The sequence below is a fragment of the Ipomoea nil genome, unplaced genomic scaffold (genome assembly GCF_001879475.1).
Source record: "Ipomoea nil cultivar Tokyo-kokei standard unplaced genomic scaffold, Asagao_1.1 scaffold3050, whole genome shotgun sequence".
NCBI classification, from domain to species: Eukaryota; Viridiplantae; Streptophyta; class Magnoliopsida; order Solanales; family Convolvulaceae; genus Ipomoea; species Ipomoea nil.
Window position 1 is genome coordinate 502,722 of NW_017619478.1, and position 72,089 is coordinate 574,810.

Genomic DNA, 72,089 nt, shown 5'->3' on the forward strand with positions numbered 1-72,089 from the left:
CCTGACACACAGGTCACAACTCCATATTCACGTCAAAACCACCACAAGGACCGTTGCAATACCTTGGTGAATAGTGTCCCATACCACTAATCGTGCAATCCAGGTAAAGCCACTCACACATCACACCTCAACCGGAATCAATCAACAGATTGCAACAAAGGTATGAAACACACTCAATCAAGGTATGGGTCACAGCCCAACAACAACAACGATGAATAACACAAGTTATCATCTACCAATCGGAAGGTACAAACAACACACACGCTAGCATGTAGATACCAAACTAGCATGCTTATCAACGGGGAAACCAAAGATAGTTTCGAGGAACTCACAAGACACTTCACGGTTCAACGAAACACAATGTTGAACACTTAGCACGATTCAAGACACCAAAGTCCTACATGGATACCTACAATATAGTTCTAGACATACGAAATATCAAGGAGACACTCAAATAGTTCCACAAAAGAACATCGGGAAGTCAAAAGACAAATACCGAGTCAAACGAATCGCGGGGAACAAATCTCGATCAAACACCAACATGTACCCCGCGGGTGGACACACGGGTAGGCCCCTACCCGTGGTCCTGCCCACGGGTTCCAACACCCACAAGCCTCGTTCCCGTGGGTGGGGCAGCGGGTAGGGCTCTCCCCGTCGTTCCGCCTGCGGGTACGTCCTTGGGTCAAAAATAATCCCTTCGGGGATTTTCAACTCCAAGCTCAAATTCAAGTCCAAAACATGCCAAATATCATCCAACACAACAAAATGACTTGAACCATGGAAATGCCAATCAATGGCACAAAGGAACCCTAAACACAAGCTCTAGATATGCAATATCACAAGACAAATGCATAAACCCTCACATTTCATAGAAAAACACAAGTAGGATCCAAGAAATCACATATAGGGAAGCAAAATAGGTTTTGTAGAGCATGGGTTACCTCTTGTAGACCAAAAGACTTCACTTTACACCACAACAAGCTCCCCACAAGGCTTACTTTCCAAACACAATTCAAGATTAAACCAAAAGATCATAAAGATCCTACCTTTAAGAAAAAAGACAACTAAGATGAAACCAAAAACACAAGATGGACTTAGGTCTTACCCTCCTAGATACCCAAATAGGTGAAAGGTTGAATCTTGGTAGCAAATCTTGGAATCTTGACAAGGGTCTCAACTTAGTTTGGAGAATAAGCTACTCACCTTTCTAGAGAGAAGGTAGAGCTAATTTCTAGGAAATGTAAGGAATGAAATGAAGAAGTCTTCTAGGTTAGGTTACAATACTAACTCTTGGCGAAAAGTCAAGGATACCCTTACTAACCTTTAGAAAGTGTAAGGAATAAGGGAACTCCCCTCAAAGCTCAAGGTACAACATAGCTTTGAAATTGACTAGTCAAATACTAGTCTTCGAGTATTAAAAATCAAGATTTTAGGAATTAATTCTTCAAATAAAATAGGATTAATTACTCAATTAATCCATGGATTGAATGTGGATTTTTGGGGTGTCACATCCTCTCCCCCTTCAAAGAAGCTTCGTCCCCGAAGCTTGGGTACGACGAATTAGAAACAAACGGTGATAGGGAACAACATTGTGACAAGAGGTTCAAGAATGAATCCTTTTGGTCAAAACTCAAAAGGTTCTACAAGGATTTCAAACAAGAAAAGAGGCATAACAATTCAAAAATTGTCAAGAATTTAACAAGGAGTAGATTGAGCATCACAAACTCTATGCTTAACACCAACATCTACTTCTACCAAACACTAAGAACAAGACAACCAACACAAAACACCTCTACCACTACGAAACTAACTAAGCCACAAGGCTACAAACAAAACAGGCACTAAAGCAACAACAAGCAACTCAACAACGCCGACAACGCCTAAAGAAAAGCAACTAGAAGAAAAAGGCAAACAAGGTAACCACAACTACTAGAAAGACTCGCTCTCCGACTCCTCAGACTCTTCCTCGGCTTCTCCTTGATGACTCGAGCTGGCTTCGATCTGATCTAGCTGATGGTGCACAGCAACGAACTGCGTCCTCATGAAAGCAAAACCCTCCTCTACGGCTCGAACTGGCCTCAAGCTGGTCCAACCTCTGGTTAACCGCGACGGACAGCGTCTTCATAACAGTGAAGCAACTAAACCAACTACCCAAACTACAAGCTAACAACCACGACAAACAAGAGAGAACAACTAAACACAGCCGAAAAGTGACAACAACAGAGTGGCAACAGCAAACGAAGGAAGAAACGAGTTACCACAACAAAACGGTCGGCTTGCGAAACGGGTGACAAAGCTCAAGAGATCGGTTGCAAACGAGGTTTCAAGCAACGAAGATATTCGCCACTAACCAGAGTTAGAGGAAACAAGGGTTCGAATTAAGGTGGTAAGAATAATAGGCTTGGACACAACAAATTTCGACACCAAAACCTTCGGTTAACAAAACGAAAGACAAGACTTAGAGATAGGTTGAAGTTTCACAAAGGTACGACAAGAAAGGAAGATAAGATGATAGATAAAAGATTTACCGGAAAGGAAAGCTAAATTCACACCGAGCCTAACTCCTGCTCAAAACTAGCCAACGATCTACTCAAAACGAAACGGCTCAGCTAAGGAACAAGCCACAAACAGAAACTGACACCACAAGAACCCTAAACTAGATCACTCGGGATCACAGAACCAGGGTTGCATCTTCAACTGATCTCTACTGACTTCTTCAACCAAAGGAAACAAGGTACTCCTACTACTTAACTTGAGCTCGGCATCTACGTGAACTTGATCCGTCAAGTAACACCCCGAAATTTTTCAACTTTTAAGACTTATATGATATAGGTAAATTCTCATTAAATCCCAAACGTAATATAATAGAGTACGGGGTGCTATGCCACACTTGAGCGAGAGAACTCAGGTGCACAGGCTAACTAACTAATATCCTCGATAAAGTAATTACATAAGCATGGCACGCAGGCCAAAAGGGAAACTATCTACTCTACGCTCCAAATCTCTAGCGCACTCCGGTGTCTACTCCTCTGTGCCTGAAAGCCAAATATATCTGTTCAGCGAGAGATGCTGGTAACCCACTCCAACACGTTGAAATATAGTATAGATAGATATATATATAGATATACAAAAATCATTTCGAAGCAGGAAGGCATATGCTTAATTAAGAGACACTAGTTTTAAAAACAAGAATAGACTCAACAAATAGGGATAAGTACATTAGACAACAACAATAACATCATAAGGAATACGCATTTACGGTCACAAGTCACTTCTCAATTCCAATCCACATCATCATTCATATCACATAATCATCGATGGCGCCACGGGACCAATCGCATGCCCCGAACATGAGGGTTAATGCCTAGAGCATTAACAAGGCCCCGCAACACCCTACCTCAGTACCGCAGTACGAGGGGAGTTGATCGCAACCAACCCTTGGAGAACAGCTTACGAACTCAACGTCGGACCACGATCCGACACACCGCTGACGCGCCCAGTCGGTGGACCGTGATCCCCTTTACAAGGGGGGACTTACGACCCTACACACCGTTGGTGCGCACAATCGGCAGGCCGTATCGGATCTAGCCCGACACACCGCTGAGCTAAACTCAGTCGGTGGGAAAAGATCCTCGGAGACTATGGTCCTACATACCGATGTCCCGCCACTCGGTGGGTCACAGCCAGTCGTAGCCCTACACACCGCCTGATTACTCAGGTCGGTGGACTACAACCTTCCTCGGCTTGTTGGCTCCATACCGCCTGGCGCATCCCGGTCGGTGGGTCATATCACCGAGGCCCATGTGGACCTTTAGTCCTATACATAATCTTTATATACCTGATCGGTCTCTACTAGCCTGGTTAACAGTTGGGATGGTTCTCAACCCATTCAACTGCCCGTATAGTGGACCTCAGTCCTATATCATATCAATATCCGTGACCGATCTTAACCGGCCTGGTTAACAGTTGGGATGGTTCTCAGCCCATTCAACTGCCCGTATAGCCCAATTGATCTTAACCAAGTTGGGGTCATGCATCACGTAACACATAATAGCACATAATAACACATAATTCACATAGGGAAGGGGGAGACGTATAATTAAGCTTACATGTGCTCATTCACATACTAAGAATAGTTCCTAAGGGCTCATATAACTTCCACCTAGGTCCACGAGTTACCAATTCCACTAGCATGCAATCCCTAAGACTCGTTTAACCTACGAATGGTACCCAAAATTCCAAACTAGACTCAAGCACGACAAACGGGATCCGTTGGGACACCATGGGGAATGGGGAACATCAAACGGGGAAGCTGGGGACCCGGGGTGGGGTATGGACCAGCGGGTAGCCGGTGGGTGGGGGTCACCCGCCGGCTGCCCGCCGGTGGGCGCTGTTCCGGGCAGCGGGTAGCCGGCGGGTAGCTGGCTGCCCGGTGGATGCCCGCTGTCGGGCAGCGCCCTTTTGGGCAGCGGGTAGGTGGTGGGTTCCCCCAACCCCCACCTACCCCCCACTGACTCATTCGTCACAAATTTGTCCCGGGATCCTTTGTGGAACCCGAAACCATGCTTAGACACTTTTAAACGCAAATAACGACATCACATAAGCAATTAATGGATCAAAAGCATGTATCATGTAGGACTTATCCTATATATAAACAACACCCGATCATGCGAATTCCCACCCAAATATAAATCAAGAACGTCACAATACAAATTCCCAATCCGACCTAGGGCTCTAATCCCACCCAAATCATCAAGAACATATTTTATCTTTAACAATAAGAAAATATCAGGATTCGGCAAGAATCATCACATCATAAACAAGAATTTCCTTTTAACATCAAGATCATCAAGATTATCAAGAAAGCGTATAAATCATCTTATCAATCATCAAGAACCAAACATAATTATCGTAGAAGAATTCAATCGAGACACATTAATATAGAGGGAGGCCAAGAAGGAGATTATAGCGACGAAATTAGGTTTTGTTGAGACATGGGTTACCTCTTAGCCTTAATTAATCCTCCCTTGGCTATTAAGGTTCTTCCCTAAGATTTCCATCCGTTTGATCTCCCTAGGCTTGGTGGTGGGGAATCTCTTGGGAATTCTTGTGTGGTGATATCTATTGTGGTGTGACTTCTAGGTGCCTCCTCTATCCTTATATATATATATATATATATATATATATATATATATATATATATATATATATATATATATATATATATATATATATTTGGGAGTCCTAATTAGGGTTTGAATGGTATGGGTTTACAAATTCTATTCCTTATAAGGGTCCATGGTCCATGGTGGACCATATTAATTAATTAAAGGGAATCCTAATCATGATCTAAATAGTAAATGCCTACTTTCTTTATTTCCAATAGATAATTAGGTCTAAGACTCCTAATTAGAATCTGATTAGTGAAAAGGTTTACTCTCTTTATTCCTTATAGGCTTAAGACTCTAGTCTAGGCAAGGGTCCACGATCCATGGTGGACCACATTAATTAATTAAAGGGAATCCTAGCCAAATTAAATCCCTTTTTAATTATTATTAACGGAATTAATTAAATAATTAATTCGGGATTGAAGGCCGTAACACGGGGTGTTACACGTCACTTCCGACAAAAACTTCAACTGCTAGATCCAAATCATGAGCAAGATGTCCCTCTCCCTAGCTCTAGGGTGAACTTGATGCAGACTGCCAACTTAACACTTGCATTAGCACACCACTTCCAACTCTCCACCAACCAACGCTTGAAACTTTAAAACTTCCGGTCCGGATGTAAGGTTCAAAACAAGAACGGTAACAAAGGAGAAAGGTAACTCAGGGGAAAGAAGACTCACAAGAAGAGATGCGGTTCAACGATACGGATTAGAGCGAAAGGTTGGGGTTCAGAAACTCAAGGACCACGTTACTTAGGAGTAGGATCAAAGTTATCAAAGTTGCAACTTAGGAAATAAGGTTGCCCACCTTGCACAGAATCGTTAGAAGCGGGGAATCCAAGAACGAGGTTTGATTCAAAGGGAAAGATCAAGGTGAGAATTTAGGTTCCACAACTCGAGGACCATGTTGATTAAGAAGAGAAGAAAGGTAAACAAGACTACAACTTAAGAAGTAAGGAATCAAAATGGGGTTCTGGGAGTTGAAAGAATTTCCTCACGGAGGATATCCGATTTAAACTCTAGGATAGCGATAACTAAGAAGGGAGTTAAGATTCTCAAAGTCACAACTTAGGAAAGATGAGGTAGTAACCTTGGACAGAGTCAAATCAAGAGAAGAACAAGAACGAGTTTTGAAAGAATTGAAAGGATTTCCCAACGAAGGGTACTAGATTTAGGCTAAAGAATAACGTAGGTTAGGGAGGAAATCAAGATTTTCAAGATTACAACTTAGGAAAACGAGGTTGTCATCTTGTATAGAATCGAATTAAGGAAACGAGAACGACGCTCGAAGAGATAGGAAAGATTTCTCGGAAACAGATAAGGGATGAAGATCGGTTTCAAGAGGTAAAAGGGTTCACGACTTCTGGCGAAACTTCGGCTTGACGCTGGTCACTACACTTGTCGAACTGAAGGCTCTCTACCTTGACTCAGACGCAGCTAAACTCTTAGACCTTGCCAGATTTCTTCATAAGCTGATGACACTGTCGCCTTGCACAAGATGGGACGGGAAGAAAACAAGGACAAGGTTCGGAAGGAAGAATCACTTGGCAAAAAGGGTGATAGGGTTCGTCTAAGGGGAAAGGAAAGATTAACGAGGGTCAAGGGTAACACTCAAACAAGCTAACGCCCGAAACTAACACGCAGGGAAAAGGCAAAAAGACGAATGAAGGGTGCAACAAAAGGTACAAGAGCTTACTTCAACGGTTCCTACTTGCATCTGTATCACAACTATTGATCTTGCCTTGCCGAGGTTGTTGCTGAGGCCGCTGAAGTCTTCCTCCTAAACTTGCACTCGAAGGACCGGCGGCCTTTCTTGCCACAAGCAAAGCACTCTATCGGCTTCCCATGACAGCCAACGCCAGGGTGGTCACTTCCACACTTCTTACAAACGGAGCGCCTTCCCTTAGCCTTGATTTTCCAGATTGGCCAGGGAGTCCTACTTCTCTTAGAGCCATCTCTTTGAAATTTCCTGTAGATTCGGCATCGGTAGCCATCAAACTACTAACCACGGGTGAAACACTTCCGTCAAGCTTCCTCTTACGGTTCTCCCAGATTCCTTTCTGAACTTGCTGAACTCGGTAGGGGTCGGTTGCACAAAGGTAGGCATCCTTGACATGAGCAGGGCAGAACCACGCACCTAACTTAACCTTCAGGTCCTCCCAACTGAACTCCGGATCTTTTCTACAAGCTAGCCCTTCAAGCATCCACCACAAGCCTACTTCTTGCCGAAGATAGAACGCAGCCAACTCCACCTGACGATCCTCCTGGCAAAACACAGCTTCGAAGATCTTGCACGACGTCTCGATGATGCCACCCTTGACTTCCACAGCAACAACACGATAACGGGAAAGACTTAGGGCCCGCACCCTTACCTGGTGCCTTAACTAAAGAGAACCAAAGCCAAAAGGAGAACAAGCACAGAAAGCACAACAGAAAATGACACAAGAACTCACAACCTCACCGCGCAACCTAGAGTCTTAAGCCTAACACTTAGATTCTTAAGGTCACTTAAAGGTCTCAAAACATACTTAACCACTTAGAAAGTCTAGACTTAACTCTTCCTAGGCTCAAAACCTAGGCTCTGATACCAACTGTAACACCCCTCTAAAAAAAGCTAAAACAACAGCCTTAAAACATGCAGATAACACAACAAAACACTAGCAAATCGGAAAATAACAAGGTAACTGGATAAAAGCAAATCCAAAATGGGGTGTTATGCCACGTTTACCAACAATGATAAACGCTATGGCAGTCAAATTTGCATTGTGTACACGACTATCCCAAAGTCCATAAGTCTACCACTACATCGGCTCACAGGACAAAACAGGGGAAAGGCAGTAAACTACCAGGAACTAGACATCGCGCTCGTCTAAACATCACCTGAAAGATGACAAAGATAAACATGGAATGACGCCCGGTCAGCGAATAATGCTGGTAACCCACCAATACATGTGAAATATCTTAAATAGGTAAGATATAAGTTGTAAAGCCATTTTCACAATGGAATACATAAGTATATAAGTCAAAAACCAAGATCAACAGTCCACACAAGACTCAACACTCACAAAGATAACACGGGAACACATCCCAAACCACAAAGGATAACCACAACACAAAGGATAAAGACAAGACCGATTGCAACACATGCCCTTGTGACTACACACGTCACAAGAAAGAGAACTCACAACAACGATTACACAGACCCTCGTGACATCACCCATCACGAGTTGATATGCCTTCCTTATGCCCTGTTCCAAACTTATGGCTACCCCCAACCTTATATCTAGTTCCAACCTTTACCTCCAGGACCCCTTTACACCAAGTCCAACCTCATTCCCCCGGGAACCGTCGTTCCCCCTCCAACAGACCTCCGACAAAGCCACCGATTTCATAGTACACAAGGTACCATACACACACACGGGGACACACGCCTTCCCAAGAAATACGTGAACCTGACACACAGGTCACAACTCTATATTCACGTCACGGCCACCACGAGGACCGCTGCAATACCTTGGTGACTAGTGTCCCATACCAATAATCGTGCAATCCAGGTAAAGCCACTCACACGTCACACCTCAACAGGAATCAATCAACAGATTGCAACAAAGATATGAAACACACTCAACCAAGGAATGGGTCACAGCCCAACAACAACAACGATGAATAACACAAGTTATCATCAACCAATCGGAAGGTACAAACAACACACACGCTAGCATGTAGATACCAAAATAGCATGCTTATCAACGGGGAAACAAAAGATAGTTCCGAGGAACTCACAAGACACTTCACCGTCCAACGAAATACAATGTTGAACACTTAGCATGATTCAAGACACCAAAGTCCTACATGGATACCTACCATATAGTTCTAGACATACAAAACATCAAGGAGACACTCAAATAGTTCCACAAAAAAAACATCGGGAAGTCAAAAGACCATATATCGAGTCAAATAAATCACAGGGAACAAATCGCGATCAAACACCAACATGTACCCCGAGGGTGGACACACGGGTAGGCCCCTACCCGTGGTCCTGCCCGCGAGTACCAACACCCACAAGACTCGTTCACGCGGGTGGGGTGGCGGGTATGGCTCTCCCCGTCGTTCCGCCCGCAGGTACGTCCCTGGGTCCAATATAATCCCTTCAGTGATTTTCAACTCCAAGCTCAAATTCAAGTCCAACACATGCCAAATCTCACCCAACACAATAAAATGACTTGAACCATGGAAAATGCCAAGCAATGGCACAAAGGAACCCTAAACACAAGCTCTAGATATGCAATATCACAAGACAAATGCATAAACCCTTACATTTCATAGCAAAACACTAGTAGGATCCAAGAAATCACATATAGGGAAGCAAAATAGGTTTTGTAGAGCATGGGTTACCTCTTGTAGACCAAAAGACTTCACTTTACACCACAACAAGCTCCCCACAAGGCTTACTTTCCAATCCCACTTCAAGATTAAACCAAAAGATGATAAAGATCCTACCTTTAAGAAAAAGACAACTAAGATGAAACCAAAAACACAAGATGGACTTAGATCTTACCCTCCTAGATGCCCAAATAGGTGAAAGGTTGAATATTGGTAGCAAATCTTGGAATCTTGACAAGGGTCTCAACTTAGCTTGGAGAATAAGCTACTCACCTTTCTAGAGAGAAGGTAGAGCTAATTTATAGGAAATGTAAGGAATGAAATGAAGAAGTCTTCTAGGTTAGGTTAAAATACTAACTCTTGGAGAAAAGTCAAGGATACCCTTACTAACCTTTAGAAAGTGTAAGGAACAAGGGAACTCCCCTCAAAGCTCAAGGTACAACATAGCTTTGAAGTTGTCTAGTCAAATACTAGTCCTCGAGTATTAAAAATCAGGATTTTAGGAATTAATTCTTCAAATAAAATAGGGTTAATTACTCAATTAATCCATGGATTGAATGTGGATTTTTGGGGTGTCACATTAAAACTCATGATAATGTTGTCAGTACTCTTACCAATGTTCGGTATATTCCTGATTTGAAATGCAATCTGATATCCTTGGGTACCATGGAATCTCTGGGGTGCAAGTACATAGCTGAAGGTGGAGTTCTGAAAGTTATAAAAGGCTCTCTAGTTCTCCTGAAAGCTTCTCATTCTGGAAGCTTGTACATGTTGCATGGCATTACTGTGATAGGTTCAGTAGCGGTATCCTCATCGATGTCTGATGCAGATCTCACTCAACTATGGCATATGCGTTTGGGGCATATGAGTGAGAAAGGCATGCATCTCCTGAGCAAGAAAGGTCTCCTTGGTGATTCAGGTACGGGTAAATTACAATTTTGTGAGCATTGTTTTTTTGGGAAGCAAAAGAGGGTTAGTTTCTCTACTGCTACACACCGTACCAAAGATATATTGGAATACATACATTCCGATTTATGGGGAACGACTAAATTCCAGTCTATGGGAGGTTGTAGATATTTTATGTCTATTATTGATGACTTCTCCCGTAAAGTCTAGGTCTATTTCTTGAAACATAAAAATCAGGCATTTCCTATTTTCAAAGAGAGGAAAATACTTGTTGAGACTCAGACAGGGAAAAAAGTCAAGAAGCTCAGGACAGACAATGACTTGGAGTTCTGTGAGTCAGATTTCAATGACTTCTGTGCAGCAAATGGAATCACCAGGCACAAGACCTTGCTTGGTAAACCCAAGCAAAATGGTGTTGCTGAATGTTTAAACATGACACTATTAGAAAGAGCTTGTTGTATGCTCTCTAACGCTGGGTTATGGAAACGGCGTGATTTTTGGGCCGAGGCAGTTTCTACTGCTTGTTATTTGGTGAATAGATCTCCACATTCATCCCTTGACTTCAAATTCCAGAGGAAGTTTGGTCAGGTAATCCTGTTGACTACTTTGTTTTAAGAGTTTTTAGATGTCCTGCATATGCTCATTCCAGTACGGGTAACCCGAGAGCTGTCAAATGCATTTTCCTTGGTTATGCTTCTCAGTCAAAAGGGTATCGCCTATGATCTCCTGATTCTCAGAAAATCATTCTGAGTCAAGATATCACTTTTGATGAAAATGCACTACTTTCTTCTGGAAAAGTTCCAGTACAGGTGAGACGCAAAGTACTGGAGAGAAGGTGGAGTGTGAGTTCAGGCCTACTTGTAGTTTTACTACCACTGATGGTAATACTAAAGATGATGTATCTACTAGTACTGCACCTCTCGTCGAGCCACAGCGAGAGTACTCTGTTGCCCAAGATCGGACTAAGAGGACAATAAAAAAATCTGCTAGATATGCTAGCGATGATGAAACCCACTTGGTTGCTTATGCTCTTTCAATTGCACAGGAGGTTGATGGTGATCCATCCTGCTATTCTGAGGCTATTTCCTGTGTCAACTCGTCCAAGTGGTTGGTTGCTATGCAAGAAGAGATGGAAAGTGTCCATAAGAATGAGACTTGGGAGCAGGTAGAGTTGCCAAAAGGTAAACGCCCATTGAGTTGTAAGTGGATTTACAAAAAGATAGAAGGCATTCCTGGGGTTGAGAATGCACGGTAGATGGCACAGTTAGTTGTTCGAGGTTTTGATCAACGTGAAGGTATTGACTTTAACGAGATTTTTTCTCCAATTGTTCGTCATACTTCTATACGTGTTGTAACACCCCGTGTTATGGCCTCTAACCCAAACTAATTATTTAATTACTTACCCTAAAAAGAGAATTAAATTCCATTAATTAATTAGGAAGGGCCCACCATAGACCATGGACCCTTATCCCTAAACCAATCCCTTAGTCCTATAAGAAATAGAATTAGCAAACCCATACCATTCAGACCCCAATTAGGACTCTTAGATATATAAATAGGGACATATAAGGCACCTAGAAGTCACACCACAATAGATATCACCACACAAGAATTCCCTTATCACCAACGTAGGAGAAATCAAGAAGAGGAGATCTTAGAGAAAGAACCTTAATAGCCAAGGAATCTAATTAAGTCTAAGAGGTAACCCATGTCTCAACAAAACCTATTTTCTTTGCTATAATCTTCTTCTTTGGCTCATTCTCTATGCTTGTGTCTTGGTAAATCTTTTATGATGATGATGATATGATCTTGATGATTGATGAGATGATCTTATGTGTCGATCTTGGTAATCTTGAAGATTATAAGAGAATCTTGATAATTGTGTGATGTTCTTGATAAATCTTAATGTTCTTGATTTTGAAGATAAACTATGATTTTGATGATTTGAATATGAGTAGAGCCCTAGGTTTGAATTGGGAATTTGGTATTGTGATATTCTTGATATAATTGGGTGGGAATTCGCATGTTCGGGTGTTAATTATGTTTAGAAGTCATGTTAGGATGTGTTCAATATAATTCTTGGTTTTGATCCATTATTTGACTACGTGGTGTCGTTGTTTATGTTTAAGAGCGTCTAAACATGGTTTCGGGTTCCACGAAAGAACTAGGGACCAATGTATTGAAAAAGAGTCAGTGGGGGGTAGGGGAACCCGCCACCTACCCGCTGCCCCAAATGGGCGTCGCGGGCAGGCGACTGCCCGCTGGGCACCCGCTGCCCGGTACTTCACCGCCGGCGGGCCACCCGCTGGTTCTTCCCACTTCGGGATGGTGGTTTCCCCGTTTGATGTTTCCCCGACCCTCGTGGTGTCCCAACGGACTTCGTTTATCGTGCTTGAGTCTAGTTTGATGTTTCGGGTACCATTCGTAGGATAAAAGAATCTCATGTATTGCATGCTAGTTGAATTGGTACCCCATTGGCCTAGGTGAAAGAAGTATGAACCCCTTAGGATTATTCCTAGTATGTGGATGACCACGCATAGGTTTCATTATACGTTTTCTCCCCTTTCCCAATGTGATAATGTGGGTTGAATGTGCTTGCTATGTGTTATGTGTGCATGATACCCCAATTTGGTTGTGATCAAATTGGTTATACATGAGCTGCGGTTCATAAGCTGGCTGCGGTCAGAAATACACTTTTGGGCTGCGGTCCAACGTTTGGTTGCGATCAAATGTTTTACATGAGCTGCGGTTCATAACCTGGCTGTGGTCAGATTTTCACTTTTGGGCTGCGGTCAAACGTTTTGATGAGCTGTGGTTCATCGGTTGGCTGCGGTCAACCCCTTCATGTTGCGGTACGAGGCAGGGTGCTACGGGGCCGTGTTAGCACTATATGCGCTGACCCTCAGGTATGGGCATGCGGTTGGTCCTGTGGCGCCACCAAAGTGTGCTTATGTGATAAGATAATCATTGAATGATGATATGAATGATGTGAAATATGATTGTCACTACTTGTTGAGTCTATTCTTGGTTTTAAAGCTAAGTCTCCTATGTATATATCTTCCTGCTTCGAAATGGTTTTCTTATATATATATATATATATATACCTACATTGTATTTTAACGAATAGAGCGGGTTACCAGCATTATTCACTGAACAGATATATTTGGCTTTCATGCACAGATGATTAGCTACCGGAGCGCGCTAGCAGACCAAGGCTTGGATAGTTAGTTTCCTTTCGTCCTGCGTGCCTCGATGATGTATTGAGATTACCTTGAGGATATTTAGTTGGTGTAGCCTGTGCATCTGAGTTCTCCAGCTCAGGTGTGGCATAGTACTCCAAACATTTATGATTAGTATGCTCTGTTTTGAAATTGATTAATAGAATTACTTTCCTATTATAAGATTGAAAATTTTTAAAATTTAGGGATGTTACACGTGTTCTACTTGCTTTTGTTGCTCTTTTTGATTTGGAGTTGGAGCAACTTGATGTAAAGACCGCTTTCCTACATGGAGAGCTTGATGAAGAACTTTACATGTACCAACCTGAGGGATTTGAAGTTCCTAGGAAGGAACATTGTGCATGCCGTCTACAAAAGTCTCTTTATGGGCTAAAGTAAGCTCTAAGGCAATGGTATAAGTGGCTTGATGCATGTATGTTGGGGCAAGGATTCTCTAGAAGCCAGTATGATAGTTGTGTCTATTTTAAAGAATTTTCTAATGGGTCTTTTGTCTATTTGCTTCTTTATGTTGATGATATGCTCATTGCTTCCCCTGATATGTCTCTGGTTGATGACTTCAAGTCTCAACTAAGCAATGAGTTTGAGATGATGTGGGTAAACTTTATCTATCCCAGAAAAAGTATGTTGAGAAGGTGCTTGATCGATTCAATATGTCTAATTGTAAACCTGTGTCTACTCCACTTGGTGCACATTTTAAGGTATCCTCTGGTTCATGCCCTAAGTCTGATGTTGATGTGGCTTATATGTCAAAAGTTCCTTACTCTAGTGCTGTTTGAAGTCTTATGTATGTTATGGTATACACTAGACCTGATTTGGCTCATGCTATAAGTGTTGTGAGTCGTTACATGCATAACTCTGGTAAGGAACATTGGAACGCCGTTAAATGGATTCTACGGTACCTAAAGGGTACTTCGTCTTTGGGCTTGGTTTTTGATCGAAATTCTTCAACATTTACTGATATTGTGGGCTTTGTATATTCTGATTATGGTGGTGATCTTGACAGACGTCGATCGCTTTCCGGTTATATTTTCACTCTTTGTAGCTGTGCTATCAGTTGGAAAGCTACACTTCAGTCTATTGCTGCGTTATCTACGACTGAGGTGGAATATATTGCAGCAACAGCAGGTGTCAAAGAAGCTACTTGGCTACGGGGTTTGGTTATGGAATTTGGTGTTTCACAAGGTGACACTATTGTGTTCTCTGATAGTCAAAGTGCTATCCATCTCACCAAGAATGATACCTATCATGCCAAAACCAAACACATTGATGTTAGATACCATTTTATCCGAGATGTTGTGGCTACGGGAGATATAATCGTTCAGAAGATTCACACATTGGAGAATCCAGCAGATATGCTCACAAAGCCTCTACATATTACTAAGTTCAAACAATGTTTGAGTTTAGTCGGATGTTTTAGTTGTTAATTCTCACCGTGAATTTCATCCAAGGTGGAAATTGTTAAAAGATAATGGATGTAATGGCTCAAATCCGTGGAGACCATTTCATCAACCGTCCGCATCGCCGCATGTCCACTTCTTGCACGTTCTCTGTCTTTTGCTCTCCTCATTGTGTTTACCACATTTCTCTCTAAATTAGAGTGTATAAATAGGATGTGTAATTTAGCTTTTGTCTTTTGCTCCTTATCTTATTCCAATTTATTCAAATTCTTTCATTCTTTGTCCCTTACGTATATACATATATACTCTTTGTTTCTCTTTTAGATATATATATATATTTATTTATTTATTTATTTATTTATTTATTATTTTTATTATTATTACTCAATATATTATAATATTATAATAAAAATATATATTTTTATTTATATTGGTTTCCCACTTATCCCACATCGGTGGGAGAAGGGGGGAATCGAGCCTTGAGGCTCCTATAATAGGAGCCTCAAGGCTTCATAATTTCAATTGCAATGTACATCTACTGGGCAAGCGGATGGAAAGCTACTTAATTTAGGAGCCGAGGCTCCATAATAAAAGAGTCCTGTACATTAATAAATGTTTTTAATATATAAATGTCAAGGGCGTTTTGGGGAAAGACTTTCCTTAACCCGAAATGTCAATTGCAAATGTTGCAAAATATGTGTGTGTGTGTGTGTGTGTGTGTGTGTGTGTGTGTGTGTATTGGAGAAAAACGTAGTAGTATATTAATAAAGATCAAGGTTCAAAGCATGAACCAAAGACAAAGGAGGGACTGAAAAATAGTCCAAACAATCGAACTTGCCCAAGGCCACCCTTAGTAGGTGGGTGACCTTGTTCGTGGACCATTTAACAAACAAAAAGTTGACATTACAAAAATTCCAAGCTAGATACTTAATGTCATTGATAATTATGTCAAAAGAAGATTTTAAGTATTGATTGCCAATACTACTAATAGTCATCAAGCAGTCACTTTCAAGTTGCATATTGTCCAGCATGAGTTTTTTAATCCATTTATGTGCTTCCCGAATCCCAATGGCTTCAGCTTCATAAGATTTGTGAAGATTACTCGAAGGCAATTATATATCAGCAATGAAATTCCCGCAGCTGTCACGTATAAGAAAACCGAAACCCATCCTTTTGTTGTTCATGTCCAACGGAGCATCAACATTTAGTTTGAACTAGCCTACAGGAGGGTTGGTCCATTTCACATCTTGCTCCGGATTCATAGTAGAGTGGTTTGTAGAGGAGTTTGCATACTGCCATTCTTGTACAAAGATTTGGGCTCCACGAAGAACTCCCTGCGAAGAGACAATAATATTTTTCTAGACCTTTTCGTTCCTAGATTCCCATATCTTCCAACACACAAATATCATCAAGCAAAGTTCATTAGTGTTTAGAGAAGTAAAATTGCTTTCTAACCAACTCATAAAGGATTGGCTGTTTATGTATGTGATACCATTTAATTGCTACCAATAGCTTCTGGCAAGAGGGCAACGAACGAAGAGATGAAATGCAGTTTCATCTTCCCTATTACAGAGTTGGCATATGGAAGTGCATTGGACAAAGCTGCCAGAAAAATAGCTTAATCCTGGGGGGGGGGGGGGGGAGGAAGATGCATCTGCCAAATCTTGGTCCAGAAAGGAATATGATTTGCTTGCATGGTGCCTTGCAGCTTCTTGTAGTCGCTACGAATTGTGTATAGACCTTTGTCATCCTCCTTCCAAATAATTTTATCAGCGCACTTGACATCTGCAATGGGAATGGATAGAATTTGCTTCACAGTTTCAGGGGTGAATAGGGCCTCCAGAAACTCAGAATCCCAGCCAGTCTTAGAATTATTCAACAAGGAGACCACTAGGTTGGCTTCAAAGAAAGAGTTACGAGGATAATATTTGGCTTTGTAAACTCTAGATAGCAAGGAGTTGGGATACTGAATTAATCTCCAGCTTGTTTTCCTAGAAGTACAACATTAAACTCTCGGATCTTCCTAAAGCTCAGCCCACCCCACTGTTTAGGAACACATAGAGCATCCCAATTTTTCCATCTAACTCCCCTTCTTCTATCTCACTCACAACCCCACCAAAAACCATTCATAGCACGCTCAATCTCTCTACCAAATTCCAAAGGTATTAGAAAAACACTCATGGCATAAGTAGGTATAGATTGGATCACATTCTTTACGAGGATTTCCTTACCCGCTCTTGAAAGAAAACGATTAGTCCAACTCCTAATTCTGCACAACACCTTATCCTTTATGAAGCCCAAGATCTCCCTATTGTTCCTACTAATCAATGATGGTAAGCCAAGGTCATTCCCACTAATGTTTCCCTCTCTCATACCCATGATCCCACAAACATTCCCTTTAACAGTGGCTGCTACATTCTTGCTAAAAGAAAGGGTTGATTTTGAATAATTCACAGTTTTGCCAGAGGCCTCGACAAAAGAATTAATGATATTTTTTAGGACAAGGGATTCAGTGGTGGATGCACATCAGAAAATATTGCAATCGTCTGCAAAAAAGAGGTTAGAGATAGCGGGGGCACCCCTAGCAATAGATATACTATGAAACAGTCCTTCATTCACTTTCCTTTGGATCATGGAGTGGAAGGCCCCTAAGACAAGGATAAAGAGATATGGGGAGATTGGGTTCCCCTGGCGAAGACCTCTTCTGTGACAAACAGAACCAATCAGACGCCCTTCTAAGAGAATACGGAAGTCAACATTGGAGATAAATTCCTATATTAAGTTGACAACATTACTAGAGAAACTCATTCTGTGTAAAATGGCACACATAAAATTCCAGTTGACACAATCAAACGCTTTACTCATGTCTAACTTAACTCCCACAAATCTAGTTTTGCCTTGCCTTTTTCCTATTGAGATAGTGGTTAAGTTCAAAGGCTAGCATGATATTATATGTGATTAACCTTCCAGGACAAAGGTTGTTTAGGATTCTGACACCAGATTATGCAAGAGTGGCTTTAAACGATTGGCAAGGATTTTGGAAAGCAACTTATACAAGGTATTGCATAGGGAGATATGCCTAAGATCACAAACAGACTATGGTTTCGAATTTTTAGGGATGAGAATAATATGTGTGAGATTGATCCCCCCAGGTAGTTTCCCAGACTGGAAGCACTCATCACAGAAGGTTAAAAGCTCATGACATATGATATCCCAAAAGTGTTGAAAGAAGCTCGGGCTTAGACCGTCAGGTCCAGGGGATTTATCTTCTTTCATGTCAAAGAGGGCCTCTTTGACTTCAAGCATACTCACCCTTCGTTCCATAACTTCATTTTGACTCACAGAGATTTTAGGAACAATATCATTAAGGGCAGGAGACAAAATACCATCCACTGGTTTAAGGAGATCAGCAAAGTAAGAAGAAATCAAGGAATTGAGATTGGTACCTCTCTCGACCCAAAATCCATCATCCCCTTTGAGTTTTGAGATTTGGTTGTTTTGTTTACGACGCCGGACATATTTGTGGAAGAAAGATGAGTTGGTGTCTCCTTCCTTTAGCCAGAACTACTTGGCCCTTTGGCGTGAGTAGTCGTTTTGCTGATATAGAACCCGGATGTATTGACATTGTGCTTCCTTGAACAACATAATCCCATGGTGGTCACGCCTATGCTTCAGTTTCTCGATCCTATTTCTCCAATTGGTAATACGGTGGCTGAAATCCATGGCAAATCCCTTTCCCCAATTCCAAATGGCTTTCCCGCAGGCACCCATTCTGTCCATTAAATGTTGGCCGCGCAATTTGGACCAGCTTGTTATCATAATCTCCCTACAGGTTGCATCTCTAAGCCAGATCAGAGGTTCTCGAAGTGAAAGCGACTTTTTGGGTTAGGTTGTGGCGGTGGCAAAATCTGAAGATTAAGAGGTAGATGATCGGTTTTTGGGGCTATAATGGATCTAGCCGTAGAATTGGATAATAATTCATGCCAAGAGTCGGAGACAAGGATTCGATCTAGCTTGCCTTCCACCCAATTGATAGAGTACCCATGGACCTCTCCCAGGTAAACTGATATCTTTCAAATTTGTAGTCCCTTAGGTCGCTCGACTCTACAGCTTCTCTAAAGCCGTGAATGAGATTATGGGGCTGGGGTTATCTACACGTTTTTCTTCGGGGTGAAGAATATCGTTGAAGTCTTCCATGACAACCCAGGGGAGAGGGCTAACGATGGACAAATGTTTAAGGAGATTCCATGATTCTGAGTGCCTTTGATGATCCGGGACTCCATAGAAACCGGTGAACCTCCAACGCTCCTTGCCGGCGTTCAAACAGACTATAGCATCAATGTGATTCACAGAGTATGACTTATATCTACATCAGTACCTTCTTTCCAAAATAACGCTAAGCTACCACTATGGCCCTGGCAATCAATAGTAAACATGCCCAAATAACCAAGCTGTTGTTTAATGGGTTTTAACTTATGAAGAACCATAAACGTTTCAGAGATAAAAATGATATTGGGCTTCTTTGAGTGAACAATGTCCACAAGCACTTGAACTGTCGCTGGGTTCCCAAGCCCACGACACTTCCAAGCAAGTAGACTCATTGTTCTGGGCGGGCCTGATCCACAGGTCCTTCCCTTAGCCCATTTTTTGAAAAAGATCCAGAGATGGAGATCTCAGCTGGATCAGATGGGTCAATTCTCCTCCGCTTCAATTCAAGAATAACAAGCCCATCAGAGGAGTTGGGCTCTTCTTGGGCCATGACAGAATCACCTGCGGTGTCACACAATAGTTATGCTGTGCAACCGAATGTACCATGCGCATGGTGCATACGGTTCAAAACGACGTCGTTTTGATTAAAAACGCGCGTCCCACTTAAAAAAAAAAAATCAGGTTCGACTCTCAGCAATAGCATTATTGTGGATATATAGTTATGAAATTGTGGATATATAGTTATGAAATTGTGGTTATATAGTTATGAATTTATGGATATTTAGTTCATTCATTGTGGATATTTAGTTCAATCATATATTGTGGATATTTAGTTCATTCATTGTGGATTTTTACTTCATTCATTCATTCATTGTGGATTTTTACTTCATTCATTCATTCATTGTGGATTTTTACTTCATTCATTCACTGTGGATATATAGTTATGAAATTGTGGATATATAGTTATGAATTGTGGTTATATAGTTATGAATTTATGGATATTTAGTTCATTCATTGTGGATATTTAGTTCAATCATATATTGTGGATATTTAGTTCATTCATTGTGGATTTTTACTTCATTCATTCACTGTATATATATAGTTATGAAATTGTGGATATATAATTATGAAATTGTGGTTATATAGTTATGAATTTCTGGATATATAAAAATGCTATTGCCGGGAATCGAACCTGATTTCTTCTTTAAGTGGGACGCGTGTTTTTTTAACCAAAACGGCGCCGTTTTGCAACCGTATGCACCTTGCAAGGTGCATTCTGTTGCACAGCATAATTTGCGGGTGTCACAAGCTACATGTGGCAGATTTACTAGAGCTAGGGACACGTGTTCACGCAAGACAAAATTCATATTCTTAGCATCCGTAGGGTTGTGCGTCGTACCATGCACCGTACCACCACCCGTCTCTGACCCTGTACCCTCCTCTGTCACTGTCTGATTCTGGTTTGTCCCCTTGTGCTGATCATCGTCCAGAACTAGCCACCGGCGCCCGGCCGTCGACGGACTACGACGAGTTATAGCTCGAACCCAAGGTCCGTATGGCTTTTCAGCTGTTAAAGAGGCTCCCTCGAAGAGCTTTGGGCAGAACTTCCCAGTGTGACCAATGAGACCACATATGTAACAAAAGTTGGAAGCCGTTCATAGCGAAAGGAGATCCATGCCCAATCACTGCCCGTGCACTTAATTCGCATTTTATACATGAGGGGCTTTGAGACATCAATGGTAACACGGATGCGAAGGAAGGATTTCCACCAGCCGTCAAACTTGCTTTCGTCAATGCGAACATACTTGCCAACGAAGTTTCCGATGGCACGAGCTGTCTTTTCAGAGTAAAAATTGATGGGGGCCGGGGGAGATCATGAAGCTGAATCCAGAAATATTCCATTGTGAGGTTCATGGATAGGGGAGACAAATACGATTGCGCCTTGGCTAAGACAAGCAGGCTCTGTTCATATGACCATGGACCATCCTCAAGAACACGATTCATGTCAATGTCATGGAAGAACTAGAAGAGATAGATGTGTTGGCTACTTCTTTGACTGCCACACCTCTAAAAGGATGCCACACCGCCGCCAGATTATCACGTAGGAATGGGAATTTTACTAGCGTGTATGTGAAGAGTCTTCCAACCACTGTGAGATTGAGGTCCATGTTATGAAGAGTGACAAAATCCCCAGACTCGTCCTCCTCATCATTGAGCTCCAAGGCTGCGTACGTTGACACCAAATCATCATTAGGGCCATTATGGTATGCGATTGATGAATCCACCATAGGACTTTGGTTCCGAACGATTCCCCGTGCTGAAAAATGGGAGATGCTTGTTACTAGGAACAAGGAGAAAGAAAGCTAGTTACAGAGAGAGCTAGAGAAAGAAAAAATTATGGTTTTTTTTTTTTTTCGCAGAAATACAATATTATGATGTCTGAAATTGTTCTCGTTGTTGATGCACCTTCAAATAATTATATATATATATATATATATATATATATATATATATATATATATATATGGATGCACTCAGGTGTGAATAAGTGCCAGGAAGGAATATGCAAACGAATCAGCGCGCGACACATGTCTAGATCTAATAGATTAAAAAAAGCACTGTGGCATTTTCGTAAATAATTGAACATCGAAGTGCAAGTAAACTCACTTACAAGTGCACCTACTTTCACCTATAAGTTCATGTAATTTTGCGTTGTTAACATTCACGCACCTAGAAGCACCTACTTATAACTATAGATGCAACTACTCATAACATGGGTGCACTTAGTATTGATGCTCAGTGTAAATTTTACTTGCACCTATAATACATTTTACATGCACTTGTAATAAATTTTACTTGCACTTCGATGTTCTATTATTTACGAAAATGTCATCGCATTTTTTTTACTCTATTAGATCTGGACACGTGTCGCGCGCTGATTCGTTCGCATATTTCCTTCTAGGCGCTTTATTCGCACCTGAGTGCAATTATGTATATATATATATATATATATATATATATATATATATATATATATATATATATATATTTATTTATTTATTTATTTATTTATTTATTTATTTATATAATACATTATATTTATTAAATATAAATATTAAATAATGTGTAAAGGATATTTTTGTATTTGTGATATAAAAGTTATTTCCAAGAACATGGAAATAACTAATACGAAGGCCCCCTAGGAATGGCTAATCCCCTTGCAAACGTAATAACTCATTCATAGAAATGTTATTACCATGACAAATTGACCAAACTAAACAATGGAATAGATCGAAATATTATTCAATTCCTGACCTATTCTATGGCTATGCAGGACCCGAAAAAACCGAAGAACCCGACCGAACCGAAGTCCGGTCTACCCAGACCGTAGAGAACCGAACCGGACGATGAAAAACCGAACCGCCCCGTAAAACGATGTCGTGTAAAGAGCAATGTTGCAAAACACGTTAGGTGCCCCCTAGGCGCCGATTTTTTATTTTTTATTTTTAAATTTTTTTTAATTAAAAAAAAAAATTAAAATTAATAATTTAGTACCAAAACATAAGGTTTTCATAGTTATTTCTTAGAAACTATTTACAAAAGTGGTTGTAAAATTGTTTAAAAGATTGTTTAAACCATCTAAATACATAAAAAATTAAAATTAAGAGCTAATGAAACATTTTTTTGAGAAATTAGTGGACCAACCGAGTCAAAAGTTATGCCTTTCGAAACTTTTCCAACAATTTAAAAAAAAAATATAAATCAGCGTACCGCCCGATTAGGCGGTCTAGGCGGCCGCCTAGACCGCCTAGCCGACCGCGGAGGAGGCCATTCCTCGCGGCGACCTCCTAGCGCCTAGCGCCTAGGCGCGATTTTTGCAACATTGGTAAAGAGGTTTCAGAGTGGGGGATGAATTAAGTGACCAGACCCGTCCGAATACCCGATTAAGCGTATGGTTACCTAAAGCTGCGTTAGATACGTCTTCGTTTAGACCATGTATATATATATATATATATATATATATATATATACATATATATATATATATATATATATATATATATGTATGTATATATATATATATGTATGTATATATATATATATATGTATATATATATATATATATATATATATATATATGTATATATATATATATATGTATATATATATATATATGTATATATATATATATATATATATATATATATATATATATATGTTGATTAGCCTAATCCATCAGATGTCTCCTCATTTGCTCATCGTGCAGTCGAAGATAGGGTTTCATCTGAGATTTCTTTCTCTGTTTCTCTCATTCTCTCATAGACTCGTTTTCTCATACTCTCATACTCTCATAGTCTCATATGAAATTTCTCTCCCACTCTCTGATACTCCGTTACTCCTAGTCTCTCAATCTCTCAGTTTCACAACCACCCATTGTGTAGTCCGGTACACCGGTGGTCTGGTCTCTCAGGTGTTGGTGGAAACCCTTATTGGCGTTGTTGCTGGTACTGGTGCCTGGTGCTGTGACCTCTACTAGTGATATTTGTAACACTCCAAATTTTGAGATATTTAAAACTTGTAAAATAGAGGTGAATTCATTGACTTAATTCCCAAATAGAACATCATACTATCCATAAGGGTCGGGGTGTTATGCCACACCTAGGTTTGAGAACCTAGGTGCACAGGCTAAACAATTCAAACATAAAAAATCCTCAAACCAATATCCAATACAACCCAACGCACGTAGGCCAATAATGGAACTACTCTAAACTAAGCCCAGGCTCTGACTAGCGCGCTCCAGAGCTAAGGCTCATTACCTGAAAAACATTCGGTATAACAACCGTCAGCGAATAATGCTGGTAATGTAACACCCCGTGTTACGGCCCCTAAACCAATTAATTATTTAAACATTTACCCAAAAGAAAGAATTAAATTTCATTAATTAATTAGGAAGGGTCCACCATAAGCCCATGGACCCTTATCCCTAAAGTCAACCCTTAGTCCTATAGTAAATTGAATTAGCTAAATTCATACCATTTAGATCCTAAGTAGGAATCTTAGATATATAAATAGGGACATAGGAGGCACCTAGAACTCACACCACAATAACTTTCACCACACAAGAATTCCCAAGAATTCCCATAGGAGAAATCAAGAAAGAAGAAATCTTAAAGAAAGATCCTTAATAGCCAAGGAATTTAATTAAGGCTAAGAGGTAACCCATGTCTCAACAAAACCTATTTTCCTTGCTATGATCTCCTTCTGTGGCTCCCTCTATATACTTGTGTCATGATGAATTCCTTTAAGTTATTCGTGATATAATCCTGTTGATTGATGTGATGATTTTATGTGCGATCTTGATGATCTTGATGTTGAAAAGAAGTTCTTGATATTTATGTGATGATTCTTGATGAAATCTTGATGTTTCTTGATGATAGAAATAAAATATGATTTTTATGAATTGGTTATGGGATTAGAGCCCTAGGTTGGTTTGGGAATTTGTATTGTGATATTCTCGATTTATATTTGGGTGGGAATTGACATGTTCGGGTGTTGTTCGTACCTAGAAATCATGTTAGGATATGTTCAATACGATTCTTGCTTTCGATCCATTAATTGCCTATGTGGTGTCTTTAATTGCGTTTAAAAGTGTCTAAGCATGGTTTCGGGTTCCAAAAAGGATCGCGGGACGTTTATTGAGCTAAAGAGTCAGTGGGGGGTAGGTGGGGGCAGGGGTACCCTCCACCTACCCGCTGCCCGAGTTTTACCGCCAGGCAGCGGGCAGCCGGCGGGCAGGCATTTGCCCGCCGGCCACCCGCTGCCTGGAAATTCACCACTGGCGGGCAGCCGGCGGGTGACCCCTACCCACCGGCTACCCGTTGGTCCGTACCCATCCCGGGTCCTCGACTTCCCCGTTTGATGTTCCCCATTCCCCGTGGAGTCACAACGGACCCCGTTTGTCGTGCTTGAGTCTAGTTTGACGTTTCGGGTGTCATTCGTAGGTCAAAAGAGTCTTAGGAATTACATGCTAGTTGAATCGGTATCCCGTCGACCTAGGTGGAAGTTGTATGAACCCCTTAAGACTATTCTTAGTTTGTGAATGATCACGTGTAAGCTTATTTATATGTCTCCCCCTTCCCAATATGCTATTATGTGCTACAATGTGTTATGTGATGCATGACTCCCCAATTTGGTTGCGATCAATTTGGCTATACGGGAAGTTAGATGGGTTGAGAACCACCGACTGAGTCCCTCAGCGGTATGTAGGGCTTGATTCGCTACGATCCACCGACTGTGCTCATCAATGGTGTGTAGTGTCGTAATCCCCAAAAGAGGATCGCAGTCCACCGACTGAGCGCGTCAGCGGTGTGTAGGGTTGTGATCCGCCGTCGAGCTTTCGGCGGTCTGAACTGTTGGTTGCGATCAACCCCTTCATGCTTCGATATGAGGTAGGGTGCTACGGGGCCATATTAGTGCTATACGCACTAAACCGCATGTTCGGGGCATGTGATTGGTCCCGTGGCGCTACCAAAGTGTGCATATGTGACTCGAATGATGATTTAAATGATGATGATTTGAAGGATGACTTGAATGACGAATGAATGATGATTGTATGAGGATGTGGATAATTCGAAAGTAAACTGTAACCTTAGTTGCATGTTCTTTATAATGTTGTCTCTGTATAACGGTTTATCATGATTGAATGTGCTTACCCTTACTTGCTGAGTCTGTCTCTGATTTTAAAGCTAGAGTCCCCTAAGTATATCTATTCCTGCTTCAAAATGGTTTTCTTATATATATATATATATATATATATATATATATATATATATATATATATATATATATATATATATATATATATATCTACCTATATTGTATTTCAACGCGTTGGAGTTGGTTACCAGCATCATTCGCTGAAGAGATATATTTGGCTTTCAGGACAGATGAGTAGACACCGGAGCGCGCTAGAGATCCGGAGCGTAGACTAGTTAGTTTCCCTTTCGGCCTGCGTGTCATGTTCATGTATTGACATTGCTTTGAGTTTTCCAGCTCAGATGTGCATAGCTCCCCGCACTCTTGTGTTACTTTTGGGATTTAATGACAATTCACCTTTATTATATAAGCTTTAAAAGTTTCAAAATTTCGGGGTGTTACAGTTGGTATCAGAGCCTAAGTTTGACCCTAGGATAAGACTCTTAAGACCAGACTTTAGGACATTAGGCTTAAAACACTAGGAGTTCAGTAAGATAGGACTTAGGGATCATAGGACGCGCGGTGAAACTGTGATACCTTAAACTTTCCCTCACCCTAACTCACACTTAATTTAAATAAACACCCATAGCATCGAGGTAAGGATGATAAATAATATCGACCTATGAACCCCAGGATGACACCGAAAAGGAAACAGGCGAAGCACCGGAACTCCCCACACAGGAATTCTTAACTCAGAATCTGCAACGTCTGGCCCAAATTGCCCAGGCACTAAACAATGCAGTCCTTCAAACGCCAGCCACTCAAGGAAGGATCCTTACCATAAGCAAAGCCAAAATCGGAGATAGCAACATAGTCTCCGGAACCTTCCTCATACACGTCACCACCGCCACCGTACTATTTGACTCGGGGGCTACCAACTCATTTATAGCAACCAAATTCGCCAATCAACTCGGTCTTAACACCAACACAAGAGTACAACTCCAAGTCAAGGTGGCATCCGGTGAAATCATAAAATGTGACCGCATGTACAAAGACATAATTGTAACACCCCGAAATTTTTAAACCTTTGAAACTTATATAATAAAGGTAAGTTCTCATTAAATCGCAAAACATAATATAAATAGTACAAGGTGCTATGCCACACCTGAGCTAGAGAATTCAGGTGCATAGGCTAACTAACTAATATCCTCAACAAGATAAAAGCATAAGCAATGCACCCAGGCCGAAAGGGGAAACTATCTACTTCTACGCTCCAGTATCTACTCTTCTGTGCCTGAAAGGCAAATATATCTGTTTAGCGAGAGATGCTGGTAACCCACTCCAACGCGTTGAAATACAATTCATATAGATATATACATAGATATATGAAACCATTTCGAAGCATGAAGATATATCCTAAGACACTCTAGCTTTCAAAACAGGGAATAGACTCGACAGATAGGGATAAGCACAACCACCATTCATAACCAAGCATGCACAATTCACAGGTATAGGGAACAGATACGACAGATAGAGATAAGCACAGCCAATAGTCATAATCAATCATATACAGTTTACTAGCATGTATCCTATGGTCACGTTTTCATAACAACCATAACATCAAACCATCCCTATCTCATCACATAGCACACTTTGTTGGCGCCACAGGACCAATCGCATGCCCATACATGAGGGTCAGCGCATATAGCTCTGACACGGCCCCGCAGCACCCTGCCCCGTATCGCAACACGGAGGGGTCGATCGCAACCGACCGATGAACCGCAGCTCATCATAAAGTTTGATCGCAACCAAACAGTGGACCGCAGCCCAAGAATAGTCATCTGACCGCAGCCAGGAATATGAACCGCAGCTCATGTAAAACGTTTGATCGCAACCAAACTGTGGACCGCAGCCCGAGAGTGTAAATTTGACTGCAGCCAGCTTCTGAACCGCAGTTTAGGAATAACCAATTCGATTGTAACCGAATTGGGGTATCATGCACACATAACACATAACAAGTACATGCAACCCACATTGACACATTGGGAAGGGGGAGAAACCGTATAACGAAACCTATGCGTGATCATCCACATACTAAGAATATTTCTAAGGGGTTCATACTTCTTACACCTAGGCCAACGGGATCCAATTCAACTACCATGCAATATATAAGACTTATTCCACCTACGAACGGTACCCGAACATCAAACTAGACATAGGCACGATAGACGGGGTCCGTTGGGACACCACGGGGGTCGGGGGAACATCAAACGGGGAAGCCAGAATCCCAAAGTGGGGTAAAATCTAGCGGGTAGCCGGTGGGTGAGGGGTCACCCGCCGGCTGCCCGCCGGCGTCGTGGTTCCGGGCAGCGGGTGCCCGGCGGGCAGTCTGCCCGCTGCCGACGACTTCAAAGTTGACCGCAGGTAGGTGGCGGGTCCCCTACCCCCCACTGACTCTTTCATCACAAAACGCCCCGGGAACCTGAGTGGAACCCGGAACCATGCTTAAACACTTTCAAACGCAATTGATAACAACACGTAGACAATTAACGGGTCAGAAGCAGGAAACATACGGCACATATCCTATCATGTTTTTCTAAACATAATTAATACCCAAACATGCGAATTCCCACCCAATACATCAAGAATAACACCATACGAATTTCACGACACAGCCTAGGGCTCTAGACACATCTAATTTAATAAGAACACGATTCCTCTTTAAACATCAAGAACAATCAAGAATGGCACATAATCATCAAGAAACTAGGTTCCATCAAGAATCACACAATCATCAAGAATCCCTTTTCATCAACAAGATTATCAAGATAGCCCATGGAATCATAACACCAATCGTCAAGAACAATATAACGAATCATCAATACACAAGAATATGGGGAAATCCTAAGCGGAGAATCATAGCTATGAAAATAGGTTTTGTTGAGACATGGGTTACCTCTTAGCCTTAATTAATTCCTTGGCTATGAAGGGTCTTTCTTTAAGCTTTCTTCTTTCTTGATTTCTCCTAAGGGGATTCTTGGAACTTCTTGTGTGGTGAGAGATTATTATGGTGGGGGTTCTAGGTGCCTCCTATAGGCTTGCTATTTATATATCTAAGAGTCCTAATTAGGGACCAAATACTATAGGCTTGCTAACTCTATTCCTTTTAGGACTAGGGGTTGTGTTTAGAGAAGAGGGCCCACGGACTATGGTGGGCCTTTTGCAATTTAATTATTGTAATTTAATTCTTTCTTTGGATAATTGGTTAAATAATTAATTGGTTTTAGGGGTCGTAACACGGGGTGTTACACTCTCCCCCCCCCCCCCCCAACGGGAAGCTTCGTCCCCGAAGCTTGGTTCTTGCCGAGCGACTCCCTCTTGGTTACCTGGTGTGAAGAATTCAGGGTAGCGTTCCTTCATCGTGTCCTTGAGTTCCCATGTTGCTTCTTCGGTCCCATGGTTGGTCCAGAGGACTTTTACCATTTCTATGGCCCGACGACGGGTGGTTCTTGTCTTGGCGTCCAGGATTCTTACGGGTCTTTCTTCGTATGCTAGAGACTCGTCGAGGTCCACGACCTAGGGTTGTAGCACGTGGCTTGGGTCGTGCACGTACTTCTTTAGCTGGGATATGTGGAATACGTTGTGTACTCGTTCTCATTCGATGGGTAGAGCGGGGTGGTAGGCTAGATTCCCGACCCTTTCTATGATTTCATAAGGGCCGATAAATCGAGGGCTGAGTTTTCCTTTTCTTCCGAATCTCATTACCCCTCGTGTGGGTGAGATTCTCAACCACACCTTGTCACCGGGGTTGAATTCGGCTAGTTTTCTCTTTAGGTCGGCGTAGGATTTCTGGCGGTCCTGAGCAGCCTTCATCCTATCTTGGATGTGTTTGACCTTGGTTATGGTGTCTTGTAGGTATTGGGGCCCTAGTGTCACCGGGTCGACCATGTCCTCCCAACATAAGGGGGTTCTACATTTTTGTCTATATAGGGCTTCGTAGGGTGCCATACGGATGCTTGCCTGGTAGCTGTTGTTGTACGAGAATTCAATGAGGTTTAGGTGTTCTTCCCATGTCCCTTGGAAGTCTAACACACAGGCCCTCAGCATGTCATCGAGAGTCTGAATGGTTCTCTCGGTTTGGCCGTCAGTGGTGGGGTGGAACGCCGTGCTTAGTTTTAGTTGTGTCCCCAAGGCCGATTGCAGTGATTTCCAGAATTGTGAGAGGAACCTGGAGTCTCTATCGGACACAATGTTTCGGGGAATTCCGTGGTATTTCACCACTCGGGTTAGGTAGGCTTGGGCTAGTTGTGTCATCGTCCATGTCTCCTTCATGGCAATGAATCGCGCCGTTTTGGTTAGTCGGTCCACTATGACCCAAATTTTATCCTTGCCGGTTTTTGTTGGGGGTAACCCTCCGACGAAGTCCATGGATATGGAATCCCACTTTCCTTGTGGTATCTCAAGGGGTTGCACGAGTCCCTTGGGTTTGCATCGTTCGGCCTTCACCCTTTGGCAGTTCGGGCATTTGGCCACGAAATCTGCGACTTCCTTTTTCATGTTGGGCCACCAAAACGACCTCTTCACCTCTTGGTATAGTTTGTCACCCCTGGGGTGCACCGAGTATGGGGCGTTGTGTCCTTCCTCCAAGATTTGTTGTTTTAAGTGGGGATGCGTCGTGGGCACGCACCACCTACCTTGGTAGCGGAGACTGCCATCTTCGTGTAATTTGAAGGGTCCTTCTTTCCCTTGGGTTAGGTCGAGGCGTATTTTATCTAGTTCCGGATCCTGCTGCTATCCTATTTGATTTCTTCGAAGAGTGTGGGTATGATTTGTGCGTTGAATAGGTGGATCTCGGGGTGGGTTTGATTCTGCTCTATTATTTCCAAGTTCAGCTTCTGGAAGTCTTTGAACAGCTGGTCGGGTAAGACCCAAGTGGCGTTGAGGGAGTGGTTAGCCTTCCTGCTTAGGGCATCTGCCACAATGTTAGCTTTTCCCTCGTGGTACTGAATGTCTAGGTCGTAGTCTTTTATGAGTTCTAGCCACCTTCGTTGTCTCATGTTTAGGTCTTTCTGGGTGAAGATGTACTTTGGGCTTTTATGGTCTGTGTAGATCTTGCATTGCACTCCGTATAGGTAGTGCCTCCAAATTTTCAGTGCGAATACGATAGCGGCTAGCTCGAGGTCATGGTTGGGGTAATTTTCTTCGTGGGTTTTGAGTTGCCTGGATGCGTATGCTATTACCTTGCCTTTTTGCATTAGCACGCACCCCAACCCCTTTTTGGATGCGTCACTGAAGACCTCGAATCCTTCCACCCCGGAGGGGATGGCTAGTACGGGTGCCGTGGTTAGTTTATCTTTCAATTCCTGAAAGGCCGTGATGCAGTTGTCGTCCCATCGGAAGGGGGTCTCCTTTTTCATGAGTTTGATGAGAGGTTGAGCTATCTTAGTAAAGTCAGGTACAAACCTCCTGTAGTATCCAGCCAGTCCTAGGAAGCTGCGGACCTCTGACAGCGAACTTGGTGTGGTCCATTCCTTAACGGCATGGACCTTGGCGGGGTCTACCTTAATTCCCTCTTTGGTTATCACGTGGCCTAGGAAGGGCACGCTGTCTTTCCAGAATTCGCATTTGGAGAACTTAGCGTATAGTTGGTGTTCTCTTAGAGTTTGCAAGGTTATGCGGAGGTGCCTTTCGTGTTCTTCCTTGTTTCGGGAGTAGACTAGGATGTCGTCAATGAATACAATGACGAAGACATCCAGGTGGGGTCGGAATACCCGGTTCATGAGGTCCATGAATATGGCGGGTGCATTGGTGAGTTCGAAGGGCATTATTGTAAATTCATAGTGCCCATAACGTGTCCGGAAGGCCGTTTTATGAATGTCTGGTTTGGCCACTTGTATTTGGTGATATCCGGATCTTAGGTCAATTTTTGAGAACACCCCTGCCCCCTTAAGTTGGTCGAGCAAGTCATCTATCTGGGGAAGGGGGTACCTGTTCTTTATTGTGACTTGGTTAAGTTCCCTGTAGTCGATGCATAGGCGCATGCTCCCATCTTTCTTTTTAACGAATAGTACCGGTGCTCTCCATGGGGAGGTGCTGGGGCGGATGTAACCTTTATCTAGCAATTCCTGGAGTTGTGTTTTCAGTTCCATCATTTCTTTTGGTGCTAGCCTGTAGGGTGGTTTAGAGATCGGGGCAGCGCCAGGTACGGGGTCTATGGTGAACTCGACTTCCCTGGTTGGGGGTGCCCCGGGGATTTCGTCTGGAAAGACGTCGGTGAATTCGTTTACCACTGGAATGGTTTGTGGTTCAGGTGGTTTGGTGTTGAGGTTCTCGACCAATCATAGGAAGGCCTCGCTTCCTTGGTTTTGGTACTTCTTCATTTTCATCATGTTTACAAGTTTGATCCCTGGATCCTGGCGGGTCCCGCGGTATGACACCCTTTTACCGTTCGGTCCCTGTAGGACCACTTTTTGTTCTTCGCACAGGATTTGTGCTTGGAATTTCCCTAGCCAGTCCATGCCCAAGATCACTTGTACTCCATCTAGTCCGAATTGTATTAAGTTGCTGGGAAATTCCACTCCCTGGATGGTGATCATTACGTTCTCGTACATGCGGTCACATTTTATGATTTCGCCAGAGGCCACCTTGACCTGGAGTCGGACCTTGGTGCTGGCGTTAAGGCTGAGTTGAGTGGCAAACTCGGTTGCTATAAATGAGTTGGTAGCCCCTGAATCAAATAGTATAGTGGCGGGGGTGGCGTGTACTAGGAAGGCTCCGGAGACTATGTTGCTGTCTCCGATCCTGGCCTTGTTTAGGGTAAGGATTCTTCCTTGAGTAGTCGGTGTTGTGACCATGGGAGGTGAGACGGTCCTGGAGTTTTTAGGCCCTCGGGTGGGATTTGTGTGATTCCCCTCAGCTTTCCTTTTGTACCCCAGGTGTGTCTCCCGGGGTTGGTTTGTTACTTGTTGTAGTTGGAATGCCTTGGCATAGGCTTCCTCGAGGGTCCTCGGTTCTTGTGTGGCCAGGGCTTTCTGGTGTTCGGGATCAAGGCATGTTATGAACTTCTTGACCTTGATCATCTCGGTGGGTACTAGCTCGGGGGTGAGGCGAGTCAGTCTGCGGAATTGCTGGTAGTATTCCGTGATCAGGGCTGCCCCTTGTTTTAGGTGGAGGAACTCTTCGTATATGGTGGCTTTTAGATGGTCGGGATAGAATTGTTCTCGCAGCCGTGTTTTTAGGGTTTCCCAGTTGAATTCGGGGCTTTGTTCGTATGTGGGTCTCTCGTGAGCCCAGCAGGTGTCGGCCTCGTGTCTGAGGTAGAAGGAGGCTATTCTGACTTGGTTGTTTTCTAGGCATTCGGTTTCCCTGAATATCTTGTCAAAAGTTCCGATCCACTCCTCGAGGATCGCGGGGTCTTCGTTCCCTAAGAAGGTGGGTGGTTGGTGTGCCGAGACTTAGTGGTGGATTTCCAAGTTCTCGTTTGTTGGTAAAGGTTGGGGAATGGTAGTACTCAGTGGCTGGGCAATTTGGGCCAGACATTGTAGATTCTGAGTCAAGAATTCCTGAGTGGGGAGTTTCGGTGTTCATACTTGTCTCATTTTTTGTACCATCCTGGTGTTCATAGGTCGATGTTATTTTGCATTCTTACCTTGATGCGATAAGCAGAGGGGGAGTTTTCTTCAAGTAAGTGAGGGAGGGTTTTGTGTAGGTTTCACAATCTCACCGCGCATCCTAAGCTTCCTGAGTCCTATGTCCCTAAGTACCTAGAGTTCAATCCTAATGTCTTAAAGTTTAGTCTTAAAAGTCTTATCCAAGGGTCAAACTTAGGCTCTGATACAAACTATAACACCCCGAAATTTTTAAACCTTTGAAACTTATATAATAAAGGTAAGTTCTCATTAAATCCCAAAACATAATATAAATTGTACAGGGTGCTATGCCACACCTGAGCTAGAGAATTCAGGTGTGCAGGCTAACTAACTAATATCCTCAACAAGATAAAAGCATAAGCATGGCACGCAGGCCGAAAGGGGAAACTATCTACTTCTACGCTCCACGGTTCTAGCGTGCTCCAGTGTCTACTCTTCTGTGCCTGAAAGCCAAATATATCTGTTCAGCGAGAGATGCTGGTAACCCACTCCAACGCGTTGAAATACAATACATATAGATATATACATAGATATATGAAACCATTTCGAAGCATGAAGATATATCCTAAGAGACTCTAGCTTTCAAAACAGGGAATAGACTCGACAGATAGGGATAAGCACAACCACCAGTCATAACCAAGCACGCACAATTCACAGGTATAGGGAACAGATATGACAGATAGAGATAAGCACAACCAATAGTCATAATCAAGCATATACAGTTTACTAGCATGTATCCTATGGCCACTTTTTCATAACAACCATAACATCAAACCATCCCTATCTCATCACATAGCACACTTTGTTGGCGCCACAGGACCAATCGCATGCCCATACATGAGGGTCAGCGCATATAGCTCAGACACGACTCGCAGCACCCTGCCCCGTATCGCAACACGGAGGGGTCGATCGCAACCGACCGATGAACCGCAGCTCATCATAAATTTTGATCGCAACCAAACAGTGGACCGCGGCCCAAGAGTAGTCATCTGACCGCAGCCAGGAATATGAACCGCAGCTCATGTAAAACGTTTGATCGCAACCAAATGGTGGACCGCAACCCGAGAGTGTAAATCTGACCGCAGCCAGCTTCTGAACCGCAGCTTAGGAATAACCAATTTGATCGCAACCGAATTGGGGTATCATGCACACATAACACATAACAAGTACATGGCACCCACATTGACACATTGGGAAGGGGGAGAAACCGTATAACGAAACCTATGCGTGATCATCCACATACTAAGAATATTCTTAAGGGGTTCATACTTCTTACACCAAGGCCAACGGGATACCAATTCAACTAGCATGCAATATATAAGACTTATTCCACCTACGAATGGTACCCTAACATCAAACTAGACATAGGCACGATAGACGGGGTCCGTTGGGACACCACGGGGGTGGGGGAACATCAAACGGGGAAGCCGGAATCCCAAAGTGGGGTAAAATCCAGCGGGTAGCCGGTGGGTGAGGGGTCACCCGCCGGCTGCCCGCCGGCGTCGTGGTTCCGGGCAGCGGGTGCCCGGCAGGCAGTCGCCTGCCCGCTGCCGACGACTTCAAAGTTGGCCGCGGGTAGGTGGCGGGTCCCCTACCCCCCACTGACTCTTTCATCACAAAACGCCCCGGGAACCTGAGTGGAACCCGGAACCATGCTTAGACACTTTCAAACGCAATTGATAACAACACGTAGACAATTAACGGGTCAAGATCAGGAAACATACGACACATATCCTATCATGCTTTTCTAAACATAATTAATACCCGAACATGCGAATTCCCATCCAATACATCAAGAATAACACCATACGAATTTCACAACACAGCCTAGGGCTCTAGACACATCTAATTTAATAAGAACACGATTCCTCTTTAAACATCAAGAACAATCAAGAATGGCACATAATCATCAAGAAACTAGGTTCCATCAAGAATCACACAATCATCAACAAGACTATCAAGATAGCCCATGGAATCATAACACCAATCGTCAAGAACAATATAACGAATCATCAATACACAAGAATATGGGGAAATCCTAAGAGGAGAATCATAGCTATGAAAATAGGTTTTGTTGAGACATGGGTTACCTCTTAGCCTTAATTAATTCCTTGGCTATGAAGGGTCTTTCTTTAAGCTTTCTTCTTTCTTGATTTCTCCTAAGGGGATTCTTGGAACTTCTTGTGTGGTGAGAGATTATTGTGGTGGGGGTTCAAATACTATAGGCTTGCTATTTATATATCTAAGAGTCCTAATTAGGGCCCAAATACTATAGGCTTGCTAACTCTATTCCTTTTGGGAGTAGGGGTTGGGTTTAGAGAAGAGGGCCCACGGACTACGGTGGGCCTTTTCCAATTTAATTATTGTAATTTAATTCTTTCTTTGGATAATTGGTTAAATGATAAATTGGTTTTATGGGTCGTAACACGGGGTGTTACAATAATAATCACCATCGAAGGAGTGGAATTCCCTAGCAACCTAATACAATTCAAACTGGATGGAGTACAAGTGATCTTGGGCATGGACTGGCTAGGGAAATTCCAAGCACAAATTCTATGCGGTGAACAAAAAGTTGTCTTACAGGGACCAAACGGCTAACCGGTATCTTACCACGGAACCCACAAGAACCCGGAAATCAAATTAGTGAACATGATAAAATTGAAGAGATATCTGACCCAAGGGCACGAAGCCTTCCTATGCTCAGTCGAAGATCTCAACACCAAAATAGCCGAACCCCAAACCATTCCAGTGGTAAACGAATTCACCGATGTCTTCCCAGACGAAATCCCCGGAGCACCCCCAACCAGAGAAGTCGAATTTACCATAGACTTGATGTCTGGCGCTACCCCGATCTCGAAGCCACCCTTCAGGCTGGCGCCAAAGGAAATGAAGGAGCTGAAAGCACAACTTCAGGAGCTACTAGATAAAGGATACATCCGCCCCAGCACCTCACCATGGGGAGCACCAGTACTATTCGTTAAAAAGAAAGATGGGAGCATGCGTCTATGCATCGACTACAGGGAACTAAATCAAGTTACAATAAAGAATAAATAGCATCTTCCCCGAATCGACGACTAGTTCGACCAACATAAGGGAGCAGGAGTGTTCTCGAAAATTGATTTAAGGTCCGGGTACCACCAGATAAGAGTAGCCAACCTAGATATTCAGAAAACAGCCTTTCAAAAATGCTACGGCCACTACGAATTCACAGTAATTCCCTTCGGACTCACCAATGCACTCGCTATATTCATGGACCTCATGAACCGAGTATTCCGGTCCCACCTAGATGACTTCGTCATTGTGTTCATCAACGACATCCTGGTGTACCCCCGAAACAAGGAGGAACATGAAAAGCACCTCTGCACAACCTTGCAAACCCTGAGGAAACACCAGCTATACGCCAAATTCTCCAAATGTGAATTTTGGAAGGACAACGTGGCCTTCCTGGGTCACGTGATAACCAAAGAAGGAATCAGGGTGGACCCAACCAAAATCCACGCCGTCAAAGAATGGCCCACTCTAAAATCACTTTCGGAGGTCAGAAGCTTCCTAGGGTTAGCAGGCTATTATAGGAGTTTCGTACTCGATTTTACCAAGATAGCTCAACCCCTCACTAAGCTCATGAAAAAGGAAACCCCCTTTCGATGGGACGACAACTGCACCTCAGCCTTTCAAGGATTGAAAGAAAAGCTGACCACAACACCCGTCCTAGCCCTTCCCTCCGGAATGGAAGGATTCGAAGTTTTCAGTGACGTCTCCAAAAAGGGATTGGGATGCGTACTAATGAAAAAAGGCAAAGTAATAGCATACGTATCCAGGCAACTCAAAACCCACGAATAAAACTACCCCACACACGACCTCGAGCTAGCTGCCATCGTGTTCGCCCTGAAAATTTGGAGACTTTACCTATACGGAGTGCAATGCAAGATTTATACAGATCATAAAAGCCTGAAGTACATCTTCACCCAGAAAGATCTAAACATGCGACAACGAAGATGGTTGGAACTTAGAAAAGATTACGACCTAGATATCCAGTACCACGAAGGGAAGGCTAACGTTGTGGCAGACGCCCTAAGCCGAAAGGCTAACCACTCCCTCAACACCACCTGGATCCTGCCAGACGAGCTATACAAGGACTTCCAAAGGTTGAACTTGGAGGTAGTAGAGCAAGGACAAACAAATTCCGAGATCCACCTATTCAATGTCAGAATCACACCCACACTACTCGAAGAAATCAAAGCCGGGCAGCATCAAGACCCAAAACTGAATAAAATACGACTCGACCTAACTCAGGGAAAGGACGGACCATTCGAAATATGCGAAGATGGCAGCCTCCGCTATCAAGGGAGATGGTGCGTACCCACGACACACCCTCACCTAAAACAACAAATCCTGGAAGAAGGGCACAACACACCATACTCAGTGCACCCCGGAGGTGACAAACTATACCAAGATGTGAAAAAGATGTTTTGGTGGCCCAACATGAAAAAGGAAATCGCAGACTTCGTGGGCAAATGTCTAAACTGCTAAAGGGTAAAAGCTAAACGGTGCAAACCCAAAGGACTCGTACAACCCCTTGAGATACCACAGGGAAAGTGGGACTCCATATCCGTGGATTTCATCGGGAGATTGACCACAACACCAACAGGTAAGGATAAAATCTGGGTAATAGTGGACCGGCTAACCAAGACAGCACGGTTTATTGCTATGAAAGAAACATGGACAATGACGCAACTAGCCAGGGCCTACCTAAACCGAGTAGTGAAGTACCACGAAGTCCCCCGAAACATTTTGTCCGATAGGGATCCCAGGTTCCTCTCACAATTCTGGAAGTCTCTACAAACAGCCATGGGGACACAGCTAAACCTGAGCACTGCCTTCCACCCCACTACCGACGGTCAAACCGAGAGAACCATTCAGACACTCGAAGACATGCTAAGAGCCTGCCTGAAAGACTTCCTGGGGACATGGGAAGAACACCTAGTGTAACACCCCGTGTTACGACCCCTAAAACCAATTAATCATTTAACCAATTATCCAAAGAAAGAATTAAATTACAATAATTAATTACGGAAAAGGCCCACCATGGTCCATGGGCCCTCACCCCTAAAACCCAACCCCTAGCCCTAAAAGGAATAGAATTAGCAAGCCTATAATATTAGTTCCTAATTAGGACTCCTTGATATATAAATAGGGGACTTAAGAGACACCTAGAACCCCCCACCACAATAATCCCTCACCACACAAGAAGTTCCAAGAATTCCCCTAGGAGAAATCAAGAAAGAAGAAAGCTTCAAGAAAGACCCTTCATAGCCAAGGAATTAATTAAGGCTAAAAGGTAACCCATGTCTCAACAAAACCTATTTTCATAGCTATGATTCCCCTCTTAGGCCTTCCCCATACTCTTGTGTGTTGATGATTCGTTATATTGATCTTGGTAATTGGTGTTATGATTCCATGGGTAATCTTGATGATCTTGATGATGATAAGAGGTTTTTGATGTTTATATGGTGTTCTTGAGGAGTTATGATGATCTTGTTAATTATGTGATAATTGTATGATGTTCTTGATGTTTATGTGATATTCTTACCGAATCTTGATATTAGAAGATGAAGTGTGTTCTCTTTGATTTAAAAGTGATTAGAACCCTAGGTTGTATCGTGAAACACGTATGGTATTATTCGTGGTGTATTGGGTGGGAATTTGCATGTTTGGGTGTTGATTATGTTTAGAAAAGCATGATGGGTTATGTGCCGTATGTTTCTTGTGTTTGGATCCGTTAATCGTCCACGTGTTGTTGTCAATTGCGTTTAAAAGTGTCTAAGCATGGTTTCGGGTTCCACAAAGGTTCCCGGGATGTTTTTGTGATAAAAGAGTCAGTGGGGGGTAGGTGGGGGTTGGGGACCCGCCACCTACCCGCGGCCATTGTTGGCGTCGCCGGCAGCGGGCAGCCGGCGGGCGGGCAGCTGCCCGCCGGGCACCCGCTGCCAGGGATCATCGTCGTCGCCAGGCAGCCGGCTGGTGACCCCTCACCCACCGGCTACCCGCTGGAAAAATACCCAATTTGGGATTTTGGCTTCCCCGTTTGATGTTCCCCCGACCCCCGTGGTGTCCCAACGGACTCCGTCTATCGTGCCTATGTCTAGTTTGATATTTCGGGTACCGTTCGTAGGTTGTATGAGTCTTATATATTGCATGCTAATTGAATTGGTATCCTGTTGACCTAGGTAAAAGGAGTATGTACCCCTTAGGACTATTCTTAGTATGTGAAGGATCACACATAGGTTTTGTTATACGTTCTCTCCCCCTTCCCAATGTGTTAATGTGGGTTGCATGTGCTTGCTATGTGTTATGTGTGCATGATACCCCAATCCGGTTGCGATCGGATTGGTTATTCCTGAGCTGCGGTTCAGAAGCTGGCTGCGGTCAAATTTACACTCCCAGGCCGCGGTCCACCGTTTGGTTGCGATCAAACGTTTCTATATGAGCTGCGGTTCATATTTCCTGGCTGCGGTCAGATGACATTCTCTTGGGCTGCGGTCTACTGTTTGGTTGCGATCAAACTATGATGAGCTGCGGTTCATCGGTCGGTTGCGATCGACCCCTCCGTGTTGCGATACAGGGCGGGGTGCTGCGGGGCCGTGTCAGAGCTATATGCGCTGAACCTCATGTATGGGCATGCGATTGGTCCTGTGGCGCCAACAAAGTGTGCTGTGTGATGAGATATGGATGAGTAGTTGTTATGAGTGTCTTGGGATGTGACTTTGGGATTTATGCCGGGAATCGTATATGTCGGGTTATGGATATTAACTGTGCTTATCTGTATCTGCCTTGCCTGTTTCCCTATGCTTATGAATTGTATATGCTTGATTATGACCGTTGTCTGTGCTAAGCTCTACCTGTTGAGTCTATTCCCTGTTTTGAAAGCTAGAGTCTCTTAGGACATATCTTCATGCATCGAAATGGTTTTTCATATAACTATGTATATATCTATATGTATTGTATTTCAACGCGTTGGAGTGGGTTACCAGCATCTCTCGCTGAACAGATATATTTGGCTTTCAGGCACAGAAGAGTAGACACTGAAGCGCGCTAGAAACGGGGAGCATAGTAGTAGATAGTTTCCCTTTCGGCCTGCGTGCCACATTCACTTTGTTAAGGATATTAGTTAGTTAGCCTGTGGACCTGAGTTCTCTAGCTCAGGTGTGGCATAGCACCCCGTACTCTTTATATTATGTTTTGGGATTTAATGAGATTTTACCTTCTTTATATAAGTTTCAAAAGTTTAAAAAATCTGGGGTGTTACACCTAGACCTCATCGAATTCTCTTACAACAACAGCTATCACGCAAGTATCGGCATGGCTACCTACGAAGCACTGTACGGTCAAAAATGTAGAACCCCCTTATGTTGGGAAGACATTGTCGGCCCAGTGGCGCTAGGACCCCAATACTTACAAGACACCATAACTAAAGTCAAGCACATAAAAGAAAGAATGAAGGCCGCCCAAGACCGCCAAAAATCCTACGTCGACCTGAGAAGAAAGCAAGCCGAGTTCACCTCCGGAGAAAAAGTCTGGCTAAGAAGCTCGCCCACACGAGGGGTGATGAGGTTCGAAAGAAAGGGGAAACTCAGTCCCCGGTTTATCGGCCCCTATGAAATCATAGAAAGAGTCGGGAACCTGGCCTACCGCATCGCCCTACCCATCGAATGGGAGCGGGTACACAACGTATTCCACATATCCCAACTAAAGAAATATATACACGACCTAAGCTACGTGCTACAACCCGAGGCCGTGGACCTGGACGACGCACTAACTTACGAAGAGAAACCCGTAAGGATCCTGGACACCAAGACAAGAGCCACCCGCCAACGAACCATAGAAATGGTAAAGATCCTCTGGACCAACCACGGGATCAAAGAGGAAACATGGGAACTCAAAGACACAATGAAAGAACGCTACCCCGAACTCTTAACACAAGGTAACCAAGGTGAAAGCATAGGATAAGGGAAGAGGTCACTCAGCAAGGACCAAAGCTTCGGGGACGATGCTTACCGTTAAGGGGGGGGAGAGTGTAACACCCCGTGTTACGGCCCCTAAACCAATTAATTATTTAAACATTTACCCAAAAGAAAGAATTAAATTTCATTAATTAATTAGGAAGGGTCCACCATAAGCCCATGGACCCTTATCCCTAAAGCCAACCCTTAGTCCTATAGGAAATTGAATTAGATAAATCCATACCATTTAGATCCTAAGTAGGACTCTTAGATATATAAATAGGGACATAGGAGGCACCTAGAACTCAAACCACAATAACTTTCACCACACAAGAATTCCCATAGGAGAAATCAAGAAAGAAGAAATCTTAAAGAAAGATCCTTCATAGCCAAGGAATTTAATTAAGGCTAAGAGGTAACCCATGTCTCAACAAAACCTATTTTCCTTACTATGATCTCATTCTGTGGCTCCCTCTATATACTTGTCTCTTGATGAATTCCTTTATGTTATTCGTGATATAATCCTGTTGATTGATGTGATGATTTTATGTGCGATCTTGATGATCTTGATGTTAAAAAGAGGTTCTTGATATTTATGTGATGATTCTTGAAGAAATATTGATGTTTCTTGATGATATAAATAAAATATGATTTTTATGAATTGGTTATGGGATTAGAGCCCTAGGTTGGTTTGGGAATTTGTATTGTGATGTTCTCGATTTATATTTGGGTGGGAATTGGCATACTCGGGTGTTGTTCGTACCTAGAAATCATGTTAGGATATGTTCAATACGATTCTTGCTTTCGATCCATTAATTACCTATGTGGTGTCGTTAATTGCGTTTAAAAGTGTCTAAGCATGGTTTCGGGTTCCACAAAGGATCCCGGGATGTTTATTGAGTTAAAGAGACAGTGTGGGGTAGGGGTACCCGCCACCTACCCGCTGCCCGAGTTTTACCGCCAGACAGCGGGCAGCCGGCGGGCAGGCGTTTGCCCGGCGGCCAGCCGCTGAGTGGAAATTCACCACCGGCGGGCAGCCGGCGGGTGACCCCCACCCACCGGCTACCCGGTGGTCCGTACCCATCTCGGGTCCTCGACTTCCCCGTTTGATGTTCGCCATTCCCCGTGGTGTCCCAACGGACCCCGTTTGTCGTGCTTGAGTCTAGTTTGATGTTTTGGGTGCCATTCGTATTTTAGAAGAGTCTTAGGAATTACATGCTAGTTGAATCGGTAACCCGTCGATCTAGGTGGAAGTTGTATGAACTCCATAAGACTATTCTTAGTATGTGAATGATCACGCGTAAGCTTATTTATATGTCTCCCCCTTCCCAATATGCTATTATTTGCTACAATGTGTTATGTGATGCATGACTCCCCAATTTGGTTGCAATCGAATTGGTTATACGGGCAGTTAGATGGGTTGAGAACCATACCAACTGTTAACCAGGCCGGTTGCGATCCACTGTTTGGTTATACATGAGCTGCGGTCCACTGTTTGGTTGTACATGAGCTGCGGTTCATTTTCCTGGCTGCGGTCAGTGATTCACTTCTTGGGCTACAGCCCACGGGCATCGTGTGCGGATGGTCCACCGACTGGACGCGCCAGCGGTGTGTAGGGCCACTAGCCTGAGGAAAACCATAGCCCACCGAATGAGTGATCAGTTGGTGTGTAGAGCTATGGTTGGCTACGATCCACCGAGTGAAGGGCCAGCGGTGTGTAGGGTCGTAGTCTCCGAGGATCTTCGCCCACCGACTGAGTCCCTTAGCGGTGTGTAGGGCTTGATTCGCTACGATCCACCGACTATGCTCATCAATGGTGTGTAGTGTCGTAATCCCCGAAAGAGGATCGCAGTCCACCGACTGAGCGCGTCAGCGGTGTGTAGGGCTGTGATCCGCCGTCGAGCTTTCGGCGGTCTTTACGGTTGGTTGCGATCAACCCCTTCGTGCTGCGGTATGAGGTAGGGTGCTGCGGGGCCATGTTAGTGCTATACGCACTAACCCGCATGTTCGGGGCATGTGATTGGTCCCATGGAGCCACCAAAGTGTGCTTATGTGACTCGAATGATGATTTGAATGATGACTTGAATGACGATTGAATGATGATTGAATGAGGATGTGGATAATTTGAAAGTAAACTGTGACCTTAGTTACATGTTCTTTATAATGTTGTCTCTGTATAACGGTTGATCATGATTGAATGTGCTTACCCTTACTTGCTGAGTCTGTCTCTGATTTTAAAGCTAGAGTCCCCCAAGTATATCTCTTCCTACTTCAAAATGGCTTTCGTATATATATATATATATATATATATATATATATATATATATATATATATATATATATATATATATATATATATATATATATATATATATATATATATATTGTATTTCAACGCGTTGGAGTGGGTTACAAGCATCATTCGCTGAACAGATATATTCGGCTTTCAAGCACATATGAGTTGACACCGGAGCGCGCTAGAGATCCAGAGCGTAGACTAGTTAGTTTCCATTTCGGCTTGCATGCCATGATCATGTATTGACATTGCTTTGAGGTTGTTTAGTTAGTGTAGCCTGTCCATCTGAGTTTTCCAGCTCAGATGTGGCATAACACCCCGCACTCTTGTGTTACTTTTGGGATTTCACTACAAGAAAAATCGCGAATCGCGACGGAAATTCGCGATGGACTATATTCCGTCGCCATTTAGCGACCGAAATTGCGACTGAATACATTCCGTTGCAAAATGGCGATGGAAAAGGCGACGGAATTTAATTCCGTCGCGAATCTTGGCGCAAAGATAAATAAAGCCCGCGAAATATTGGCGGCAAAATCTTCACGACCGAATTTACGACGGAACTAATTTCCGTCGCCCATTTTGCGACGGAAAAGGCGACCGATGTTCGTTCCGTCGCGATTTCGCGACGGAAATTGCGACCTACTTGTTTCTGTCGTTAAATGAATTAAATTTTGATATATTGACTCAATATTGCGACGGAAATTGCGACCGTCTGGATTCCGTCGCAATATTTTTGTTAAATTTTATTTTTTTCTTCTAAGTTAAACGGTGGCTTTTTAATATGAAATTAAAATTAAAATAAAATAAAACTATAGTTGACGCTAGTGGTTAGCAAGAATACTGAAAAATCGATAAAATCGAACCGACCGAAAATTTTGGTTATCAGTTACAAGCAAAAAAAAAAAAAAATTCAATTGTATGGCCATTCGAATTTTATCGGTTATAGCCAATTGAAAACCGCGGTCACCGAATAACTGAAGCTATTTATATGTATATATTAATATTAATATTAATTAATATATTATACATTATATAATAATTATAGAATTATAGAAAATCCTTTTACCCCTGAGTTCTGTCTCAATCGCGATCTGCATATATTTCCCCCAAATTAAACCCTTAGCCAAATCCTTCATCCCAAACCCTCCGATCCGAAAATCCGTCACGCACGTCTGACGGCCACGCTGCTGCCTTGCCTCTTCGGCTCTTCGCCTCTACGCCTCCCCCCCTCGCTGCCAACCGCCTCGCCTCCTCGCCGCCAACCGCTTCTTCGCCGAACAGCCACAACAACGCCCGCCATCGCCAACCGCCTCCTCCCCGCTCGTCGCTCGCCACCACAACAGTTCACTGGCCGCCTCCATTGCCGGCGACCTTGAGGTAAGTTTTTTATTTTATTTTATATTATATTTATATATTTAGAGTTTGTGTCAGTAGACTTGAAGTAAAAGTTCCTGTAAGCTTCGAGTTCTGTTTTTGTTGTGTATAGTGTTGTTCTTGCTGAAGATTCTGTTGCCGAGGAATTTTAAATGTATATGAAAAATAAAATTTCAATATACAAGTACAATTTCAATTTCAATATACAATTTCAATTTTAATACTTTTCCTGTCTAGCACAATCTGATGCATTGGTTCATATTTTTGAGCATGTAGGATAGTAGAGGGCAAGTTTACGAGTTTCTATTGTTTATATCAATTGGTATATAAATTTTGTGAAACTGAAATGGTAAGATGGTTTTCTTTCACTTGGAGGGTTGGAAGGCACTACTTAGAGGGATTATGTATTTATGTGTATAGTTGGGTAGTAGTTGCTTTGGCTTTCTTGAGTTGTTCTTAGAATTCTGAGCTTATGAGCTTTTGGTATTAAGAGATGTTTTATTTATTTGTGATTATATATGTTTATGAAATTTCAATGAGCTCATGGTTCCATGGGTCTTGAATTGTTATAGCATTGAAATATGTATTAATGTAATAATGTAGTCAATATGCATGTTAATTGACTTTATTGTAGTTTTCAATGAGAAATCAATTCTTAGTTAATTAATTAGTTTGATATATATGATAATAATGTATAAATATTTACACATTTAAATTAATGTTATATATTAAACATCATTAATTACTAATTTTAAAGATTGAGCAGAACAATGCATCATCACTTTTTTTTTTAGTTTATTTATTCAATTTCTTAGATCATTTCTGTCTATGTACACATATTTTCCATATTTAAAGATGGCTGTCGTTGTTTACATTTGTTTTAGCTTTATAGTGTGTCCTTACATTTTTCATTTTAAAAAGGTGATAGTAATTGAGCAACTACGCTTTGAATTTGGTATAAAAAAAGAAAAATTTGAAAGAAAGAATACGGAAGAAAGAATAGTAAGAGTTGTTAATAATGTTTATACTTGGAATAATTTGTTGGTTCTCAATCAAATGCAGGCAAAAAGTGAGAACCATGTAGGTTGTGACCTGGTCAATTTTGTAGTGCCATGGTTATCAAGAATGTTTATCCAGTGAAAGGGACAACCTGATGAGCATCTACCAAAGTGAAGGTAATTATCACTTCTCATTAAGTCTTTGAGATCAGTGTGAATGCTTGATGTTGGATTGCATGGATTTATCGTTTAAGTTGCGTCCCTCACACTAACATCCTAATCAATCTGTGGGGATAAATATATATATATGATAAGCTTCAATGGCATTCCAGCCTGAGCTTCCTTCTCCTCTAACACAGTGAATAGCTAAGATGTATGTGATGAATTTGAATCACTTAGCAGGACTTGAAAATTGAGAGCAGAACTAATGAGCACAAGGAAAGCAAAATCTATCTAAGACAGTGAGTTTCTTGAAATAGACCTGATTGGTCTCCTGTTGACATTGAAAAACTTGATTGGCTCGATGGGTTATAGATTTCTGAGTGTACTTGTGAGTTACTTAATACTTCTTGCACATTACAGCATTTGAAGAGCATTACTTTTTGTCAAAAAACGTTTTCGAAATTTATTGCAGATTGGCAAAGAAAGTGACTTACTTGTGTTGCAGAAGCCTGACTATGACAGGGGAGGAAAATGCACAGCCACTAACCAAGTAATGACTGATACTATCATCTGCTAAAGCTTTCAATCTATCAAGTTGTGGCAATACTTCTTTGCTCAAGTCTGGTCTGTCTTTTCTTCACCGTTTAATTATTTCAGTTTTTAATTTTATTACATTTAAGTTATTCACTGTGCAAGTTAGTACTTTATGTTTATTACTTTAAGTTATTCACTGACAGGAGGCTTTTGGCTGCAAAGGGAAGTGTTCCAATAGGAATTGGCAGGAATTCACACATCAAAAGAGCAATCATTGACAAGAATGCTCGTATTGGGAATGATGTGAAGGTTCGATATCAAATTTTTCTGCTCTTCTCCTCTTTTTTTTTTTTTTTTTTTTTTTTGCTTTTAAAAACTTGGCTATTAATCTAGTGAACAAGTGTGGTCAATCTTCTATGCACGTGTAACATAAAGAAGCAGCTAACTTGACTCTTGATTGTTTCAGATCATTAACCGTGAAAATGTTCAAGAAGCAGCTAGGGAAACTGAAGGATATTTCATTAAAAGTGGAATCGTCACAATCATCAAGGATGCATTGATTCCCAGTGGAACCATCATGTAGAAGTATTTGAAAATCATGTGTACATGATTACTGTAGTGTAGTTGTTAGACAGACTAATGATGCATCTTGTTAAACCTTTCATTTTAGTTTTGAACTTTTAAATAATAAAGCATCACCGTCATTTCTATACTGCTTTTTTCCCAGCCTAAGGTGTTTAATTGCTATGATTGAGATATAGGCAAATAAGGAAAGGCCCACCATAGTCCACGGGCCCTTATCCCTAAACCCAATCCTTAGTTCCAAAAGAAATAGAATTAGCAAGCCTATAATATTAGTTCCTAACTAAGACTCCTAAATATATAAATAGGGGGCTTAAGAGGCACCTAGAAATCCCCCACCACAATAAACGTTCCACCACCCCAAAGAGCTCCAAGAATCCCCTTAGAAGAAATCAAGAAAGCAAGAAAGCTTAAAGAAAGACCCTTCATAGCCAAGGAATTAATTAAGGCTAAGAGGTAACCCATGTCTCAACAAAACCTATTTTCATAGCTATGATTCCCCTCTTAGGATTTCCCCATATTATTGTGTATTGATGATTTGTGTTATTATTGATGATTGATGGGATAATTCCATGGATAATCTTGATGATGAAAGGTTCCTGATAATTATGGTGTTCTTGATGATTATATGACGTTCTTGATGATTATATGATGTTCTTGATGATTGTAGGATGTTCCTGATGTTTATATAATATTCTTACCGAATCTTGATATTAGAAGATGAATCGCGACGTTGTTGATTTAAAATTGATTTGAACGCTAGGATGTATCGTATGGAATTATTCTTGGTATATTGGGTGGGAATTCGCATGATTGGGTGTTTATTATGTTTAGAAAAGCATGATAGGTTATGTGCCGTTTGTTTCCTGATTTTGATCCGTTAATTGTCTACGTGTGTTATCAATTGCGTTTGAAAGTGTCTAAGCATGGTTTCGGGTTCCACAAAGGTTCCCGGGGTGTTTTTGATGAAAAGAGTCAGTGGGGGGTAGGTGGGGGTAGGGGACCCGCCACCTACCCGCGGCCTCCTTGGGCAACGCCGGCAGCGGGCAGCCGGCGGGCGGGCAGCTGCCCGTTGGGCACCCGCTGCCCGGAATGGCTGCCGCCAGCGGGCAGCCGGCGGGTGAACCCTCACCCACCGGCAACCCCCTCGGTTTGCACCCCAATTGGGGATTTTGGCTTCCCCGTTTGATGTTCCCCCGACCCCCGTGGTGTCCCAACGGACTCCGTCTATCGTGCCTATGTCTAGTTTGATTTTCGGGTACCGTTCGTAGGTCGTATGGGTCTTATATATTGCATGCTAGTTGAATTGGTACCCCGTTGACTTAGGTGAAAGAAGTATGAACCCCTTAGGACTATTCTTAGTATGTGAAGGATCACGCATAGGTTTTGTTATACGTTTTCTCCCCCTTCCCAATGTGTTAATGTGGGTTGCATGTGCTTGCTATGTGTTATGTGTGCATGTTACCCCGACTTGGTTGAGATCAATCGGGCTATACGGGCAGTCGGGTGGGCTGAGAACCATAGCGGCTGTTAACCAGGCTGGTAGAGACCGGTCAGGTATATAAATATTATATAGGACTAAGATCCACTATACGGGCAGTTGAATGGGTTGAGAACTATCCCAACTGTTAACCAGGCCGGTAGAGACTGGTCAGGTATATAAGTATTATATAGGACAGAGGTCCACTATACGGGCAGTTGAATGGGTTGAGAACCATCCCAACTGTTAACCAGGCTGGTAGAGACCGGTCAGGTATATAAATATTATATAGAGCTGCGGCTCATCGGTCGGTTGCGATCGACCCCTCCGTGCTGTGAGACGGGGCAGGGTGCTGCGGGGACGTGTCAGAGCTATATGCGCTGACCCTCATGTATGGGCATGCGATTGGTCCTGTGGCGCCAACAAAGTGTGCTATTTGATGAAGTATGGATGAGTTGTTGTTATGAGTATCTTGGGGATGAGACTATGAGATTTATACCGGGGATAGTATATGTTGGGTTATGATTATTAATTGTGCTTATCTTATCTGTCTTGCCTGTTGTAAACTGTATATATTCGGTATAACTGCTGTCTGTGCTTAGCCCTATCTGTTGAGTCTATCCCTGTTTTAAAAGCTAGAGTTCGTAGGAGATATCCTCATGTTCAAAATGAAATTTCATATATCTATATATATGTATATCTATATGTATTGTATTTCAACGCGTTGGAGTGGGTTACCAGCATCTCTCGCTGAACAGATATATTTGGCTTTCAGGCACAGATGAGTAGATCACTGGAGCGCGCTAGAAGCTTGGACGTAGCTTAGATAGTTTTTTCCTTCCGGCCTGCGTGCCATGATTTAGTATTGATACTATTTGAGGATATTAGATAGTTAGCCTGTGCACCTGAGTTCTCTAGCTCAGGTGTGGCATAGCACCCCATACCCTTGTATTATGTTCTGGGATTTAATGAGATTTCACCTTTATTTTATAAGTTTTAAATATCCTGAAAATCTGGGGTGTTACAGTTGGTATCAGAGCCTAAGTTTGACCCTAGGATAAGACTTTTAAGACCGAACTTTAGGACATTAGGCTTGAACTCTAGGTACTCAGGAACATAAGATTTGGAAATCCTAGGACACGCGGTGAGATTGTGAAACCTACACATAACCCACCCACTTACTCCCTCTCTAAAGGAACTCCCCCCTTCACTTATTGCATCCAGGTAAGGATACAAAATAACATCGACTTATGAATACCAGGATGGCACCGAAAAAGGGACAGACAGGAACACCGAAACTCCCCACTGAGGAATTCTTGACACAGAATCTGCAACGCCTGGCCCAAATTGCCCAGGCACTAAGGACTACCATTCCCCAACCCTTACCAACAAACGAGAACTTGTAAATCCACCACCAAGTCTCGGCACATCAACCACCCACCTTCTCAGGGAACGAAGACCCCACAGCCCTCGAGGAATGGATCGGAACTTTCGACAAGATATTCAGGGCAACCAAATGCCCCGAAAACCACCAAGTAAGAATAGCCTCCTTCTACTTCAAGCACGAGGCCGATACCTGGTGGGACCACGAGGGACCCACATGTAAACATAACCATGAATTCAACTAGGAATCCCTAAAGGCACGACTACGAGGACGATTCTATCCCAATCATCTAAGGGCCACCTTGTACGAAGAATTCTTCCACCTAAGACAAGGTGCAACCTCGATCACGGAATACTACCAACAATTCCACCGACTGGCTCGCCTCATCCCCGAGCTAGTACCCACTGAGAGGATCAAGATCGAAAAGTTCATAACAGGCCTTGACCCCGAATATCAAAAAGCCCTGGCCACACAAGAACTAGGAACCCTCGGGGAGGTCTATGCCAAGGCATCCCAACTACAACAAGTGCCAAACCAACCCCGGGAGACATGCCTGTGGTACAAAAGGAAATCCGAAGGAAATCATATGAACTCCAACGGCGGACCTAAAAACCCCAGAGCCACCTCACCTCAACAAGTCACAACACCAACCACTCAAGGGAGAATCCTTACTCTAAGCAAAGCCAGGATTGGAGATAGCAACATAGTCTCCGGAACCTTTCTGGTACAGGCCACCCCCGCCACTATACTATTTGACTCGGGGGCTACCAACTCGTTTATAGCAACTGAGTTTGCCACTCAGCTCGACCTCAACGCCAGCACCAAGGTCCGACGTCAGGTCAAGGTGGCCTCCGGCGAGATCCAGAAATGCGACCGCATGTACGAAAATGTAATGATTACCATACAAGGGGTGGATTTTCCCAGCGACCTTATCCGATTCAAACTAGATGGGGTACAGGTGATTTTGGGCATGGACTGGCTAGGGAAATACCAAGCGCAGATCCTATGCGGAGAACAAAAAGTGGTCCTACGGGGACCGAACGGTAAGAGAGTGTCATACCGTGGGACCCACCGAGAAGCCGGGATCAAATTGGTAAACATGGTGAAAATGAAGAAATACCTAAACAAGGGAAGCGAGGCCTTCCTAGTAGTAAACGAGTTCACCGACGTCTTCCCGGACGAAATCCCCGGAGCACCCCCAGCCAGAGAAGTCGAGTTCACCATAGATCTCGTACCAGGCGCTGCCCCGATTTCTAAACCACCCTACCGGTTGGCACCAAAAGAAATGAAGGAACTGAAAACGCAACTACATGAATTGCTAGACAAGGGTTACATCCGCCCTAGAACCTCCCCATGGGGAGCGCCAGTGTTGTTTGTTAAAAAGAAGGATGGAAGCATGCGCCTGTGCATCGACTACAGGGAACTTAACCAAGTCACAATAAAGAATAAGTACCCCCTTCCCCGAATTGACGACTTATTCGACCAACTTAAAGGGGCAGGGGTATTTTTGAAAATCGATATGAGATCCGGGTATCACCAAATACAAGTGGCCCAACCGGACATTCAGAAAACAGCTTTCCGAACACGTTACGGCCACTATGAATTCACAGTAATGCCCTTCGGACTCACCAGCGCACCTGCCATATTCATGGACCTTATGAACCGAGTATTCTGACCCCACTTGGATGACTTCATCATTGTATTCATCGACAACATCCTAGTCTACTCCCGCAACAAGGAAGAACATGAAAGACACCTCCGCATAACCCTGCAAACACTAAGGAAGCACCAACTCTACGCCAAATTCTCTAAATGCGAATTCTGGAAGGACAGTGTAGCCTTCCTGGGCCACGTGATAACCAAGGAAGGGATTAAAGTAGACCCCGCCAAAATCCGTGCCGTTAAGGAATGGACCACACCAAGCTCACTCACAGAAGTCCGAAGCTTCCTAGGCTTGGCAGGCTACTACAGAAGGTTTGTACCCGACTTTACCAAGATAGCCCAACCCCTCAACAAACTCATGAAAAAGGAAACCCCCTTCCGATGGGACAACGACTGCATCTCGGCTTTTCAAGAATTGAAGGATAAGCTAACCATGGCACCCGTACTCGCTATCCCCTCCGGAGAGGAAGGATTCGAGGTCTTCAGTGACGCATCCAAAAAGGGACTGGGGTGCGTACTAATGCAAAAGGGCCGAGTAATAGCATACGCATCCAGGCAGCTCAAAACCCACGAAGAGAACTACCCCACCCACGACCTCGAACTAGCCGCCATCGTGTTCGCACTAAAAATTTGGAGGCATTACTTATATGGGGTGCAATGCAAGATTTACACGGACCACAAGAGCCTAAAATATATCTTCACCCAGAAGGACCTAAACATGAGACAACGAAGGTGGTTAGAACTAATAAAGGACTACGACCTGGACGTCCAATACCACGAGGGAAAAGCTAACGTTGTGGCGGATGCCTTAAGTAGGAAGACTAGCCGCGCCCTCAACACCACCTGGATTCTACCGGACCAGCTGTACAGGGACTTCCAAAGACTGAATTTGGAAATAATAAAGCAAGATCAAATCTACCCCGACGCCCACTTGCTCAACGCACAAGTCATACCTACACTCTTCGAAGAAATCAAAATAGGACAACAGCAGGACCCGGAACTAGATAAGATCCGCTGCGACCTGACCCAGGGGAAGGAAGGACCCTTCAAAATACACGAAGACGACAGTCTCCATTACCAAGGAAGGTGGTGCGTGCCCTCAACGCACCCCCACTTGAAACAACAAATCTTAGAAGAAGGACACAACTCCCCATACTCAGTTCACCCAGGAGGTGACAAACTATACCAAGACATAAAAAGGTCGTTTTGGTGGCCCAACATGAAAAAGGAGATCGCGGATTTCGTGGCCAAGTGCCTGAATTGCCAAAGGGTGAAGGCCGAACGATGCAAGCCCAAGGGACTCGTACAACCCCTTGAGATACCACAAGGGAAGTGGGATTCCATATCCATGGACTTCGTCGGAGGATTACACCCAACAAAGACCGGCAAGGATAAGATTTGGGTCATAGTATACCGACTAACCAAAACGGCGCGATTCATCGCTATGAAGGAAACGTGGACAATGACGCAACTAGCCCAAGCCTACTTGAGTCGAGTAGTGAAGTACCACGGAGTTCCCCGAAACATCGTATCCGACAGAGACTCCAGGTTCCTATCACAATTCTGGAAATCCCTGCAACTAGCCTTGGGAACACAACTAAGGCTAAGCACCGCCTTCCACCCCACCACGGATGGCCAGACCGAGAGAACCATTCAAACTCTCGAAGACATGCTAAGAGCCTGTGTGTTAGACTTTCAAGGGATATGGGAGGAACACCTAGACCTCATCAAATTTTCATACAACAACAGCTACCACGCAAGCATTCGTATGGCACCCTACGAAGCTCTATACGGACAAAAGTGTAGAACCCCCTTATGTTGGGAAGACATGGTCGACCCAATAGCACTAGGGCCCCAACACCTACAAGATGTGCTTGATCCTTTCCCGGATGTGCACCATGTTGGGAAGACATCCTCAACACCATGTTGGGAAGACATGGTCAAGCACTGGGCAGTCTTCATCCTTTCCCGGATGTGCTTGATCTTGGTGATGGTATCTTGTAGGTGTTGGGGCCCTAGTGCTATTGGGTCGACCATGTCTTCCCAACATAAGGGGGTTCTACACTTTTGTCCGTATAGAGCTTCGTAGGGTGCCATACGAATGCTTGCGTGGTAGCTGTTGTTGTATGAAAATTTGATGAGGTCTAGGTGTTCCTCCCATGTCCCTTGAAAGTCTAACACACAGGCTCTTAGCATGTCTTCGAGAGTTTGAATGGTTCTCTCGGTCTGGCCATCCGTGGTGGGGTGGAAGGCGGTGCTTAGCCTTAGTTGTGTTCCCAAGGCTAGTTGCAGGGATTTCCAGAATTGTGATAGGAACCTGGAGTCTCTGTCGGATACGATGCTTCGGGGAACTCCGTGGTACTTCACTACTCGACTCAAGTAGGCTTGGGCTAGTTGCGTCATTTTCCATGTTTCCTTCGTAGCGATGAATCGCGCCGTTTTGGTTGGTCGGTCTACTATGACCCAAATCTTATCCTTGCCGGTCTTTGTTGGGGGTAATCCTCTGACGAAGTCCATGGATATGGAATCCCACTTCCCTTGTGGTATCTCAAGGGGTTGTATGAGTCCCTTGGGCTTGCATCGTTCGGCCTTCACCCTTTGGCAATTCAGGCACTTGGCCACGAAATCCGCGATCTCCTTTTTCATGTTGGGCCACCAAAACGACCTTTTTATGTCTTGGTATAGTTTGTCACTTCCTGGGTGAACTGAGTATGGGGAGTTGTGTCCTTCTTCTAAGATTTGTTGTTTCAAGTGGGGGTGCGTTGAGGGCACGCACCACCTTCCTTGGTAACGGAGACTGTTGTCTTCGTGTATTTTGAAGGGTCCTTCCTTCCCCTGGGTCAGGTCGCAGCGGATCTTATCTAGTTCCGGGTCCTGCTGTTGTCCTATTTTGATTTCTTCGAAGAGTGTAGGTATGACTTGTGCGTTGAGCAAGTGGGCGTCGGGGTAGATTTGATCTTGCTTTATTATTTCCAAATTCAGTCTTTGGAAGTCCCTGTACAGCTGGTCCGGTAGAACCCAGGTGGTGTTGAGGGCGCGGCTAGTCTTCCTACTTAGGGCATCCGCCACAACGTTAGCTTTTCCCTCGTGGTATTGGACGTCCAGGTCGTAGTCCTTTATTAGTTCTAACCACCTTCGTTGTCTCATGTTTAGGTCCTTCTGGGTGAAGATATATTTTAGGCTCTTGTGGTCCGTGTAAATCTTGCATTGCACCCCATATAAGTAATGCCTCCAAATTTTTAGTGCGAACACGATGGCGGCTAGTTCGAGGTCGTGGGTGGGGTAGTTCTCTTCGTGGGTTTTGAGCTGCCTGGATGCGTATGCTATTACTCGGCCCTTTTGCATTAGTACGCACCCCAGTCCCTTTTTGGATGCGTCACTGAAGACCTCGAATCCTTCCTCTCCGGAGGGGATAGCGAGTACGGGTGCCATGGTTAGCTTATCCTTCAATTCTTGAAAAGCCGAGATGCAGTCGTTGTCCCATCGGAAGGGGGTTTCCTTTTTCATGAGTTTGTTGAGGGGTTGGGCTATCCTGGTAAAGTCGGGTACAAACCTTCTGTAGTAGCCTGCCAAGCCTAGGAAGCTTCGGACTTCTGTGAGTGAGCTTGGTGTGGTCCATTCCTTAACGGCACGGATTTTGGCGGGGTCTACTTTAATCCCTTCCTTGGTTATCACGTGGCCCAGGAAGGCTACACTGTCCTTCCAGAATTCGCATTTAGAGAACTTGGCGTAGAGTTGGTGCTTCCTTAGTGTTTGCAGGGTTATGCGGAGGTGTCTTTCATGTTCTTCCTTGTTGCGGGAGTAGACTAGGATGTCGTCGATGAATACAATGATGAAGTCATCCAAGTGGGGTCAGAATACTCGGTTCATAAGGTCCATGAATATGGCAGGTGCGCTGGTGAGTCCGAAGGGCATTACTGTGAATTCATAGTGGCCGTAACGTGTTCGGAAAGCTGTTTTCTGAATGTCCGGTTGGGCCACTTGTATTTGGTGATACCCGGATCTCATATCGATTTTCAAAAATACCCCTGCCCCTTTAAGTTGGTCGAATAAGTCGTCAATTCGGGGAAGGGGGTACTTATTCTTTATTGTGACTTGGTTAAGTTCCCTGTAGTCGATGCACAGGCGCATGCTTCCATCCTTCTTTTTAACAAACAACACTGGCGCTCCCCATGGGGAGGTTCTAGGGCGGATGTAACCCTTGTCTAGCAATTCATGTAGTTGCGTTTTCAGTTCCTTCATTTCTTTTGGTGCCAACCGGTAGGGTGGTTTAGAAATCGGGGCAGCGCCTGGTACGAGATCTATGGTGAACTCGACTTCCCTGGCTGGGGGAGCTCCGGGGATTTCGTCCGGGAAGACGTCGGTGAACTCGTTTACTACTGGGATGGTTTGTGGTTCGGGGATTTTTGGCGTTGAGGACCTCGACCGTACATAGGAAGACCTCGCTTCCCTTGTTTAGGTATTTCTTCATTTTCACCATGTTTACCAATTTGATCCCGGCTTCTTGGTGGGTCCCACGGTATGACACTCTCTTACTGTTCGGTCCCCGTAGGACCACTTTTTGTTCTCCGCATAGGATCTGCGCTTGGTATTTCCCTAGCCAGTCCATGCCCAAAATCACATGTACCCCATCTAGTTTGAATCGGATAAGGTCGCTGGGAAAATCCACCCCTTGTATGGTAATCATTACATTTTCGTACATGCGGTCGCATTTCAGGATCTCGCCGGAGGCCACCTTGACCTGAAGTCGGACCTTGGTGCTGGCGTTGAGGTTGAGCTGAGTGGCAAACTCAGTTGCTATAAACGAGTTGGTAGCCCCCGAGTCAAATAGTATAGTGGCGGGGGTGGCGTGTACCAGAAAGGTTCCGGAGACTATGTTGCTATCTCCAATCCTGGCTTTGCTTAGAGTAAGGATTCTCCCTTGAGTGGTTGGTGTTGTGACCTGTTGAGGTGAGGTGGCCCTGGGGTTTTTAGGTCCGCGGTTGGAGTTCATATGATTTCCTTCGGATTTCCTTTTGTACCCCAGGCGTGTCTCCCAGAGTTGGTTTGGCACTTGTTGTAGTTGGGATGCCTTGGCATAGGCCTCCCGGAGGGTTCCTAGTTCTTGTGTGGCCAGGGCTTTTTGATATTCGGGGTCAAGGCCTGTTATGAACTTTTCGATCTTGATCATCTCGGTGGGTACTAGCACGGGGATGAGGTGAGCCAGTCGGTGGAATTGTTGGTAGTATTCCGTGATCGAGGTTGCACCCTTTCTTAGGCGGAAGAATTCTTCGTACATGGTGGCCCTTAGATGATTGGGATAGAATCGTCCTCGTAGTCGTGCCTTTAGGGATTCCCAGTTGAATTCATGGTTATGTTTACATGTAGGCCCCTCGTGGTCCCACCAGGTATCGGCCTCGTGCTTGAAGTAGAAGGAGGTTATTCTTACTTGGTGGTCTTCGGGGCATTTGGTTGCCCTGAATATCTTGTCGAAAGTTCCGATCCATTCCTTGAGGGTTGTGGGGTCTTCGTTCCCTGAGAAGGTGGGTGGTTGATGTGCCGAGACTTGGTGGTGGATTTCCAAGTTCTCGTTTGTTGGTAAGGGTTGGGCAATGGTATTCCTCAGTGCCTGGGCAATTTGGGCCAGGCGTTGCAGATTCTGTGTTAAGAATTCCTGAGTGGGGAGTTTCGGTGTTCCTGTCTGTCCCTTTTTCGGTGCCATCCTGGTATTCATAAGTCGATGTTATTTTGTATCCTTACCTGGATGCAATAAGTGAAGGGGGGAGTTTCTTTTTAGAGAGGGAGTAAGTGGGTGGGTTATGTGTAGATTTCACAATCTCACCGCGTGTCCTAGGATTTCCAAATCTTATGTTCCTAAGTACCTTGAGTTTGAGCTTAATGTCCTAAAGTCTGGTCTTAAGGGTGTTACCCTAGGGTCAATCTTAGGCTCTGATACCAACTGTAACACCCCAGATTTTCAGGATATTTTAGAACTCAGGTGCATAGGCTAACTGACTAATATCCTCAAATAGTATCAATACTAAATCATGGCACGCAAGCCGAAAGGGAAAAACTATCTAAACTACGTCCAAGCTTCTAGCGCACTCCAGTGATCTACTCGTCTGTGCCTGAAAGCCAAATATATCTGTTCAGCGAGAGATGCTGGTAACCCACTCCAACGCGTTGAAATACAATACATATAGATATATATATATATATATATATATATATATATATATATATATATATATATATATATATATATATATATATATATATATATAGATATATGAAAAGTCATTTTGAACATGAGGATATCTCCTACGAACTCTGGCTTTTAAAACAGGGATAGACTCAACAGATAGGGCTAAGCACAGACAGCAGTTATACCGAGCATATACAGTTTACAATAGGCAAGACAGATAAGATAAGCATAATTAATAATCATAACCCAACATATACAATCCCCTGTATAAATCTCATAGTCTCATCCCCAAGATACTCATAACAACAACTCATCCATACTTCATCACATAGCACACTTTGTTGGCGCCACAGGACCAATCGCATGCCCATACATGAGGGTCAACGCATATAGCTCTGACACGGCCCCGCAGCACCCTGCCCCGTCTCACAGCACGGAGGGGTCGATCGCAACCGACTGATGAGCCGCAGCTCTATATAATATTTATATACCTGACCGGTCTCTACCAGCCTGGTTAACAGTTGGGATGGTTCTCAACCCATTCAACTGCCCGTATAGTGGACCTCTGTCCTATATAATATTTATATACCTGACCGGTCTCTACCAGCCTGGTTAACAGTTGGGATGGTTCTCAACCCATTCAACTGCCCGTATAGTGGATCTTAGTCCTATATAATATTTATATACCTGACCGGTCTCTACCAGCCTGGTTAACAGCCGGTATGGTTCTCAGCCCACCCGACTGGCCGTATAGCCCGATTGATCTCAACCAAGTCGGGGTAACACGCACACATAACACATAGCAAGCACATGCAACCCACATTAACACATTGGGAAGGGGGAGAAAACGTATAACAAAACCTATGCGTGATCCTTCACATACTAAGAATAGTCCTAAGGGGTTCATACTCCTTTCACCTAAGTCAACAGGGTACCAATTCAACTAGCATGCAATATATAAGACCCATACGACCTACGAACGGTACCCGAAAATCAAACTAGACATAGGCACGATAGACGGAGTCCGTTGGGACACCACAGGGGTCGGGGGAACATCAAACGGGGAAGCCGGGGTCCCGAAGTGGGGGAATTTCCAGCGGGTAGCCGGTGGGTGGGGGTCCACCCACCGGCTGCCCGCCGGTGTTTATTGTTCCGGGCAGCGGGTGTCCAGCGGGCAGCTGCCCGCTGCCAGAGCTTCCCTCTTTGGCCGCAGGTTGGTGGCGGGTCCCCTACCCCCACCTACCCCCCACTGACTCTTTTCACCAAAAATGTCCCGGGAACTTTTATGGAAGAATAATTCCATACGATACAACCTAGGGTTCTAATCATTTTTAAATCAACAAGAACACAATTCATCTTCCAAAATCAAGGTTCGGTAGGAATATCATATAATTATCAAGAACCTCATATAATCACTAAGAATATCAAGAACACCATGTAATTGTCAAGAACGTCATATAATCATCAAGAACACCATAATTATCAAGAACCTCTCATCATCAAGATTACCCGTGGAATCATCCCACCAATCATCAATAATAATAACACAATTATCAATACACAGTAATATGGGGAAATCCTAAGAGGGGAATCATAGCTATGAAAATAGGTTTTGTTGAGACATGGGTTACCTCTTAGCCTTAATTAATTCCTTGGCTATGAAGGGTCTTTCTTTAAGCTTTCTTGCTTTCTTGATTTCTTTTAAGGGGATTCTTGGAGCACTTTGGGGTGGTGGAACGTTTATTGTGGTGGGGGGTTTCTAGGTGCCTCTTAAGCCCCCTATTTATATATTTAGGAGTCTTAGTTAGGAACTAATATTATAGGCTTGCTAATTCTATTTCTTTTGGAACTAAGGATTGGGTTTAGGGATAAGGGCCCGTGGACTATGGTGGGCCTTTCCTAATTAATTATTGTGATTTAATTCTTTCTTTTGGGTAATTGATTAAATGATTTAATTGATTTTAGGGATCGTAACACGGGGTGTTACAGGGCGTGGCATGGGTGACCTCCGGCGAAGGTGGCTGGGCGATGGCGCGGCGGTGTGGGACTGGCGGGAGGCGGTCGGCCGGTGACGGCGTTCGGCTGGTGGTGGCATCGAGTGGCTGACGGAGTTTCTACGGTTTGGGGGGGGGGGGGGGGCGAGGTGAGTGAGAGAGAGTAGGGGAGGAAGTGGGGAAGAAGAAGAAGAAGAAGGGGAAGAAGAAGGGTTTTTGATTTGGGGATTTTGTGGGTTTTAGGGATTTGGAGGGCCTTAACAAGAGAGTGTTCCCTTTAAGTTTCAAGAGATACTTATGGGCTAGTGGTTAGAGTCTTGGTCACTTAAGTGAGAGGTCCAAAGTTCTATTCCTAGTGGTAGCATTAATCTTCTTGATGGCATGGGCCTTGTCTTTTTCCTTCTTTCGTCTTCTACTGGTGAGGGCTTGGCTAGTTTGTTATAGTTTTAGTTCTGCCCCCTGTAAGTAGGACCGAATTTCAAACTAATCTTTTATTTATAATATTTTCAAAGTAATTAAGATAAGTAAGTAATTCTACTACGTAGTTGATTACAAGGAAATTGCCGAACTATCCTAGACAGAACTCGTCCTCTTGATTTTCTTCCGCAGGGTTTGTATGGTCCTCGTTTTCTGGGGTTAGGTTCCCTTCCTCGTGGTTGCCCTCGTTCCCGAGTTCAGCCTGGGTGCGGCTCATGACGTATATCTTTCCGGGAGCGCCGTGGTTCCCGTGATGAGCGGTGCTCCCGTGTTGACCCGTGGTGGTGGTGCGTGGTCTTTGGGGTTGGGTGCACTGGAAGGCCTTGTGTCCTCCCTCTCCGCAGTTGAGGCATCGTAAGGGATTGCCCATGCAATCCTTGCATCTATGGTTCTTGTTGCATCTCGGGCAAGGAAAGCCTTGGGCGCTAGGGTCGTTGTTTCCCAGGGGTGGCCTTTGGTTGGCCAGGTTACTCGGTCTTGTGTTGGTGTCGTTTCGTGCCCTTTTCACCAGTGGCACCCCTCCTCCGGTGTTCCTTTTTCGCATTTGTTCCTGAACCCCGCGTTGGAGTAGTTGGATTCGGTAGAGATTAGCGGCACTGGAGTAAGCCTCGCTGAGAGTACGGGGTCTGCTTACCACTAGTGCTTTTCGGGCTTCAAAGTTGAGGCCCAATATGAACCTCTCTATTTTGGTTACCTCGGTGGGGACTAGTTCGGGTGCAAAGCGTGCCAGTTCAAGGAACCGTTTGTGGTATTCCATGACGGTAGTTACCCCTTGTTTCATATGGAGAAACTCTTCGTACATGGACGCCTTTACGTGTGTTGGATAGAATCGTTCTCGTAGTCGCATCTTGAGGCTTTCCCAGTCGAACCCTGGTTCTTGTTGGTAAGCGGGCCCCTCATGGATCCACCAGAGATCGGCCTCGTGTCCGAGGTAGAACGGGGCTATCTCCACGCGACGTTCTTCTGGGCATTCCACGAGCCCTAGAATTTTGTCAAGGGTCCGGATCCATTCTTCTAGGATCACGGGGTCCTCTTCTCCTGAGAACGTGGGCGGTCGATGGTTTGAAACTTGTCGGGCGACGTCTGAGTTCGCGTTTGATGGAGGTGGTGGGGGCCTGTTGTTGCGGAGAGCTACGTCGCTCAATGCTTGGGCGACTTGTGTTAGTTGTTGTAATGTTTGGGTTAGTGGGTCGTGTGCGGCGGGTTCTGGAGTCCTTGATTGTCTTCTGTTGGATGCCATGTTGTCGTCTTCCTGGGTCAATGTTTATAAGAACATTAAATTGGGGCTTGGTGCCCTTCTCTTGACGTGATAAGCGGGGGAAGTTTTTCTTCAGATAAGGGAGGAAACAAAGTGAGGGTGAGTTATGTGTAGGTTTCACAATCTCACCACGCGTCCTAAGATTCCTGGGTCCTGTGTTCCTAAATACCTAGAGTTCCCGCCTAATGTCCTAAAGTCCGGTCTTAAGAGTCTTATCCTAGGGTCAAACTTAGGCTCTGATACCAACTGTAACACCCAGGGATTTTTAAAACTTTTAAAGACAATACAATAAAGGTAAATAGTTATAAATCCCAAAATACGTTTATAAGAACATGGGGTGTTATGCCACACCTGAGCTAGAGAACTCAGGTGCACAGGCTAAGTTCTAACAGTCTCAATCAGTATCAATACAAATCATGGCACACAGGCCGAAAGGGAAAAACTATCTAATCTACGCCCCGACCTCTAGCGCACACCAGTGATCTACTCGTCCGTGCCTAAAAGCCAAATATATCTGTTCAGCGAGAGATGCTGGTAACCCACTCCAACGCGTTGAAATATAATACATATAGAGATATATATAGATATTCCAAAACCATTTTGAACATGAAGATATACCCTACGAACTCTAGCTTTTAAGACAGGGATAGACTCGACACATAGAGCTAAGCACAAACAGCAGTTATAGCAAGCATGTATAGTTCACAACAGGCAAGGTAGATAAGGCTGAGCATAATCAGTAATCATAACCCAACATAAACAATCCCCAATGTAAATCCCGTAGTCCCATCCCCAAGATACTCATAATCACAACTCATCCCTATCTCATCACATAAACACACTTTGTTGGCGCCACAGGACCAATCGCATGCCCATACATGAGGGTCAGCGAATATAGCTCTGACACGGCCCCGCAGCACCCTGCCCCGTCTCACAATACGGAGGGGTCGATCGCAACCGACCGATGAACCGCAGCTCATCATAGTTTGATCGCAACCAAACAGTGGACCGCAGCCCAAGAGTATGTCATCTGACCGCAGCCAGGAAATGAACCGCAACGCATGTAGAATGGTGGACCGCAGCCCTATATATTATTTATATACCTGACCAATCGCAACCGGCCTGGTTAACAGTCAGTATGGTTCTCAACCCATCCGACTGCCCGTATAATCCATTTGATCGCAACCAAACGGTGGACCGTAGCCCAATATAATATTTATATACCTGACCGATCGCAACCGGCCTGGTTAACAGTCAGTATGGTTCTCAACACATCCAACTGCCCGTATAGCAAATTTGATCGCAACCAAATTGGGGTATCATGCACACATAACACATAGCAAGTACATGCAACCCACATTAGCACATTGGGAAGGGGGAGAAAACGTATAACAAAACCTATGCGTTATCCTTCACATACTAAGAATAATCCTAAGAGGTTCATACTTCTTTCACCTAGGTCAACGGGATACCAATTCAACTAGCATGCAATATATAAGACTCATACAACTTACGAACGGTATCCGAAATATAAAACTAGACATAGGTACGATAGACGGAGTCCGTTGGGACACCACGGGGGTCGGGGGAACATCAAACGGGGAAGCCAAAATCCCATGGTGGGGTACAAACCAGCGGGTAGCCGTTGGGTGAGGGGTCACCCGCCGGCGGCACTGTTCTGGGCAGCGGGTGCCCGGCGGGCAACTGCCCGCTGCCGGCGAGACCTCTTTTGGCCGTGGGTAGGTGGCGGGTTCCCTACCCCCCACTAACACTTTTTCACCAAAAACGCCCCAGGAACCTTTGTGGAACCCGAAACCATGCTTAGACACTTTCAAACGCAATTGATAACACACGTAGACAATTAACGGATCAAAATCAAGAAACATACGGCACATAACCTATCATGCTTTTCTAAACATAATCAACACCCAATCATGCGAATTCCCACCCAATCTACCAGGAATAATACCATACGAATTCCAAGATATAACCTAGGGTTCTAATTATTTTTAAATCAACAAGAACACAATCCATCTTCTAATATCAAGATTCGGTAGGAATATCATATAAACATCAAGAGCATCATATAATCCTCAAGGACACCAAGAACACCATATAATCATCAAGAATCTCTTATCATCAAGATTACCCATGGAATCATAACATCAATCATCAAGATCATTATAACGAATCATCAACACACAAGAATATGGGGGAAATCCTAAGAGGGGAATCATAGCAATGAAAATAGGTTTTGTTGATACATGGGTTACCTCTTAGCCTTAATTAACTCCTTGGCTATGAAGGGTCTTTCTTTAAGCTTCCTTCTTTCTTGATTTCTCCTAGGGGAATTCTTGGAATTCTTGGTGTGGTGAGAGATTGTTGTGGTGGGGGTTCTAGGTGCCTCCTTATGTTCCCTATTTATATATCTAAGATTCTTACTTAGGGCCTAATTACTATAGGTTTGCTAACTTTATTCCTTCTAGGACTAAGGATTGGGTTTAGGGGTAAGGGCCCATGGACTATGGTGGGCCTCTCCTAATTAATTATTGTGATTTAATTCTTTCTTTTGGGTAATTGGTTAAATGATTAATTGGTTTTAGGGATCGTAACACGGGGTGTTACACGAACAATCAAGGAAATTACGGTGCCCCCGGAAAAGTGTTCGTCACGAGCCGCACGCAAGCTGAACTTGAGGACGAGGGCAACCTCGACGAAGAAAACACGGTCCTAGGAGACGAAGATCACGCAAACCCGCCAGAAGAAAACCAAGAAGATGAGTTCTGTTTAGGATAACTGACAAACCCCTCGTAACCACCCTCGTAGTAGAATTGCTTGTTTAGACTAATTACTTTGGAATTATTATAAATAAAGAGCTGAATCAAAATAATTTTAGCATAAGGGAAAGGAACTAGACTATACACATCAACAACAAGAGGGACCAACCAAATCTTCTACCACTAGAAGACAAAAGAAGGAAAAAGACAAAAAGACAAGGATTACACAACAAAGAAGACCAATGTTATTAACAGGAATAAAACCTAAACCTCCCACTTACAAGTTAAAGCCTTAACCACTATGCTAAAAGTGTTTCTTGAAACCTCAAGGGAACACTCCCTTCTTAAACCCCTACAAATCCCTAAAAACCCCCAAAACCCCCAAATCAAAAACTCTTCTTCTTCTACTTCTCCCACACTCTCTCTCTCTCTCTCTTCCTCTCCCACTCACCTCGCCGCCACACAACACCACCCCATCACCACAATAAGCCACCCCGCCAGCCGCCGTCACCAGCCGAGCCACCAGCGTCCGCCCAGGCAGCACCCACCGTCGTCGCCCCGGAGGCAGCCCGCAGCACCACCTCTGCCCGTCGGCCACCCGGACATCTCCCGCTGCCACACGTCACCACTGCCACACAACCCGAGCTCCACCTTGGTCCACCGCCACCTCGCCAAGGCCAAGCCTCGCCAGAAACCGTCACAATCGGAGAAGTTGCACCGCGGGAACCCCCGCCGGAGCTCGCCGGAAGTCCGCCGGAAAACGCCATCTAGAAGAAAACTCAAAATGCTGAAAAAGCCCCTCGGAACGCGCACCCCGGAATGGAGCAACGCCGACTACACCGTGATCGGAGGTAAAGCCCTCGAACCCGACCAATTCTCTCCGGAGTTGGTCGACATGCTTAACTTCCAAGGGCTCTTGGATACATATCTCACCATTAAAGGGGATACATACCCCGAATTGGTGAAAGAGTTCTATCATCATTTGGTGGCCGTCAAGCAAGGTGATAAACTGGAAATCACCGCTAAGGTCCGAGGCAAGGAAATCATACTTTCCGAAGGCCGCTTGGCCAAGCTCTTAAGACTGACCACCACGGGTGTGTCAGACTACGACCGGAAGGATTGGATTGGTACCCAAAACACGGGGTACAAGGACTCCCTCGGGTACCTACTCGGAAAGGAAGAAGGCTTCACCTCGGCCACTCGGCCAAACAGGAAATGGCTAACCACGGAACAAAAGATACTAGTCATGATTGTAACTGACAGCCTGTTGCCTACAACTAACAAAAGCAAGGATGTGGGAAGTTTAGAGTGTACTTTTTCTTACCTCCTAAAGCACAAAATAAAGTTCAATCTATCGGCCCTTATGTTGAAGCACATGGAGTTTTGCAAGACTAGCAACCGGCTTAGTCTACCTTACGGGATGATCCTAAGTTGGATCATAGAGAAGAAGGGAGTGGACCTGAGCCACACAGAGGTCAAGCCCGCAAGCGACATGGTTTTCAATGCCCAAAACCTCCGTCGCAATGATATCTACTACACCGAAGGGGGACAGTACATCACCCTCGAGGAGATTTGCCTTAAACCCGAGGAGGAGCGAAGAAAATTGGTTGATCGATTGGACATCTCCAATAAAAAGCTTAAACGGGGCAATGCAAGATTGTGGGGGACTAGAGGGAAATGAGGAACAGTAAGAGGATAGCGAGCCTAATCCATCGGCACCCGCACGAACAGGAGGAAACCCAACGGGCCAAAATGAAGAATCCGTCAATGAGGGCATCCTCGCACAGCTCACCCGACAAAACCAAATCATGGACGAAGGGTTCTCATCTCTAATCCATGCAACACGCGCTTTAGATCAGAGGGTGGCAGCAATCGAGACCATACTGGGCACTCGCGGGGCATCCAGCTCAGGAGAAGGAAACCAAGGTAGACCCGAACTTTCCAATCACAACTTCACAAGAAAAACAATCTACCCCAGCAAAGACAATGCGCGGGGCCACATTTCCTAATCAGGAGGCCAAAATACGCGACGTCCAGGGGTGAAAGAATGGATCCACGCACCGGCTTCGGGGACGAAGCCTCTTGTAAGGGGGGGAGAGTGTAACACCCCGTGTTACGACCCCTAAACCCAAATTAATTAATTAATTACTAAGCCCAAAAAGGGAGTTAAAATCCATTAATTAGCTAAAAGGGGGTCCACCATAGTCCATGGGCCCTTATCCCTAAAGCCAATCCCTTAGTCCTATAGGAAATAGAATTAGCAAATCCATACCACTTAGACCCCAATTGGGACTCCTAGATATATAAATAGGGACATAGGAGGCACCTAGAACTCACACCACAATAACTTTCACCATACAAGAATTCCCAAGAATTCCCGTAGGAGAAATCAAGAAAGAAGAAATCTTAAAGGAAGACCCTTCATAGCCATGGAAATTAATTAAGGCTAAGAGGTAACCCATGTCTCAACAAAACATATTTTCTTTGCTATGATCTCCTTCTTTGGCTCCCTCTATATACTTGTGTCTTGATGAATTTCTTTATGATATCGTGATATAATCTTGATTGATTGATGTGACGATTTTATGAGTGATCTTGATGATCTTGATGTTAAAAAGGGGTTCTTGATATTTATGTGATGATTCTTGATAAATCTTGGTTCTTGGTGATGAAAATAAAATATGATTTTGATGGCTTGGGTGGGATTAAAGCCCTAGATTGGATGGGGAATTTGTATTGAGATGTTCTTGATTTATATTTGGGTGGGGATTTGCATGTTCGGGTGTTGTTTATGTTTAGAAGTCATGTTAGGATGTGTTCAATATGATTCTTGCTGTTGATCCATTAATTGCCTACGTGGTGTCGTTATTTGCGTTTAAAAGTGTCTAAGCATGGTTTCGGGTTCCACGGAGGATCCCGGGACGTTTGTTGTGTTAAGAAGTCAGTGGGGGGTAGGTGGGGGTAGGGGAACCCGCCACCTACCCGCTGCCCCAAAGAGCATCACCGGCAGCGGGCAGGCGACTGCCCTCTGGGCACCCGTTGCCCGGAAACTCGTCGCCCACCGGCTACCCGCTGGTTTGTCAACCACCCCGGGTCTTTGGCTTCCCCGTTTGATGTTGCCCATTCCCCGTGGTGTCCCAACGGACCCCGTTTGTCGTGTTTGAGTCTAGGTTGATGTTTCGGGTGCCATTCGTAGGATAAAAGAGTCTTAAGAATTGCATGCTAGTTGAATCGGTAACCCGTTGACCTAGGTTGAAGTTGTACGAACCCCCTAGGACTACCCTTAGTATGTGAATGATCACATGTAAGTTTATTTATACACCTCCCCTTCCCAATGTGCTATTATGTGCTACAATGTGTTATGTGATGCATGATTCCCCAATTTTGTTGCGATCAAATTGGCTATACGGGCAGTTGGATGGGTTGAGAACCATACCAACTGTCAACCAGGCCGGTTGCGATCGGTCAGGTATATAAATATTATATAAGGCTGCGATCCATTGTTTAGTTGCGATCAAGCGTTGTACATAAGCTGCGGTTCATTCTCTTGGCTGCGGTCAGTGATTCACTTCTTGGGTTGCGGTCCACATGGGCCTCGTGTGCTATGACCCACCGAACTGGACACGCCAGGCGGTGTGTAGGGCCAATAAGCCCGAGGAAGGCTGTAGTCCACCGAATGAGCAATCAGGTAGTGTGTAGGGCTACGGCTGGCTGCGATCCACCGAGTGATGGGCCAGCGGTGTGTAGGGTCGTAGTCTCTGAGGATCATCGCCCACCGACTGAGTTCCTCAGCGGTGTGTAGGGCTTGATCCGCTACGATCCACCGACTGTGCTCGTCAACAGTGTGTAGGATCGTAGTCCCCCTTTGTAAAGAGGATCATAGTCCACCGACTGAGCGCGTCCGCGGTGTGTAGGACTGTGGTTCGCCGCTGAGTTCGTCAGCGGTCTATAGGGTTGGTTGCGATCAACTCCCTTCATGCTGCGGTATGAGGTAGGGTGCTGTGGGGCCGTGTTAGTGCTATATGCACTAACCCTCATGTTTGGGGCATGCGATTGGACCCGTGGCGCCACCAAAGTGTGCTTGTGTGATATGAATGATGATTGGATGATGATATGATTGATTTGAAAGTGATCTATGACCTTAGATGCGTATTCTTTATGATGATTGTCTCTAATTAACTGTTATCATTGATTATTGTGCTTGCCCCTATTTGCTAAGTCTATTCCTGGTTTTAAAGCTAGAGTCTCCTAAGTATATATCTTCCTGGTTCAAAATGGTTTTCCTATATCTATATATATATATATATATATATATATATATATATATATATATATATATATATATATATATATATATATATATACCTATATTGTATTTCAACGCGTTGGAGTGGGTTACCAGCATCATTCGCTGAACAGATATATTTGGCTTTCAGGCACAGATGAGTAGGCCCAGGAGCACGCTATAGATCCGAAGCATAGATTAGTTAGTTTCCCTTTCGGTCTGAGTGCCATGGTTATGTATTGCATTGAGGATAGTTAGTTAGTTAACCTGTGCATCTGGGTTTTCCAGCTCAGATGTGGCATAGCACCCCGCACTCTTATGTTTGATTTTGGGATTTAATGAGAATTCACCTTTATTATATAAGTTTTAAAAGTTTTAAAATTTTGGGGTGTTACATCAGCTAAGTGTCATTTCGGACCGAGTGTTACGGGCCCTTGTGGCTCGGCTCTTCGGGATCGTCTTGACGCACGTCTTGGCTTTGATTTGGTTGAATTTGGATTAAAAACGAGTATGCTATGAATGATTTTGTGAAGAAATGTTTCATAAAGTATATTTTGCTAAGTTCTCTACGTTTGAGAAATTGATGATTTTGTGATCAAATAATGTTCTGATTGAGTAAAGAAGCATGATCCTTTGAGAATAGGATTTATTATGTAAGCATGATTAATATGTATTATTTGATCCATGAAAATAGAAGCATACTTGTCGAGTGAAATGTATAGAAATTGCTATTTATACAAACCAAACATGATGACATATCCTTGAATAATTCATTTTAATGTATACATGATTTAGAAGCATGTTATAGAGCATTTGACATTTCACATGAGTCATATTTCAAAAGTGCATAAAGGGCCAACGTGAGTCCAAGAATACTTTCAAAAACCATACGCATGTGGTATATCATTCTTTGATGCATTGAGAAGTAGTAGAATTGTTGCATGCATGAGATTGATGCATGAGAGATATATTTATGTAATATTTATATTGGTGAGGTTTTGGAGGATACCGTTTGGACTATGTTCGTCTCGGGAGATATTTATGAACATTGCGGTCCCAGAGTATGTAATGCAGCGTATACCCACGTTACGAGGTTGGAAACTTCCCGCCGGGCTTAGAATCCTGGTTAGGGGGTGCGCACACTAATAGTTCGATACCTAATTCCAAAGAGTTTGAACCACAAGATTGGTTCCGTAGACGGTAGGAGATATTGGGTCGGAATTATACCATTCCCGATGGGGTAAGTCACACTTATGTGAGACCCTAAGGCGTCTACGAGTATAAGAAAAAGAAAGAGAGTCAACAGAGACTCAAGAAATAGAGTCAACAGAGACTCAAATATGAGAGTCAATATAGACTCGATAGAAAGAAAGAGAGTCAAGAGAGACTCGAGAAAGTAACAAAGAAACCTCCATAGAAAGTACTCTATTTTATATATGAGTGTATTACTATATTGATGTACTAGATTGCATAAGAATATGAGTATATTGTTGCATAAGAAAATGAGTATATTGTTGCACTAGATTGCATAAGAGTATGATTATATTGTTGCGCTAGATTGCATAAGAGTATGATTATGTTGTTGCACGAGATTGCATAAGAGCATGAGTATATTGTTGCACGAGATTGCATAAGAGCATGATTATATTGTTGCACTAGATTGCATAAGAGTATTACTATATTGTTGCACTAGATTGCGTGAGAAGCATGATCATAATGTTATACATGGTTGTATGCGAATAGAGTATCGTAAAAGATTTTTTAATGAGAAAACTAACTGGAGATATTCTCTTGAGCACAATTATTTTGATGTAGTAGAAGTTCTACTTAATAAGTTATGTGATAAGAGCATGATCGCATGTGAACACCTTATTATTATGTTTGTAGACTGTTTTGGGGTGACGTATTTCCCCCTTACTTTTCAGTATTTACTTTAGTACCCAGACTTAATCGTATGTTATAGTTTTACCCCTTTTAGCCTGTGCAATCACCAAGAGTGGTGGTTGTGGCGGTGACACCCTCACTACTTTTATCTAGTTTTCCACTGCTTAAATTATGTTAAATTCTGTTTAGAGAGATAATTAAGAGTTAGAAAAGTGGGGAGTTACAAATTGGTATCAGAGCGGTACGAACCGCGGGAAAACTTAGGAAGTTTGACCCTTAAGATTGAGTATAGAAACTCTAAGTGAAAGTCCTAGGAAGGACAAGTTGAGGAAAGACCTTTAAGTTGAAGTCTCAAGAAAGACAAGTTAAGATGAGAACTCTAAGTGAAATCCTAAGAAGGATAAGATTAAGGGAGGAACCCTAAGATATGAAGACTGAGATGAGAAGGACTCGAAGTCCAATGACCGAATATGAGAACCGGAGTTAAGAGAAACTCTAAGTGTCAGTTAGGAACGCGGAGAGATCGTGATTTCCTTTGCGTTTGCTTATATGTTTGTGCTTTTTCAATGTGTTTAAAGTACTTGTTCCTATCTTTTGATAGTGAAACAGAGAAGTTTTTCAGTAAAGAAGCCTAAGTGAAGGTTGAAAGTTGAGATTGTGAAAGTTAAAGTTTGAAAGTGAAAGCTTTGTAAAGTGATAATGTGAAAGTATACGAGTTTATACTTATGCCTTGTTTATATGATTTACCAATGTGCTTGTTATGCCTTTGATATCTGTTTTGAGTAAAGTAGAGAAGTAAAGAGAGTAGTTGAAAGAGAAAAACCAAGAGTTTGAAAGTTTGAGCTTAGAAGAGAACTTGTGCTTGCTAAGTTGTTAAACTAGAAGAGATGCCTTTGTTGCTTAGTATGATTTACTTGTTGCAAGTTTATCTTAAGCTTAAGAAGTTAGAATCAGCTAACTTGTAGTCGTGCTAACGAGAATGATCTGTTCTGATCATGTTCAAAGAGTTTCGCCATGCCGCCACGAAGAGTTAGAGAAGAATCACCTCACTCCTCAGGACCTGGAATGTCATCATCCACGGATTTGACGGAGAGTCTATGCCAGCTCACTCA

At 43.6% G+C, this 72,089-nt stretch overlaps 1 long non-coding RNA gene across 1 annotated transcript; it reads left to right on the top strand.

The window, feature by feature from the left end:
* Positions 1–47,212: 47,212 nt before the first annotated feature.
* On the top strand, positions 47,213–47,732 carry LOC109163926. Its single transcript, XR_002051354.1, has 2 exons — positions 47,213–47,319; positions 47,477–47,732. It is a non-coding gene; the product is annotated as an uncharacterized LOC109163926 (long non-coding RNA).
* The last annotated feature ends 24,357 nt before the right edge of the window (positions 47,733–72,089 follow it).